Here is a 72,089-nt window from a genome sequence, read left to right as displayed (position 1 = left end):
ATTGGAATTTTCACAACTGCATATATATTTTTTATTTTTGTACAATATTTGGATTGACATGATTTCACTATTTTATTTTCATATATTGTAACTTACTCTGCTTTCATGTTAAAATTAACAACACATCTTAACAAAACATCTGCCATCCTCTCCTAAACACACAATAATAAATATATTATTTGTATGATTAAAAAGAGCAATATAAAATTATGCAAAAAGCTAATAAAGTTATGTGGAATATATGTAAAATCTCCACAGTTTCTCATGTGTCTACTACCACCTTGGGAACATAGAAGCTATAAAAGAATATAAGACATAATCCAGAGCTCTGTGATGTCTGTTGAATTATTAGAAAAAAGAAAAGCATGTATTTTTACATAAATAAACCAAAAAGAGAGTATACAATTCAGTTACTTCTATGTGTATGAGTATGTGTGTAAAATCTCAGAAAAAATTAATGTAAATTATTGTTAAAGTTTGGAAAGTATGATGTCATGTATTAATTTATATCAATTTCATAATGAACCAATAAGGTTGATATAACACGTGTGAATATCCCCATTTCACAGGAATAAAAGACAATCTCAACTGTTTCATCATTAGAACATTTGAACATTTGTCTGAATAGCATATATGTAACTGGAACACATTTCTTTTGTTCCTGCATTGCATTTAATCTCTATTTTGTGCCTTTACTCCAAGATGTGTGAATGTTTTATTTATAAAAGGAAGTGCATTTTATCAAAGTGAAAGCAGAGGCATCTAGTGAATGGTGTTTGAAGAGAGCTGCAGGGGCATGATTAGCTCCAATCTCCAGAGACCAGAAAGAATGCTAACGATCCAAACTGTGGACATCTGAGATTCACATCTACACATGAGCTACAGTTCGTGTCCCCAAAAGAAAATAACCAAACATTAAAAAATCTCTACTCTCAGCATTTAGTCTTTTAAGAATCATGAAAACCTGGTCTTCTTCACTAGATATTCTAACTCTGGACTTCGTTTTGTTGTGAATATATTTAAGAAGTGGTAATGTAGGTTTATTTAAAACTTTTAATATTTCCTATCTCCTCACACTAGAAGAATATGTTAACAGCTGTATGATTTCAGTATTGTTCCCAAAGAGCCAGAAAACAATGTCCTAACTTGTGGGTTATTTATATTTTAAAGGTTTCAAAATTTCTCATTTTATGGGAAAAAGGGCAGTATTTGCATAATACCTACATTCTATATTTTCGTGTATGCATGTGTGCTTACAGTATTTAACATTTGATTTATATAGTAACTTAAGGCTACTTGTCCAATTATAAAAAATTCTTTAAGATAGAATATCTAAGAATTATAATGTATTTTAACTATATCACAAGGAAAACCATTTCTTTCATATCTATACAATATTTTAGAAATATTTTTGATATAATTTTATTTTAGAATTCCAATAATATTTTAATAATTAGTTTCTATTTTCCTTGAGTTTGTATGTATTGTTTTTAAATCAGACTATCCAAGCTATAATCTGGGGGTCTCTCGGTATGACAAGGTTGTTGCTGGTAAATTTTTTACATCTTTATTTGTGATTATTATTTTTTATTTTTGTGTGTCATCCAATTTTTGCTTCCTTTGTCTTATAAGCAATTTTTAGTCATAAATCATTCAGTATATGTTCATTTCAAATTATAAGGACATGTATATATTTATGAAGTTATAGAAATGTGAATTTAAACATCTAATAATATTTCATATCATATTTCATCAGTTCTATATTTATTTGTATATATTTAATAATAACATAAACAGTAAAAGAAGTAATATTTACATGCAATATTTTATAACAAATTTATTTATAAGCATTAAAATAATACTTTGTCAGTAAAGCTCCACAAAAGCAAATAGTGAGATATTTTCATTTAAATTAACAGCAATGCACCCATTGTATGGAAAGCCCATTATTTTAAGAATCATTAACTCATCTGATAGGCATTTGGCTGGATTCCTTGTCTTATCATAATGAAAAATGCTTTCAACTTTGCGATTTCTCTCACCGATATGCCTATCACTAACTGTGTCTCTGATGATTATATATTTTCTAATGTCTCTTTGGAGTCATAAATGAAAACCTCAGAGAAAGAAAATGTTTTTAAACAAACATATGTTTTTTTTTTTTTTTTTTTTTATTTATGATAGTCACAGAGAGAGAGAGAGAGAGGGAGGCAGAGACATAGGCAGAGAGAGAGAGAGGCAGACATAGGCACCGGGAGCCCGATGTGGGATTCGATCCCGGGTCTCCAGGATCGCGCCCTGGGCCAAAGGCAGGCGCCAAACCGCTGCGCCACCCAGGGATCCCACAAACATATGTTTTTAAACAAAAAGTGTCCTTATTTTGTCCTACCATTTCAATATATTATTCTGAAAGGTAGTGAAATCTGATCATGACATTGGTTATAAAATGTTTTCAGTGTTTTAGAACACTATGTTCAGAACACTCCTACTGCTAGTATTTTAAAGTAGCCTCTCATTTTATCAGGAGGACAACACTGAGTGATGGGAAAAGCCCTGCATTAATGACAGAATAAATCTCTGTTCTAGTTATAATTCTAACAGCATGTGAGCAAATCATATTTAAATCTTTGGTAACACTTTTCTCTATTTATAGTTTTTTATTATGAGTTCAGTCGACAAAATTGTTGCTAGAAATCTTTTTTTTTAAAGATTTTATTCATTTATTCATGATAGACACAGAGAGAGAGAAAAAGAGAGAGCGAGAGAGGCAGAGGGAGAAGCAGGCTCCACGCAGGGAGCCTGATGCAGGACTCCATCCCGGGACTCCTGCATCACACCCTGGGTGGAAGGCAGGCGCTAAACCGCTGAGCCACCCAGGGATCCCCTGTTGCTTGAAATCTTTACACGAACTTATTGAGCTCACATTTAGGTTTCTCCTTCCTCCCTTTACTCCAGCACACAGTTTCTGTTTTTCTGTGCTGTGGTCTTGACACACGCCCATCAGTATCACACATCAGTTCATTGTTACATGCATTATGTGAAGCCTTATGCCTGCCAAACTGGGAGGAAATCCATTTTTTCCTTCTCTTTCTCTAAATGATAAATGGCAAAATTATACAAACTCTGCTGTATTGGTTCCTTTTTACAGTTTCTTATAACAGGCAAAATCTACAGCAAATCAGGGGCTGAGCTCCAGTGAAACTAAGACTTCATTCTACTACACTCCAGGAATGAGAGGTTCTCATTTCACTAAACAGCCTGCAGGAGAAAAAGATCACCACTAAGAAACATACACAAATGGCTTTTCACCTCCAATGTTTTTTTTATTCTTGTTTCTATTTTTGTATTAGGTTCAGTTTATTCAGGTTAAAAATGTGACTTTACATTTTACAATATGGTATTGACAAAAAAAAAAAAAATGCTGGTACTTTCCACACATCATTCCTTCTTTGCCTTGATACAGTTGGACCTGGATTCACTATGCTTACCAAGGCCACTGATCTGAAATTAGTTTATAACTTCAGTTGATAAGGGATGAGACTATACTCACAGAATGAAGGTTTTGCTTTTGATTTAGCAATACTCAAAAGATCGCGTCGGAAGCTTATCCTTATCCTGACCTCAGCAGACATCAAATTCCATGGGTGCACAATCCTTCAAGAGCTCATGCCTCACACAGTGCCTTGCTTAAGATGCATGTTTGTTGGTCTAAGCCACCAATTTTTGGTAACTGGTTAGAGTGGCAATACAGATTATAATATGCTATATAATATAGTACCTACATCTCTTTCTATTCACCTCCCTTCTTTACTTTTCTTCATAGCACTTGTTAGGAGGGGATATACTATATACATACATGCATGTTGATTTCTCTAATAATGGATGACATGTTTCTTGTTCACTACTTCATTTCTAGCAAATATGACATTTCTTGACATAAAGCAGTAATAACACCCACTGAATGTAAGGAAAGCACAATTTGTTAATATTTAACCATAAATATTATTGAATTAGCATTATATCATGTCAAAAAACAAGTGCAACTAAGTGATAGCCTCCATTTTTGAAAGCAGAAATATCTGATCGATATAGTTTCAGTACCTCATCCTCACATTCTGCTTCCCAACATTGGCTTTTGTAGGGTTTTGTTTTAATGGTGATAAAAAATGAAAGATGCAAAGGTGAAGTGATCCAAAGATGCAAAAGGGAAGGATTTTTAAATTAAATTGTACTGCTATTTTTGTATTGGCCTTAACAATATTGGATGAAGAAAAATTGTTCTATCTCTTTTTCTCAGTTCAGCTCTTATGGAGGACATAGTCATTGATCTTCTGACTGCAGAATCTGAGCAAAAGGTGAGACATAAAAAAGTTCCAATGTTTGAGATTTAGAAAGGAAAGGGGTTGCATATTATGAAAGTCAGCACCATGAGTTAACTAGGTGTTGAAAAGTAGGAACAGTTTGGCTAGAGGATAAGGAGATAATTTTTATTACAAGGAGCCAGAGTGTGTAGCCCATGTAAGCAGAGAACTTGTGTATGTCTTAGAATGAATCAGAGGTCTGATATGAGGAATATTTGTGTTTGACTGTCAATTTTATCAATTAATACTTTGTTGATCTAAAAGAGTTTCCTCCTCTCAATATTTATGATGTGGAAATTGAGAAACAGGGAATAAAATAATTTCTAGTTCTGAAAATTTGAGTAAGTATAGATGGGTTGCCTAATATACCTATGGCCCACTGCTAAAGTCAATTTATTTTCTTCAACCAACTACAGCATAAACATAAAAGCCCCAATACTATTATGGATACTGAATCATGGAGGAAATTATACATGTATCTTTTTCATCTGAGTGATATCATCTTGTTCTGCAACTGAAAACCTATATAAACTTGAATGAATGGCAGGTTGGAATCATACAGGGGTGAAGGAATTCCTTCTGGTAGGTTTAACAGAAAACCCTAATTTGCAGATCCCTCTTTTTTTGCTTTTCACCCTTATTTACTTCACCACTCTGGCAGGTAACTGGGGCATGATTATGTTGATCTGGTTAAATGCCCAACTTCATACTCCTATGTACTTCTTCCTTAGCAACCTCTCTTTTTGTGATATCTGCTACTCTACTGTCTTTGCTCCAAAGATGTTGGTCAATTTCCTATCGAAACACAAGTCCAGCACATTTTCTGGTTGTGTTCTACAGAGTTTCTTTTTTGCAGTATATGTAACCACAGAAGGCATCCTCCTATCTATGATGGCTTATGACCGCTATGTGGCAATAGCTAATCCTTTGTTGTATAGAGTCATAATGACCCAAAGAGTTTGTATTCAGATGGTCCTTGCATCTTACTTGGGTGGGCTCATTAACTCACTGACACATACAATAGGTTTGCTCAAACTGGACTTCTGTGGTCCTAACATTGTGAATCATTATTTCTGTGACATTCCCCCTCTTCTGAGACTCTCTTGCTCTGATGCCCACAACAATGAGATGCTGCTTTTAATATTCTCTGGGGTCATTGCAATGTTCACTTTCACTATAATTATGGTCTCTTATATGTGCATTATCATGGCCATCCAGAGAATCCGCTCAGCTGAGGGGAGGCGCAAAGCCTTCTCTACTTGTGCCTCTCATCTGACTGCCGTGACATTATTCTATGGGTCTGTGACCTTTAGTTACATCCAGCCAAGTTCCCAGTATTCCCTGGAACAGGAGAAGGTCTCTGCTGTGTTTTATACATTGGTCATCCCCATGCTAAACCCATTGATTTATAGCCTACGAAATAAGGATGTAAAAGATGCAGCCAAGAGGTCCATATGGTGGAAGAGAACTTAAAACACCAACAAAACTATAATCAGGGATCCCTGGGTGGTGCAGCGGTTTGGCGCCTGCCTTTGGCCGAAGGCGGGATCCTGGAGACCCGGAATCGAATCCCACATCGGGTGCATGGAGCCTGCTTCTCCCTCTGCCCGTGTCTCTGCGCCTCTCTCTCTCTCTCTGTGACTATCATAAATAAATCAAATTTTTTAAAAAAGCCTATCATTAAAAAAAAAAACTATAATCAAGGTAGTCTCATGAATTTGAAGACATGAGTGTTGAATTTGACATGAAAATGTAAATTCAGTCTATTTTACCATATTCACTGTTCTTATGATTTAACATTTTCATTCTCTCAAGAGCTAGTACATTTTTTAAACAAATTCTGATGCTAAGCTCTGAAAGAATGCACCATGTATTTAAAAGACTCTGACATTGATTCAAATGAAAAGAACACTCCAACGATAGGAATTTATAATTTATCAAAGGCATTCTTATCTCAGAGAAAAAAATGTAATAGTTTCTTGGCATGATTTTCTTGGATCAGACCTTTCTTTTTTGTTGTTCCAAAAATGCTGTCATCCAAGTAAAGACATATATCTCCATTTTTATGTTTAAATTATGTATCTTAATGGTATCTTAGAAAAATAGCTATAGAAGAAAATAACTGTTATTAGTTATAGTTTATTCATTCAACTCACTTCTGTTTAATCCTTTTACTTGTACCAGTTACTCTGTGACATTCAAAAGTAAAGAGATTTAAGATAATATACGGGGCAAAAGCTGTTAGGGGAACAGGTAATGAAGAGATATGGTAAATGAGTTTGCAAAGTATTGTGTGAAGATGAATGTATTACCTAATGTTATATCTCAAACTTTTGGGAAGCATGACTTTGTGATGCATAATATAAAATAATATTATGTCATTACTATTTTAAGGAAATATATACGAAATGGGCATATAAACACTCATACATACATAGATATATTAAAATAGGGATTGAGAGACTGATAAAGCAATTAATCAATTGCAGTTAGTATCTATAGGTAAGGAACACAAGAGAGATCATTTAAATATTATTGAAAATCTGTCTTATTCTTGACTCTGTACTATAAGTTTGAAATGTTTCAAAATAAAAAAAAGTTAGGAAAATATGCACTTTTACTTGTGGATGGAATAACTTGTGATCAAAACAGCATCTATGCAAAAAAAAACACACACAAGAAAAGCAAGATAAGATAACACATTATCTGTTGAGTAAAGTGAGTAACTATTGAAGAGAAGAGAGTTGTAGTAGTATAGGTTTCAGAGAGGGGTGAACTTGGATATGTGAGCATACTTAGTCTCACTGATTCAGGGCACACTTGATAATGCAGCGTCGTCTTGCATGGAGGGCTCTGTAGAGGAATCAGAAGACTCAGGAGAGGGTCAGGCAGATATTTTGCAGGTTTCATCACACATAGTTGCATTTCCTCTCAGGGTATTAGCCATATTCTGTGTCTGAAGAGGCCTGAAGACCAGATAAACAAATAAACAGAAGTATAGACACACAGTAAGCTGTAAGTAAGATGGTAGATGATAGATAGATGAAGATGATGATGATAGATAGATAGATAGATAGATAGATGATAGATAGATAGATAGATGATAGATAGATATGTGAATATCTAATAAGCTGTAAAAATAATAATAATAATAAATAAATAAATAATAATAATCTAATAAGCTGTAAGTAAGTAAGTAAAATGGTAGATGATAGATAGATGACAGATATTTAGATAGATAGATAGATAGATAGATAGATAGATAGATAGATAGATGATAGATATGTGAATAGACATTTAAATGGAGAAATTCTGGGGACACCTGGGTGGCTCTGCTGATTAAGCATCTGACTCTTGACTTTGGCTCAAGTCATGATCTCAGGTCATGAGATTCAGCCCTGTGTTGGGCTCTGTTATGAGCATGGAGCCTGCTTAAGATTCTCTTAAGATTCCCTCTGCTTCTGCCTCATACCCTCTAAAATAAATAAATAAATAAATAAATAAATAAATAAATAAATAAATAAATTCTGAAAAACACAGAGGAACATTTGGTATTGTCCAAAACAAAACAAATATTAAAGGTTGCAGTATATCAAAAGCAGGGGCTCCTGTGTCCTGTAACTGTTCTGGAGGAAAAGAAAACAGTAGTCCTTTTGACAGTTATGCAGCCTAACAAGATGAACTGGATTATATAGGAGCTTAAACACACAGCTGCTTTAACCCTCAATAGGAAATTGAATGAGATGGAAGGTGGAGAGTGTAAGAAAGCCATAGTTCTGGGGTACAGGCATAGATTGAAGTCTCCCACTCCCCAGCTGTGCTTAGAAGACACTAAATCCTGCTAGAAGGAAGAGCTAGCAGCAAATGTAATGTGGAATTCCTGCCCAAAACATTTGCTAGATTTTGGTCTTGCTGTAGGCCAGGCAAAAAAGGTTAGAGTTTTCTTTCTGGAGTACAAAATGATTCAGATTTTGCAGATTAAGATGGAATCTGGAGAGAGAGTGAATTTTGTCTCAGTGTTTACATGCTTGGTTGACAAGTTCCCAGCAGACATAGAGGCATCAATTACAAGGCTGACTGCCCCCTCAAGATATTGGCTGCAATTTGAAGATGTGCAGGCACATCTCCTTTTACTATGCTTCACTTTATTTAACTTCCTAGCTACTATGTTTTCTACAAATTGAAACTTCATGGCAGCTCTACCTCAAGCAAGGCGATCAGCACCACTTCTCCAACAACATTTGCTTACATTGTATATCTATCACATTTTGGTAATTGTTGCAATATTTCAAACTTTTTCTTTATTAAGCTATTTGTTACTATGATCCATGATCAATGATGATGACTCACTGAAAGCTCAGATTATGGTTAGGGTTTTGTGGCAATAAAGTAATTTTAGGAGCACCTGAGTGGCTCAGTCTGTTGAGCATCTGCCTTCATTTCAGGTCATGATCTCAGGATCCTGGGACCGAGTTCCAAATTGGGCTCCCTGCTCAGCAAGGAGTTTGCTTCTCCTTCTCCCTCTCTCTCCACTCATGTTCTCTCTTGCTATGTCTGTCTCTGTCTCTCAAGTAAATAAAATCTTTAAAAAAGTAAAGTATTTTTAAGCTAAGGTATGCACACCAACGTTTTTAGACAGAATGCTATTGCACACTTAATAGATTATAGCATGATATAAACATAACTTTTATATGCACTGGGAAACCAAAAAACTCATTCAACTCACTTTATTGCAATATTCACTTTCTTACAATATTCTGGAACTGAACCCACCATATCTCCATGATATGCCTGAATAGGGCAGGGTGGCTAAGTTCACACCACCAAAGAGTTAAAACTGAATTTTCTGCAGTGTTTAAGAGCTAGGGGAAGAGAGGCTCACTTCTTAATCAATATCTTGGGAAATCTACACCCAAACAAGGACAAGACAGAAAAAAATGAGATATAACTTTAATCCAGCCCAGAACGAACCCCAATAATAATTGAATTAACTTAACCTATCATCCGTTATGCCTTTTTAGAAAGAGTGAAGCCTTCCCTTGTGGAAAGTAATATCTTCTTCACTTTCTGTGAATCTGTAATCACATATAAAGAACCGGAAATTATTTTTAATAAGGGTAAGAAAGTAGAAAGAGCTAGAAACCCTAACTTTAACTCACATCATATACAAAGATTGATTTAAGATGGATCATAGAAGTAAATGTGTGAAAGACGAAAAAAATAGAGTCTCTAGAGATAAACATAAGTCTGTCTTCATGTCCATCAAAATGGACAAACATTTCTTAATAGGGATATACAAATAATAAAATAAAAATAACAGTGGAAGAATAGATCTTTGTTTTATTTATTTATTCTTTCTTCCTCCAAAGCTTTATTTATATTCCAGTTGCTTATATATACAACACTCAGTGAGGTTTCTGTTTTATTTTTTTAAAGATTATTTATTTATTTGTTGTTTATTTATTTATTCAGAGAGAGAGAGAGGCAGAGACACAGGCAGAGGGAGAAACAGACTCCATGCAGGGAGCCCGACACAGGACTTGATTCCAAGTCTCCAGGATCACACCCCCCGCTGCAGGTGGCACTAAACCGCTGTGCCACCAGGGCTGCCCAAGGCTTCTGTTTTAATTGAGGACTTCTGTCCCTGGATATATACCATTACAAGATTAAAAAGGCAAGCCACAAACTATGGAAAAGTATTCATAGAGTGTGTACTGACAAAAGATTCATCCAGAATATACGAAAAAGAACTACCAGTCAATAAAAGACAAGACAACTAAATATGAAAAAATTAAAAAAACAAAGTTTATATGAAAAACATTCAAAATAGCCGATAAGGATATGTTAAAGTGTTTAATATCATTACTGACACATTTCCAACAGTGTATGAAAATAGTACAGGCATTTAGGAGAACTGTCTGATGGTAACCTGAATATATGGCTAACTTATGTCCCAATATTTCCCAGATATAAGTATGTGTTCATAAACATCCATGAACAATAATGTTCTAAGCATTTTTATTCATAATATTTATAATTACAAACTAGAAAATAAAACAGACCATTTTATAACAAATTAATGAATTTTTATATATTCACAAAATGGAAGGCCAAACAGTACTTTTTTTAAAAAGCTACTGATATACAATATTATAAATAAATGTCACAAAAATTATGCTCAATAAAGGAAAGCAGACACAAAAGTCCATATTTTTAAAAAAATTCATATGTAAGATTTGTGTAAGGTTTAACAACAGCTAAAATTAAGTTATGGTAATATAGCCATGAAGGATCATTCTGTAATGCTGGAAATACCTGTTTCATTATGATTTATGTGGTGGTTATGCTCAGGTACATAAACATAAAATTGAAATAAATTGTATACTTGGGGCACCTGGGTGGCTCAGTTAGGTATCTGCCTTCAGCTCAGGTCATGATCCCAGGGTCCTGCAGTCAAGCTGCACATAGGGCTCCCCATTCAACAGGGAGTCTGCTTCTACCTCTCCCTCTGACCCTCCCCCATATGTGCTCTCTCTCTCTCTCTCTCTCTCTGTCTCTCTCTCATAAGTAAAAAAAGGAAATCTGAAATAAATTGTACACATACTGTCAGGGCACTTTACAATATGTGTGTATGTCTTTGTGTGTGTATATAATTCTTAAACAAGTGCTCAGGAGAAAAGACAAAAATTAATTTCAATGAAAATATGGAAAGCAAAGGGAAGGGTAAATTGGAGATGTGTGGGTAATTATAAATTGTGATTGAATTTTGGCTGTACAATAATAATATTCTATTAGGTGATTTAAAATAAATAGAATATAAATGCATGGAAACAATAATGCAAAAGGCAGTGTTGGGTCAATGGGGTTAAATCTTTTAAGGCTTTACTATCATAGAGAAAGTAAAAAAAGGAACAGAGTGCACTGTATTTAATATTTCAAGCTGCATTATTTTAAATAGAAGTCAATCAATAATAAATAGTAAATGTAAACATTATAACAATAAATAATATAAATTGAGACATCCTAAAACCTTAACAGGCAAAATATTTCTTAAATAAGACACAAAAAGTTCTGACCATTAAGGATAAATTAAGGGACTTTGACTTATATTGATACTTAAAAATATATTTGTAGAGTGCAAAAGTAAACCACAAAGTCAGCAAAAATATTTTTACTGCATAGATATGAAACTCTAATCAAAATTTATAAAGAAATCTTACAAATCAATAAAACTAAGACAAAATAAAAACAAAGGGTGAGGGAAGGGGTGAAAGTACATATAAGAACATCATGGGGATCCCTGGGTGGCGCAGTGGTTTGGCGCCTGCCTTTGGCCCAGGGCGCGATCCTGGAGACCCGGATCGAATCCCACGTCGGGCTCCTGGTGCATGGAGCCTGCTTCTCCCTCTGCCTGTGTCTCTGCCTCTCTTTCTCTCTGTGTGACTATCATAAATAAATAAAAATTAAAAAAAAATAAATAAAAAAAAATAAGAACATCATGCAATAAATATTGAAAATATCCCACTTCCAGAAAAAATAGGAAAGTTGCTCTACTTTACTACTAATCTAGGGAAAGAAAGTTAACTATAAAAGAGATGACAATAAAAATAGTGTAGGATACCAGGGGCCGCAGGCTGGCTCAGCTGGTGGAGCAAAAGTGACTCTTGATCTCATGGTTGTGAGTTTGAGCCACATGCTGGATATAGATTAAAAAAAATCTTTAACGAAAGATTATAAAACATCAAGTGCTGGTGAAGAGATGGAGCAGCTACAACTTTCATAAAATACTGATGGAGATGTTACTCAGAACAACAATTTTGAATAAATAATTGTCAGTACTCAATAAAGCTGCACTTAGAAAATACAGAGTATCAACACTGTATCAAATATATCAAATATATAGGTTTTTTAAGATTTTATTTATTTATTCATTAGAGACACAGGGAAAGAGAAAGTCAGAGACACAGGCAGAGGAAGAAGCAGGCTCCATGCAGGGAGCCCGACCTGGTACTCGATCCCAGGTCTCCAGGATCATGTCCTGGGCTGAAGGCGGAGCTAAACCACTGAGCCACTTGGGCTGCCCAAATATATAGCTTTTAACAGAAATTTTCAAGACCTTACAAATAAAAAGAAAAATGTAATAATACACTAGACTTGAGCAGTGGTGAAGGGTGGGAGGAAGAAGTCAGTAGAAACTGAATGACCCAGATGTTAGAGCAGGAAAAGATTTTAAGCACTATTATAAATAATATATTTAATACTTACCTGGCAGGGGAGATACCATGATCACAAAGGTGGTTTTCCCAAAGCAAGGCTTATCCATTATATTCCCAAATGTAGCGATCCAAAGGGGCACCTACACCCCAATGTTCATAGCAGCAAGGCCCACAATATTCAAACCATGGAAAGGGCCCAGATGTCCATCAACAGATGGATGGATAAAGAAGACGTGGTATATATACATATACAATGGAATATTACTCAGCCATCCGTAAGGATGAGTACTTACCAATATATACATCGACATGGATGGAACTGGAGGGTATTATGCTAAGTGAAATAAGTCAATCAGAGAAAGACAATTATTATAAATTTCACTCCTACGTGAAATATAAGAAACAGTGTGGAAGAACATAGGGGGAGGGAAGGAAAACTGAATGGGAAATCATCAGACAGGGAGGCAAACCATAAAAGACTCTTAAGTATAGGAAAGAAACTGAGGGTTTCTGGAGGGGAAGTGGGTGGAGGGATGGAGTAATTGGATGAAGGCAGTAAGGAGAGCATGTGGTATGAGTCCTAGATGTTATATGCAACTGATAAATTTATTGAATACTACATCTGAAACTAACAACGTACCATATATATTGGCTAATTGAATTTGAACTAAAAACTAGATAATATGTTCAAATAACTAAAGAATAAATATATAAAGAATTAAAGGAAAGTGTTACAATAAGTATTCATCAAATAGAGAATCTCAATAAAAAGAAAAGGATTAATAAAAATACCAAATTAGAATTCTGTAGTTAAAAATGCAATAACTGAAATGAAAAATCCACTAGAAAGATCCAAAAACAAACAGGAGATAGAAGAAAGAATCAATGAACTTGGAGCTAGTTAGCTAGAAATCATCCCATTTGGCAAACAAATATGAAATGAATGAAGGAATATAAACACAGTCTCAGAGATTTGTGTTGCATGATTCAACATATCAATAGATACATAGTGGAGTTCCTACAGAAAAAGAGAAGAGAAAGAGGTTAAGAACAAAGCAAAATAAACTAAAATAAAACCAGAAATAGTAATGGACAACACTGCCTATGTTTGGTAAAAAAAAAATAAAAATAAAAATAAAAAATAAAAAATAAATTTAAAAAATTTAAAAAACACAAGAACAAAAAACCATTCAAGATTTTACTGGACGGGCACTGAGGGGGGCACTTGACGGGATGAGCACTGGGTGTTATTCTGTATGTTGGCAAATTGAACACCAATAAAAAATAAATTTATTATTAAAAAAAGATTTTACTGGAGATTTCTATCACATAACACATAATACACAAAAATACACAATAATAAGTTCCAGAAATACACATGCTTATATGTGAAAGCCAGAACAATTCAAAAGTGAGGCAAAAAATACATATGGAAGAAATGAACAATATGAGATAAAGGAACGATATGAAATGAAAGAACAATACAAAAGAAAACAATACAAACTAAATGAATAATACAAAACAAAATGTTAAAGTCACTCAAACGAGAAAGGAAGAAGCACAATTTTCGTTATGCTCAGGTGGAATTATTATGTATGTAAAAGACAAAAACAATATACAAAAATGAAATGTTTCTGTGTATTAATAGCAAATAATTCAAAGATTGATAAACTATTCCATTGACAATAGTGCAAAATTTAGGAATAAATTGAACAACAACAAAATCAATACTTAACGATAAAGACATGAAAACTATAAAAAATTGTTGAGAGGAATTGGAGATCTAAATAGATATTCCCTGTTAATGAATTGGAACACTCTACTGTTAGGTATCTATCCAGGTGACCTGAGTAGTCCTGCCCATTCAAAACTTTTACTCTAGTATTTACAACAACAATCTTTTTTTAAGGATTTATTTATTTATTTATCTGAGAGAGAGAGACAGAGAGACAGAGAAAAAGAATGTGGGGAAGAGGTAGAGGGAGCCAGAGAAGCAGACTCCCCAAGGAGCGGGGAGCCTGATGCAGGATTGCAGGACTCGATCTCAAGACCCTGAGATCATGACCTGAGCCAAGACCAGGAGTTGGATGCTTAACCAACTGAGCCACCCAAATGCCCCTACAACTGCTTTATTCAATGTAGCTAAATATTGCAAACAGCCCAAATGTCCAGATGAGTGGATTAGCAAAGTGTGTCATATCCATACAATGGAATATTACTAAGCAATAAAAAAGAAAAAAACTAAAGATTTATGTAACAACATTAATGTTATTAAAAAACAATATTAATGTTCTTAAAAATATTATCCTGACTCAAAAAAAAATCCAGACAAAAAAATCTGTATTATCCCAATTGTATGAAACTCTGCAAAAGCAAATTTTACAAATATAGATGTACAACTAATCAGCAGTACTTTGCAGTTAGAGGTCAGAGATGGCAGTTTCTTAGAAAGAGAAGAAGATACTCTGAGGGTTATAGAAATATTTTATGTTTTGACTGTGGTAGTAATTGGTCTGGGTATATGTTTGTCAAAGCTCATTAAATTATATACTTGAAATGAATACTGCTTATTGTATCATAATTATCCCTCAATAACTTTTATTTGGAAGAAGTTATTATTTTCTAAAATACAATACTTCAATGTGTTGTATTAATATAACTTCTGAATTATATTTTTCATGAAAGGCTTCTTTCATGACAAATCAATAAATATATGCTAAATTCATTTTAAATAAAGCTGCCTAATTTTTCTAGATACCAAATTCAATTGCAGCCCTGTCAATGTTATAAATATCAATACTTAAAAGCTTAACATCAGTTTTTATTATTAACAATGCCATTAGATATTAGTTTAGGTATCCATTTAAGTATCTGATGATTGGTATGAGGCCTCTTCCCAGAAATAGGTGCTTTTAAAGATAACATTGCATGGGGTGCCTGGCTGACTTAGTAGAGTATTTGACTCTTGACCTTGAGATCCTGAGTTTGAACCCCATGTTTAGTGTAGAGATTACTAAAAAAGAAAAGAAAAAAGGAAATAGTATTGCCTATAACCTCAGAGGATTGATAGATCTACAGAAGATACAGGATCTGATAGGGACTTTCTGAACTAGTTTTTGTTTTTTTTGTTTTGTTTGTTTTTTCCTCCACAACTGAGAGCCTGTGTCAACCAAGGAAAGACAAAACTGTTAAATTGCAAAATAAAATGTGTGCTTATTTGGGGACTTAGAGATTGCAATCCAAGAGAGACAGATTCATCCAAAACCAAAAGTGTGCTTAGGAGAAACAAAGGAGTTTAGAATATTTAAAGAGGGGAGAGGGAATTTATATAAGTCATTTTGAATGAAATGAGATTGGTGCTGTATAATCTCTAGTTACAGTAACCTATGTGTAATTGGTTGCTAGAGCTAGTATTAGGCAGAAAATCCATTTGTGTCCATTTTAACATAGAATACGTTTTGACTTCTAGCCCCACCCTTCCTATGTCCTCCTAACTCCATTTTTTTAAAATTTTTATTTATTTATGATAGTCACACAGAGAGAGAGAGAGGCAGAGACATAGGCAGAGGGAGAAGCAGGCTCCATGCACAGGGGGCCCGATGTGGGATTCGATCCCGGGTCTCCAGGGTCGCCCCTGGGCCAAAGGCAGGCGCTAAACCTCTGCGCCACCCAGGGATCCCCGCCTCCTAGCTCCATTTTAAATGAACATCTTAGTAATATTTACTCCATTTTATTCTCTCCTTTGTCACCTGCAAATAGACATTTATACAGCTTTTTCAGATACTTCTTGTCCTTGATCTATAACTTCCTAGGAGAAAAGAGGATATTGGTCTATGAAACCTAATCTCTCTGTATTTCTGATATATATTTCTCATAATTCTTCATATATGGACTGGTAATAAATTATATACTTGAAAAATCCAGAATGCATCAGGTACTTAGAATGTTCTAGGTCTTCTAAAATAATGAATCATCTTCCGGCCTAATTCAAGTTTATTTATTTATTTATTTATTTATTTATTTATTTATTTATTTAAGATTTTCTTTATTAGAGGGAGAGAACAAGTGTGTTTGTGTGTGAGAGAGAGAGAGAGGAAGACGGAGAAAGAGAGCGAGAATGCACCCAGAGGTAGAAACAGACTCCTCACTGAGCAGGGGCCCAATTCGGCCTTGAGCCCAGGACTCTGGGATCATGACCTGAAGGCAGATGCTTAACCAATTGAGCCACTCAAGCACCCCTAATTCAAGTTTAGAATATCACCTAATCCCCACTCCTACCACCTGCTCTCTTAGTTTTCAATCAGGAAAATAAGGAATGTACATTTAGGAAGTTAAAATGAAATCACTTTTAGAATAAACAATAAAGGACAATTCTTATTTACAGAATTGTACACAAAAGATTATTTACAACTAAATAAATCATATTTACAATGTCACACTGTGAGGGAACATTGTGAAATATTGCTACTAGATTTCCTTGTTATTCATTTTAAGACTAAGCCAAAACGCCAAAAGTTGTCTCTCAGCAGACACATGCTAGAAGGAATAAACCACTCAAGATATAGATGATTGGATTTATTTCAAGGAAAGCTTTGAAGAAATAGAAGTTTTAATGTTTTTTTATCCCATCCTCACAATCCAAGAAATCAAAAGAATAGAATTTTTTTAATTGCATGTTTTTTTACTACCTTAAAGCCCACTGATGTTTGGGTTTTAGTTTCACTTTTGTCTGTGTGTGGATGTATATATGTGCATGTGTGTTTTCTAACATGTAGGCCCAACCAATGGGTTCTTCTGAAAAGCTTCTCTTGCAAAAATACCAAGCAGGTATCACTATCTATTCTATTGCGTTGTTTTTTCAGAATTTATAGATTCTGTTTTTTTCCCTATACTTGCCCTACATTTCCTTCTATTCATTCTAACATTCAGGAAATTAAATGCCTTCAGGGAGCCATTAAGGTCTTGAGAGTTTCCTAAATCCCTCAAGAAACACAGAGGAACTTTTAATCATGTATTTACTATATCCTTTCAATCAGAATATTATCTCCAGGGACTCTATTCCCATTTGAACCTAAGTAAATATATAACTAAATTTTTATCTAACCCTGTCTTCTGACATGATTGTTTTTTGACCATTTTGCTCTTGCTTTCATACCATGGGTGCTCTGCCTATGGTTATCATATATTAAAGGAAAATTTTGAATTTAATCTTCCTACCTGTAACTACTATCATTTACTCAATTTGTATTACTGTAAGTGTTAGACAAATTTAACTTTTCCGTGTGATTGATTGATTGATTGATTATTTGGGGAGGAATATAGAGAAATAATCCATTGGAATGAGTGACTATAAGGTTCCTAAATAAGCTAAAGTACTGAATATTTTTTTCTTCCACTGGTAAGTGAAACTCACTTATTTGACTTTCAGACAAATACATTTTGCAAATTAGCTAAAAATACAAAAAACAAGATGAAGAAGGCATAAAAATTATGTTCTAATTTTCTTCTTATAAACCTAGAGTGGGAAGGATTTATAATTTGGCCACTTATTCTCACTCCTTATCCTACACTTCAATTTCTTTTTCTACATTAACATAAAAAAATCATTAGGCAATGCCTACTGAAACAATGAAAAATCATTTTTTTAGTCAGTGTAAAATATTCTTCCCTAAAGGATGAATTGCAATCTGTCATAATTATATATTTCCATAGGGATTACTCACCCATCAGTGTAGAAATCCTAAAGCTAAACAGTTACTTCATTTCTTACAATTTCAGTAAATTTGTAATGTTGTGTTTTGTCTTTAAAAAGACTTTATTTATGAGAGACACAGAGAGAGAAAGGCAGAGACACAAGCAGAGGGAGAAGCAGGCTCCATGGAGGGAGCCCAATGTGGGACTGGATCCTGAGTCTCCAGGATCATGCCTTGGGCTAAAGGCAGGCACCAAACCTCTGAGCCACCCAAGGATCCCCTGTTGTCTTGTTTCTGAGTTATACCTACTGTACTAAAAAAATAGTGTCTCCCAAGTGAAAGGATAATGAAGCCATCAAAATATCTCCCTGTAATATATAGAGGTAAAGCTATAGCCCTGTGAACTATTTAAAATATTTATTTCTATTTTCTATATAATATAAAAAGATAGCTATTTTTCAAACAAAATATGGTAATAATCAACAGTTGTGCATTAAATGGAAAAGACATTGCATATTTGAGGAAACATGTTGCAACATCCAAAAAATATTGTAAAAAGTATCTGTATATTTTATAGATTTGCTTTATTTTATAGGTTTACTTTGCTCTTTATCAGAAAAAGTATAAACTTTGTTTCCTGAGTCTCCTGAGTAAGATATTTCTATTGGATACCAAAAGCCAATTATAACTTGCTGATCGCCATGTTTACCATTCCAGCTCAGTACCCTTTCCCCTCATTCCCAGTGGACATTTTTCACAGAAGCTAATGCCTCCAACTGTTTCCTAAGGATAACCACAAAGTTTTTGGATGTTAGAGCTTAGTATTTCATCATATCCAACTTACCAAAAAAATGTAGAATATAAGCTAAACATGAAGGCATAAGTGGAATTTCTCAGTTCAAATGCCATAATACAGTTAATTCTTATTGATGTATTTGACATTAGCTGCCATTAAATCCAAAATGAGAACTTCATTTTTTTAAAGATTTTATTTATTTATGTTTTCTTTTTTCACTCATGGAGTATCCTTTTGGAATAGACTAATAAATAGTACTTGAAGAGACCAGATGCTTTCTAGTTAAAATTTTCTAATTTTATAGGTAAAATAACCAGGAAAGAAAAGTCAACGGCTCAAGTTGCACAGCTAGTTAGAGATTCCAAGTAGTTTTGATAGTGTGGCATGATTCTTCTCAATTGACTCCAATTTTTTTATCATTAACAGGTACCAAGAAATACATACCCATGGCTAATGTTAATTTTACATTGGTTACAGAGTTTATCCTTTTGGGACTGACAGATCGTGCTGAACTGAAAGTTGTCCTCTTTGTGCTTTTCCTGCTGATCTATACCATTTCTTTGGTGGGGAATCTAGGAATGGTCTTTCTAATCCAAGTAACTCCCAAACTCCAAACACCCATGTATCATTTCCTTAGCTGCCTGTCATTTGTTGATGCCTGCTATTCATCAGTCTTTGCACCAAAAATGCTGCTGAACTTCTTTGTTGAACGGGAGACAATCTCATTCTCTGCATGCATTGTGCAGTATTTTTTATTTGTGTCACTCCTTACCACTGAGGGCTTCTTGCTGGCGGCAATGGCTTATGACCGCTACATGGCCATTGTGAACCCTTTATTTTACACAGTGGCTATGACTAAAATAGTTTGCATTGTCCTGGTCATTGGGTCATGTGTAGGAGGCTTAATCAACTCACTGACACACACAATTGGTTTGGTGAAATTGTCTTTCTGTGGGCCAAATATCATCAGTCACTTCTTCTGTGACCTTCCCCCACTATTGAAGTTGAAGTTGTCATGTTCTGACACATCCATGAATGAACTGTTGCTTTTAATCTTCTCTGGAATTATTGCTATGATCACTTCTTGATTGTGATGATCTCCTATGTCTTCATTGTTGCTGCTATTCTGAGGATCCGCTCAGCAGCAGGTAGACACAAAGCCTTCTCCACCTGTGCTTCACATTTAACGGCTGTGACTTTATTCTATGGCTCTATAAGCTTTAGTTACATTCAACCAAGCTCTCAATATTCCTTAGAACAAGAAAAGGTGGTATCTGTGTTTTATACCCTGGTGATTCCTATGTTAAACCCAATGATTTACAGCCTGAGAAACAAGGAAGTAAAAGATGCTGTGAAAAGAGCTACAGAAATAAAATATTGTCCTTGTTAATTTCGCACCATATGTGGTCCAAAAATAGCATACAAAGAAGCTCTCTGGAACAGAATATTTATATAAATTTATTAAAGTTTTGAGACTGAAGGAGTCTTAGAGTTATTTTTAATGGGAATTTTCTATTTTATAGCAGAAGAAAAAAGCCTAGAAAAATAACAAGGTAAAGGACATATGTCTGGTTATGGTTTACAAACTAACTTAAAAACTATAGTAAGATCTAGGCTATTTATCTCTGGACAGCTGAAGACCCCTTCATTCCTGTATATGCATAGAAATGAATACATACAAATAGATGCATAAACATACACACAAATAGACAGATACAAACAAGATTGATAAATAACAAAATATCTCTTATATCAGTCTCTCTATTAAGCACAAAAATAAGTAAAATACTTTTAAAGCAAAAATGACTGGTACTTGAATTATCCACGAAGCTGGCATATGCATGTTCTGAAATTAGCCTGGATTATTTCTAGCCAGACATTTTTCAAAATAAAAGCAGATTCTCAAAAATAGTCAGAAAAAGATCCTGACTAGATCAGATCTAGATCGCCTAGATCGCCTCTGTGATTTCACTCCCAGTGATCAGTCTGAACTATGTCCCTATTTGTGGCCTTCCTTGGTTTCCATTACTATATATGAAACTGAAGGACCGAATGCTACACTTTTACTTCCACTCCACGTGGAAGGGTTAGCAAAACTTAGTGAAAACTTATGCTGAGAAATTTGCCTTCATGTTTAGAAAGGAGGCCTCCAAGAAAATTAGGGAGTCATTAATAATTATTTCCCTTTTTTAAGATTTTATTTATTCATGAGAGACACAGAGAGAGAGAGGGAGAGGCAGAGGCAGAGACACAGGCAGAGGGAGAAGCAGGCCCCATGGAGGGAGCCCGAGGTAGAACTCGATCCCGGGTCTCCAGGATCACGCCCTGGGCTGAGGGCGGCGCTAAACCGCTGAACCACTGGGGCTGCCCTATTTCCTCCTTTTTTTTTTTTTCCATTAAAGATCTTACCAGAATCTTCTTTAGCCATTAAGCAAGAAATTCCTTGAAGGTATTCTAGATAGGAGGAAATCTGTGCTATATATTCCAAATAGGGAAAATATGCAAAGCCATTGTTTGTCCTTTGATTCAAATTATATATACAAGTGTATAATGATGAAATCAGGTCTGTAAATACTGATTGTCCCATACTGATCTCTTCTCTGCAAATTGCTACAAAGTCTCCTATCTGGACAAAACAGTATTATAGAAAATACCATTTACAAATAAAATTATATTTAATTTTTTAGATTCTTTTAAATACTAAAATAATAAGAGGCAACTAGGCTCAGCAGCACAATGAGAGAGCTGAATACTCTATAAATATTAATATGTGGTTTTACAAGGCAAGCTAGATTAAACTTCTATTTTTTTTTTTTTCCTCTCAGTGACAGCCAAACTCATGAGTGAATGGCTCCAATATCTCTGCAGGCAGCAAATTGAAATGTGAATAAAGATAGTAAATTGAAATCTTCATTATGTTAGATATGCATGCAAAGAAATTCATTTAAACGTTTACTTTTCAGAATGAAATAATAATACCACCACCAACAACCCCAAGAACATCATATAACATTTGTGTGGACCTTTATGGTTTTCCAAGATCATTTAATATATTACTTGAAATTGGGTCCCTTAAGGCTACATATATGTGACATTTATGTATAAAAGGCATTCATAAAAGTGAATTTGTATTAAAGTTTTGATTTTCAGAAAAAGTAAAAAAATAAAATAATAATAAGTAAACCTAATTTTGCATCATTCTTCACAATTTTTTCAAAAGCATTCAATATCTCATATCCTAGAGTATCAACACAAGGAATGATATGATATATAATATACAAGCCAGATAATTAGAACTCAGAAAAATAAATTAAGTTCTGTTACAATATGTACCCCATAAAATAAGGGGCTGACCAAGATAAAGATAAAATAACAGTTTATTAAGTGGGCATTTATGGAGGAGAGTTATTTTGTGGAACAAAAATACCATATTGGTTTATGTTTAATGATGACCTTTAATTCATCTGAACAAATGAGTTGCTGTATTATTGTATATACAGCAACTATTATCTACAGTAACTAGATGGTCATATAGAAAAAAAGTAATCCCTTTCCTAAATTGTGATGCAAATGAGAGATGTATGGCAGATTTATAGGATGAAGATTTGAAAATGAGTAATATATTCAATATAATGGATAATATGAGTACTACATATATATGCCTCATCATATATATATATGTGTGTGTGTGTGTGTGTGTGTGTGTGTATATATATATACAATTCAACTCGGTTGACCAGATTCCAAATGTCCTTAAATGGTTAATATAATTAGTCAATTAGAAATAAATGAAGACTTCATGAATGAAACATGCTATTTCTTCAACTTTCATGTAAAATATCAGGGAAAAAAATTGAGAATGGGCTCTTTCAGCTCCAATACATTTACCCATCCATAAAATTGGTTACTGCTCAACATCAACACTTGGAGAAATCAGAATCAGTAGATGTTTACTAAACATAACTTTTATATCTAAATAGGTGTTATTATTACTATTATTATTTTATTTCATGTTTGTAGATTTGGAGTTCACAGTCTGGAAATCGGTCTAATTCATCAGGGAAATAAGTCACCAGCACTGCTTGGACAAGTTGTGGGTACATTTGCACAGTGGTCATGTTTGTTGTTTATTAAGAGACAAGTTATTTTAATGAATTTATGGTTCCTAAGATTTGAAATTTGGTTTTGTGCTGTGAACACAATAGTGATTACATTGATCCCAGGCTAGTGCTTGGTCAATTGCAGCCTGTGAACAAATTGTAATTCTCAGGATGATAAATATCTAAGAAGCATATTTTCATCATATCAAAACCCTATCGATATAGAATCTGAATCTGATATAGAATCCCCCCTAAAAATGGTCCAATGTTAGTCATCCTTCTCCTATAAAACTAATTAAAATTTTATCAATTAAATATGACCTTTTTTTTTCAATTTAAGCAATACCCATCTTTCTTTTGAGCGGGTATCATTCTTAGATACGTCTTATGAAGTCTTAAAATTCACATATTCTCACTTTTCATTCTTAGACTGTTCAGATGTTCACTGTTTGCTGAATTAGAATATTATCCTGAATCTAATTTTTCTAGTACTAGATATTTCCTATCTTTCCCACTATTTTTCATGCAATATGGTTTCAAATTCCATCATTATTATGTTCACTCCTTAGTAAATATTGAAAGGCTTTATGGAATAAACAGTAAGAGCAACACAAATTTTTACACCAGACTATCATTATATTACGATATTGTTCCACCATTTCCTTAAGTCTAAACTCAGATAATTCCTTTAATTATTCTGGGCCACGTATAATGTGAATCATATGGATCAGAATATTTAATTAAATAAAATTACATAAAGATTAAATTTTTTTAATTTTTATTTATTTATGATAGTCACAGAGAGAGAGAAAGAGGCAGAGGGAAGAAGTAGGCTCCATGCACCGGGAGCCCAACGTGGGATTCGATCCCACGTCTCCAGGATCGCACCCTGGGCCAAAGGCAGGTGCCAAACCACTGCGCCACCCAGGGATCTCCATAAAGGCTAGAGATAATAGTGATGAAATGCTTTGAACATACTAGGCATTTTTTTTAAGGATTTTATTTATTTATTCATGAGACACAGAGAGAGAGAGAGAGGCAGAGACACAGGCAGAGGGAGAAGCAGGCTCCCTGCAGGGAGCCGGACATGGGACTCGATCTGGGGACTCCAGAATGATACCCTGGGCTGAAGACGGCACTAAACTGCTGAGCCACCTGGGCTGCCCATACTGGACATTTAACAACAACAACCACAACAACATCAACAACAACAACAACTCAGTGAGGATCCTACTTAATATTTGGTTGCCAAAGAAAAAGCAACACTGATATTAGTAAAATTATTATAATATTCCCTGTGTGTTAGCCTATTTAACTATTGCTTCACTTTATTTTTTTTGTTACCTGTATTTTTTTATTTATAAATTTATTTTTTATTGGTGTTCAGTTTGCCAACATATAGCATAACACCCAGTGCTCATCCGTCAAGTGCCCCCCTCAGTGCCCGTCACCCAGTCACCCCCACCGGCCACCCGACCTCCCCTTCCACCACCCCTAGTTCGTTTCCCAGAGTTAGGAGTCTCTCATGTTCTGTCTCCCTTTCTGATATTTCCCACTCATATTTCTCCTTTCCCCTTTATTCCCTTTCACTATCCTTTATATTCCCCAAATGAATGAGACCATAAAATGTTTGTCATTGCTTCACTTTAAAATCACTGCAAATCTGTAACACCTTGTTCTTGTATAGCTATTTGTTGGTTTGGCTGCATTTGACCTATACCATTGACTTATTTATACTTATTTGCCCCCTCCCCTTTGTTACTAAACATAAATGTCCACCATTTCACTCTGATTACCACCTTTTATATTTTTCATTCTATCCTTCAAGGTTAGAATGAATTTCTAGGTTGAATTTAAAAATTCAACCTAGAATTTTTAAATGTACATTTATGTTCAAAGACCACAGTGACAAAAATGTTAAACTTCATGTTTATTTTAGTGTCTTAATTGGGTAAATTATCTCTTGTATTAAAAGGCAATCTAGTGTATGAACACACACACTTGAATTCTATCTAGTGATTGATGATTGCTTTCACTTCTTTTGGGTTATCTCAGATTGAAATATATGCATATTTTCCATAATTACTACCAATAATGATGCAAGTATATAGAAGCATATGGTCATCAACAAATGTAACTTAGTGCTCTTTAAAACTAAACATATATATATATATGATATTATATATATAATGTAAATTATAATGATAAACACTGCTGGAGTTCATTTTCACTTATTTAGATGGTTTATTTGCAGAGCCTCATATAGGTGAGACATGAATTTATGTGACAGTTTCCTCTAAAACTGAGAAATGGCCAAATCCATAAATTGCTACAATTTGGTAAGACAGCACTGGGACCTTACCTTTCCCAAATCTCTCTTTGCTCTTTTAATGAAACACAGTATCACAGAATCACTGGGGATTTCATCCTCCAAAGACCCTAAACCAAATATAAACACAAGTCAGGAAACTAAGAGAAAGGTCTAAGCTTCCTCTCAACACCAGGTAGGTGTTATATTTATGTATTCTAACAAAGGAATTATACATGCCTCTCCAGTTTTCAAAAATGGCAACTCTTAATACATGCTATGAATGGAATGTGATGAAAAATCATCTGCTTCAAATCCATTCAAATTACTGAATGAGGTGAAATAGAATTAGATCATTATCACATAAAATAGCTCTCTTAGAATAATTAGTGGGTTCAGGGTGCCTAGGTGTAGGACTCAATTTTTGCTCAGGTCAAGTGTAGGACTCAATTTTTGCCCAGGTCATGATCTCAGAGTGGTGAGATCAAGCCCTGAGTGGGTTCCCTGCTCAGCGGAGAGTCTGCTTGAGATTCTCTGTCCCCTTCTACCCCTTTCACTCATGCTCTCACTGTCTCAAATAAATAAATAAATCTTTTAAAAAAAGTATTGGGTTCATCCCCTATTTCCTCAGGTAGCTTTATTTAGAGCTTCATATAATTATGTAAATTATAGTAGTAAATTTATTTAAAGATATTCTTTAAAATTTAAATTTAATTATTACAAGCTGTTAAGTTGTGTTAAATCTGAGAGTGGTGATTTTTGGCCCTGTTATCACAGCTAAATTTTATATTCAAAGAATCTAAACTCAGTTAATTTATCATATATAACTGATTTTACAGTAAAAGAAAAATGGCATGAAAGGCAATCCAGATGAAAATTACTATTTATTAAATGAAAATCAAAGCAATAAAGCTGAAATCAGTGACATAAGAGGGAACTAATTGTCAAAGTAACAAATTGGTTTGTTTAAAAACAAAGTCGGGATATCTGGGTGGCTCAGCAGTTGAGCACCTGCCTTCGGCTCAGGGCATGATCCTGGAGTCACAGGATCGAGTCCCACATCGGGCTGCCTGAGAGGAGCCTGCCTCTCCCTCTGCCTGTGTCTCTGCCTCTCTCTTTCTCTCTCTTTCTCTTTCTCTCTCTGGGTCCTTCATGAATAAATAAATAAAATCTTTAAAAAATAAAAAAATAAAATAAAAACAAAGTCAAGGGAGGCAAAACTATCTAAACAAAATGAAACAAACAAACAAACAAAACCTAAGATCCAAAAAATTACCTCAGTCAAAAGCCATTTGTCCAGTATGTCAATAGATAATGCAATTTCTGTTTCACTTGGTTGTTTTACTTTGATTATACAGCAAGCATTTAGGGAGTGTGCCAGACAGTTTTTACATAGTTTCTTATTTATCACAACTATCTCCTGAGGAAGGTTAACAGATAAATCATAGTTAATCTAGAAACTAGGATTTAAGATTGAAATCACAGTTTAATTCAGCAAAAAAAAAAAAAGAAATAAATGAACAAAAAAAGACCTTATCCTTCTTTTTTACCTCTGGCATCTCAGTAAAGTATATATGGTCAAAACAGTCTTGTCCCAAGGTTTGCAACATTTGAATTGTTACTCACTAACTTTATATCACTCTGGGAATAAAAAGCACAGTATCACAGAATCAGATCCAAACCTATGTCATTCTCACTTTTTTTTTAAGATTTTATTTATTTATTCATGAGAGACACAGAGAGAGAGGGAGAGAGAGAGAGAGAGAGAGAGGAGAAACAGTCAGAGACAGAGACACAGGCAGAGGCAGAAGCAGGGTCCATGCAGGGAGTCTGATGTGGGACTCAATCCCCGGTCTCCAGAATTGCACCCTAAGCCAAAGGCAGGTGCTAAACCGCTGAGCCACTCAGGGATCCCCTCATTCTCACTTTTTATTCACTATCAGGGAAATATTATTGCCAAAGCCTGAATTGTGAAACAGCATATTAATTAATGTTCATGAAAATATTCAATTGTCAAATTAATGTGAAGCGTGATCTATATTTATTTCTCTTATTGGAAACTCCCAAAATATAGCAGTGCATTATGTATTCCTATAAATCTTGTGGTAAGGAAAGTTTTCCCTAATAATTATTTAATCAAGTGTTTACCCAATATACCAGCTATCATAATCTTATTTTTCACGTAATCTCAATTATATGAGAAAGCCTAAAATAAACTTAATTTAATAATATATTTCTTGATAAAAATCTGTATCCATGCATGATCTAATGTACCAAAAGTATATGCATAGTCTTTGAAATTAGACTCGAGGCCTTTTGACTGCAGAGATTAAAACATATTAAAGCTTCTTGATTTAATCTTAATGAAAAAAATATGATATGGACTAATCCAAGCCATTGGGTAATAAATACTCTAGGAAATCAGAAAATGGAATGATAAATACCTGTTGGAATAGCAGAGAGCAACTTCCCAGAACAAATGAATTTTAACAAATAAGTAATGTTATGACTAGAAAATGTTTGAATTTTTTTCATCCTCTATTCTAGACATACCTAATTCTCATTTTCCATTTTTAAGGCTAGTCTATAAATCAAATCATGTATATATTGTCTATTTATATATAAATATATATATAAATTATGTAATATGTGTCATGTATTATCTAAGTTAAAAAGATGTCACAGGCAGTAGTTTTGCTACATATCTCAGAAATTTACCTGTTAAATATTGAGGCTTTCTTGTTTTTTATTAAGGAATGTGTTTCCTAAAAATACAGGGCCCTTGCCTTGTGGTCTGGAATCTGGACTATACTGTTACCAGGGAGCCCCATCTCCTAAAGTCTTTCTGATAAATCTATGAGGCTTTCCAAGAGTTTTGATTCTTCCAGGGTTCTCACGGTGCATAATGTCAGTTTATAACCCCTGATGAGACATTGAGTCAACCAAAGTCTCCTATCAGGTTGACTTCTCACACTTGTGAGAACTGAATTTCCTGTGGACTATGATTGTTAAGACCATGCAGTTTCCTAAAAATGCTAGTACACTGAATTCATATATTCAGACCATACTCTGGTTATTTTCATTGTTCTCTTGTTCCCTGCAGATCCCCCTTAAGGGGGGGGGGGACACACACATGGCCAACAGAAATGTCAGTGTGGTAACTGAATTCATTCTCCTGGGACTGACTGATAACCCTGACCTGAACACTGCCCTATTCGTGCTGTTTCTCTCAATCTACCTCGTCACAGTGGTGGGCAATGCTTGGATTATCGCAGTAATCTGGGTAAGTGCCCAGCTCCATTCCCCCAAGTACTTTTTCCTTTGTCAGTTGGCTTTCTTGGATTTCTGCTATTCCTCAGTCTTTATTCCTAAGATGTTGGTGAACTACATAACAGGACAGAAATCCATCTCCTATCATGGTTGCCTCCTGCAGTATTCCTTCGTCAACATGTTCTTGACCACCGAATGCTTCCTCCTGGCCGCCATGGCCTATGATCGGTATGTCGCCATTTGCTGCCCACTTCACTACAAAGGCCTCATGACCCACACATTCTGTGTCCACTTGGTGACTGCTTGCTACCTAGTAGGTTCTGCTAGCTCACTCACCCACCTGAGCAGCTTGCTCAGCCTGTCTTTCTGTGGGCCCAACGTCATCAACCATTACTTCTGTGACATCCCACTGCTTTTTCAACTGTCCTGTTCTGACACCCAATCTAGTGAGATTTTATTTATTGTCTTCTCTGGCACAACATCGGTGACTACCTTTCTGATAGTGGTTAGTTCTTATCTGGGAATCCTCCGCACTGTCCTGAAGTTACACTCCACAAGGAGCAGATATAAAGCATTCTCCACATGTGCTTCTCACCTCACAGTAGTGACTCTTTTCTATGGAACAGTGATATTTACTTATCTGGGAAGCAGCTCTAGCTACCCACGGGATAGAGCCAAAATCTTGTCCATATTTTATACTCTTTTGCTACCAGTCCTAAATTTCCTGATATACAGTGTGAGAAACAGAGAGGCCAAAGAAGCAATGAAAAGAATTATTTTGAGAAAAGTATTTGCTCAGTGACCATGAATTTTTTAGAAGAAACCTTTAAGGGATGTTTATTGATTCTGCAGGCAGGTGCATTGTTAAATACCCATGAGATTTGTTGGAAGAAAAATGGTATTCATTATTGGCTTCTGGAAACACACAGATATATATTAAATATATTATGCACGTATTTATACATACATATACCTGCAATCATTCTGTCTGGGATGGAAGACATTTCCTCTGTCCTGTTAGGTTTATGGTTTGAGGACCTGTAAACTTCACCAACAAAAGACAGGTTAACAAGTGAATACACAGTTTATTCATACATAAATAAGATGCACAAAAAAGTAGCTTGCTCAATAATTGGAGGTGGGGGTGCATATACTTAATTTAGTAGGGGAAAGGCTTCTACGGGAAGAACAAATGTGCTTTTGAGGGAAACAGGAGAAATAAGAAATTTTGTGATATTTCTTGTTTATACAGAGGCAAGTGGTCTTCTCTGTCTTCTCTCTTGGCAGACAAAACTCTAGGGAGAGAGCAATTATGGCAGACTCATTCTTGGAGGTTCCTGCCATAGTCAGATAAGAGAAACTCTGCAAAAGCCTCTTTATGCATTGACTGATTCCCAGGCATCTCCAGTTTAAAATAATTTTATGCCACTATGTAATTTGGATCCCTTACATTTGCAAATTATTACTTTGAATCTCTACTAACTCAGTGGAAATCAGTTCCAGAGAGTGCACTCAATCTTCTTTCTTTACAACTCTAGAGGAGCTGATCTATTGTACAGATCAATGGAGTTAAAAATTCACCCTAGACCAGTAAGATCAATGTTTGAGAGGTAGAATTCAAGCAAATTGTAATGGTTCTAGGCAAAGATGGTATACAAAATACACATAGGGAATTCTACTTGTTTCTGTAAAATAGGAGGCCTGTGCATTTTGTATGCCATCTTTGCCTAAGAACTATTACAATTTGAATATTTAACTTAAAAAAATAATTCCACAAACTCCTTTTTATGACAATTCCATTTCTTTTTTTTAAGATTTTGTTTATTTATTCATGAGAGAAAGAGAGAGAGAGAGAGAGAGAGAGAGAGAGGCAGAGACATAGGCAGAGGGTGAGGCAGGCTCCATGCAGGGAGCCCGATGTGGGACTCCAGGATCACGGCCTGAGCTGAAGATGGACACTTAACTGCTGAACCACCCAGGCATCCTGAAAGTTCCATTTTTGCCAGTTGATTATTACTCCCTTTTATTTTTTTTTTAAAGTAGGCACCACTCCCAACATAGAGCTTGAATTCAATACCCTGAGATCTAGAGTTGCATGTTTAATTGCCTGAGTCAACCAGGCACTCTCACTGTCAAGTTTTAAAAGAAATACCAAAATGGAAATGCAAAGGTATCCTGTCATACCAGAGTACAATAGGGATTGACTTAAAATTGGCCCTTAGGAAACTTCCATAAAACAGTACAGCTACTTGAAAAATGCCAATAGTTTTTTTAAACAAATGACTGTTAGAACTCTATGTTGTTTATGTTCATCATTCCATATAGTATTTATTGTTCTGCTTACTCAGATATGCATCAAAAACTCTGATTAGTATCATTGTTGTCACCACAATTGTTAAGAAAGAAAGCATAGCCTTGGCTAATGGTACTTTTGTAACATGTAATAAACAGCAGCTTTGAGTTTGTAAAAAGAATGTTTATCAAATGGAATGATATTTAGCTCATAGCAATAAATCTTTGCTGTTAAAAATCTATAAGTCTATGGAACTTTTTTCTCATTGCCTGACAATTTACTTTAGGTAAATATGTAATATGATTTTTTATTTTCAAAAAATATCCTTTTTATTTAAATTCAATTAGCTAACATATAGTATGTTATTAGTTTCAGATGTAGTGTTCAATAATTTGTCAGTTGCATATAGCCCCCAGTGCCCATCACATCTCATGACCATCATCCACTTACCCCCTCTCCTCCACCTTCTCTCCAATAACCCTCAGTTTGTTTGTCTCCTTCTCTGATGACTTCTCACTCAGTTTTCCCTCCCTTTTAAAGCAAATTTTATCTTACTGTTTCTATATAGTCCATATTTTCTTCTAGAATAGTCTCACTGTCAAATGTTTTAATATAACAGCTGTTCAGTAATCACTATTATTGTCATAGCCAAACTTCTGAAAGCAAAACTATCACCTAATAATGGGGATTTTAGGCAATGTCAAGCACTTTTCCAGGTATCTTATAATCACAGACTATAATTTATTTCTATGTTGGGATTACTAAAGTATTCATCTCCTGATGTTATGTACTTAGGTTTTTGTTTTGCAAAGAAATTTATATAATAATGATAAAGTCTGTATTAAATCTTTATTTTTCTAATTGTTTTCATCTCACAGATTTTTGATAATGAAATTCTTTGGTAAAATACATAGAAACAATTTCTTTTGGTACTTTGCTAAATTACTTTCCAAATAAAATGTAATTCCTTCATCAATATAATTATATTTATTTAAAATTTTAGTTATTATAGCCTCACAGAAATAAATAATAAATGCACTGTGGGATAAAGTCTCATAAATGAGGGAAGTCAAACCCCATATGTTAAAATTAATGAAGATACAATGAATGATTATGCTCTTCTTTCCCCAAATTATCAATTGATTTCATGAGAAGCAATTTGAGGACATATTTCCTCTGTTCTTATTACTAAAAAACAGGAATGTGAGCATGGTCATTGGGCCAAAATCAAGAAAACAGAAGCATATTAAATCAAATGGATGAGATGAAATAAAAAGTTATTATCATTTTGAAATATTGTACAATTATAGATAGAAGCATTATTTAGGAATGCCATTAAAACCACAAATAAGTCAGCTGTACTTAAATATTTCTTACAAAGGTTATAAATTGGTAGAGTGAATTTTCTTAATAGTTTCAGTTAGATATATGAAAGAGCAACCAAAATTAACTTCTCCCATCTGATGAGACCTTAGTTATATACAAAGATGGTTATTCCAACAATCAGTAAATGACCTTAACCAAGCAAAGTTTTCCCTGAAGTTTGCTTCATCTACTTCTGCACTTTGTGATGATCTTGTTTCTGGTTAATGTTTTAAAAATAAAATCAGTAATTTAATATAATTCTATGGCATGTGTGTGAATATAGTCTATTTCTTTATATCTATAGCCAACCTGAATATATGTTTGATTTTGTTGTTTTTAAAAGCCTGTTAGCTGTGCAATGCTGATAATAGTATATATCTATATCTATAGATATATAAAGGTGTGTATATATCAAGCTATTATAGATAAAGAAAGAAAAAAAAAAGAAAGAAAGAAAGAAAGAAAGAAAGAAAGAAAGAAAGAAAGAGAGAGAAAGAAAGAAGAAAGGAAGGAAGGAAGGAAGGAAGGAAGAAGGAAGGAAGGAAGGAAGGAAGGAAGGAAGGAAGGAAGGAAGGAAGGAAAAAAAGAAAGAAGGAAGGAAGGAAGGAAGGAAGGAAGGAAAGAAGGAAGGAAGGAAGGAAGGAAGTTTGTATGATAAATTAAGGTATTAAGGTGTTTGGTTATACTTTAATCCACAGGGGTCAGGCAATCCTGAATTAATATATGTAGGTGTGAATATTACATATTTCAATGTTTTAATTTGCTAAGTTCTATTGCAGGGGAAAGCCACAGTGCTATAAAAACATATCATGTCAGTGGATATGGAAGTGAAAAGGTCAAGGGATATATTATAATTGCCTTATTATTGAATAAATGTCATAAAAAGTGATTAAATATGTTTTATAAGGTTTGGAGGAATATAATTATAAAATTTTTTTAATAAATTTTTATTTTTTTAATTTTTATTTATGATAGTCACAGAGAGAGAGAGAGAGAGAGGCAGAGACACAGGCAGAGGGAGAAGCAGGCTCCATGCACCGGGAGCCCGACGTGGGATTCGATCCCGGGTCTCCAGGATCGCGCCCTGGGCCAAAGGCAGGCGCCAAACCGCTGCGCCACTCAGGGATCCCTAATTATAAAATTTTAAAAAGTTTTGAACTTTTGATTTTCCAATGCATTTGAAAATCAAAGAAATGTATCTTTAACACTACCTTGACTTCCTAGAAGCTGTGTGGAAATATATTTCAAACAGGAATAATGAGGCTTTGCAATATATGATATCTTGAGATCAAGTGAGATGCATAGAGAATAAAGATTGCTTGAAGGATTCAAGCCACAAGTGGACAACAATTTGGTGACAATTTGTAAGGAGCAGTTTGAGCATCATAAGGATGTTATGTATATTGGCTTAAAAGTGTCATTTCAACAGTTAGGTATTGTGCTGATGGGTGTTACATAGTTTACAACTTATGAATGTCAAAGAGGTGAATATGGCCTTTTTTGGCACCATGTTCTTTTTTCAGAATCATAGAAATTTATAATTGAATGGGACATTATAATCTGTACTTCTGGTGAGAAAATCAAGTACTGAAGAGAAGGAAATGCAACTATATATTATATATGCATTTGGGCTCATTATTCGGTGGGTAATTAGTGGCAGTCTGAATTTTAGTCCTGTTCTCTTATAACTGCACATGATGCTACAGAGCAATTTGTTTTGCAAACTAATTAAGATAACTAAAAAAGTCTAAGTGAGAAATACATTCATACTTTTTTAGACATCTGAGCATTTTATAGCTCACCAAAGAGAAATAGGTCTTTCTCTGGATGTCCTTCAAATTTCTAAAACCCAGCATTTTAAAGAAATCTCACCACTGTCCCTGCACCTAATTTCTATTCTTATATTATGTTTTTCTGTATAGAAGTATTTATGTACATTAAATCACACCAGCCAAATACCTAGCAAGTCAGCCTAGATTCTATCCTACTTTATTCAAATATTTATTGTATTAGATGTTATTGGCTCTGGCTCCCAAATACCCTTAAAATAAGTTTCCTTTTCTTCATTAATTATCAGTGTTGTTGTCTCAGTTCAGGCCCTATCTTCTTGAACCCTTACTATTGAAATAGTCTTCTGACTTCTTCCATTGCTTCCTTTCCCTGCAATGTGTCTCTCTTCTTATCTCAGAAAAAGGTTTTGGTCATAATTCTTTCCTCAATGCCACATATGCTCTCTCATTTTAATAAGAAGTCCAAATTTCTTGGACCATTTATACTTATCTTTAATCATTCTCAAGGGCCAAGAGCAAGAATTCCCATCATTGTAACAATTTTCTTGATAACATCCTTGAAAAATTTGATTTCCTCCATTGTTCTATCATTGCACAATGTATTGTAACAATGGATTGTGAAATTTTGTTTTTACTTTTCATTCCTCCTCTGAACTATTTAGTCCTATAAGGAAAAGACTCATTCAACTTCATAGTTTCAGGATTACTGGGCTAGTGATTATCACATAGCAGGTGCGTAATACTTACTTGTTTAATATATCAGTGAGTTAAGTTTTTTTTTAATTTTTTATTTATTTATGATAGTCACAGAGAGAGAGAGAGAGGCAGAGACATAGGCAGAGGGAGAAGCAGGCTCCATGCACCGGGAGCCCAATGTGGGATTCGATCCTGGGTCTCCAGGATCACGCCCTGGGCCAAAGGCAGGTGCCAAACTGCTGCGCCACCCAGGGATCCCGAGTTAAGTATTTTAAACAGTGTTGTGTTTTTGTTTTTGTTTTTTTTTTTTTTTTTACCTGTGATGTAATAACGTATTAGATATTGAGGAGTAAATGAAGATAAATTTTAAATTAGGAGGTTTTCCATCTAGTACAGTTTATTAAAAAATTCAGCCACTTATAGAAGTCAGATTTTCAATAATATTTGAAGTGATGGTTATATAAATAGTAAACAAAGATATAAGGAAATATTGCTAATGAATAGTAATAAATACCTGGAAGAATTACCTTTGATTTATTGAGCTTTATTATATATGGAGCTTGGTAAGATGTAAATGGTCAATAGAGGCAAGGTTATGATGACACTGATGATCTGGGATAATCTTCATGGAAATTAAAATTTGTCAGGAATGTGTCCCACTAATATGTAACAAAAAGACATAAGCGTGGCCCCAAAATAATGCTTCTGGCTATTTAACTAATAGAAACAAGTTAAGGTTTATTCTGAATTACTTTTTAAAAAAAGAGAGAGAGAGAAATCAGGATGAACATAAGTGTCCAATGGTGGAGAAAACAGTTTAATAAACATAGGTGTATAGATATAATAGATTATTGCAACCTTATTTATATTAATACATGAAACAAACATCGATTTAATACCTAGTATATCCTCAATATTATATAGGATGTCTTGTATATAATATTTAATTTCATCTTCACAAACACATGAGGCAGAAGTGACTAATGTCATTTGGCAGACATGGATGCTGAGAATTAAAGAGATTAAGAAATGTTTTCAGGGCCATAAAGGTAGTAAGTGGTATTTCAAGACATAAACTCAGAATTATGGTTCCTAAATTTTAACATTTCAAACTATAGCACAGAGTCTTCATTTGAAAAGTTATAATTATAAAGTATGTGTGACATAAGGGAAAAATATGGATGCATACGTATAAATAGACTATGTAGTCCAGATTCTGATTTCCAAATACCATCTTCCCATAAAAGATGGCAAAGTTCCTTGGAGAAGTAGTTGTTTTGAGAGCTGAGTCCAGGAAAGTATGAGATAAGCCTGGAGCTTATGTGCTGCCAGAATGTAAGAGGTGGAAAAAAAAAAAAAAAAGACAAGAGCAATACCAAAGAGCCAAGCATACAGGCACAAATTCATTGGTAGTTTCATTAGCAGACATAGAACAATTTGAGCAACAAAATAAATGATGGTAGTGTTGGATAACCTAAAGAAAAAGCAATTACAGTGAGTACATGCTCGTATAATTAGCTAACTAAATAAATACACAGAGAAGATAAAACAACTCTTCCTTACAGAATAATTTCAATTAAAATATGTTGAAAGGCCCTTTCATGAAGGTGGCATGGAAGGTGAAGAAGGAAGACCCTGGCTCCTCCCAAAGCTGAAGCCAAACCAGAGGTTGTGAAGGCCAAGAAAATGGTGCTAACAAGCATCCATGGTCACAATAAAAAAGAAGATCTGCACATCACCTACCTTCCCATAGCCCAAGACACTGCTCTCTGAAGGCAGCCCAAATATTCTCCAAAGAGCATCCCTAAGAGAAGCAGTCTTGACTACTGTGTCATCAAGTTCCTCCTGATTACCTAGTTAGCCATGAAGAAAATAGAACACAGCAGTGCGCTAGTGTTCGTTGTGGATGTCAAGGCCAACAAGTACCAGATCAAACAGGCTGTGAAGAAACTCTGTGACAATGATGTGGCCAAAGTCAACACCCTGCTCAGGCCTGATGGAGAGAAGGCATATGATCCACTGGCTCTTTGGAGATGATACTTTGAATGTTGCCAACAAAATTGGGATCATCTAAACTGAGTCCAGCAGGCTAGTTCTAAATCTAAATCTAAATCTGGAGGGTATTATGCTGAGTGAAGTAAGTCAATCGGAGAAGGACAAACAGTGTATGTTCTCATTCATTTGGGGAATATAAATAACAGTGAAAGGGAATATAAGGGAAGGGAGAAGAAAAAGACTCCTAACTCGGGGAAACGAACTAGAGGTGGTGGAAGGGGAGGAGGGCGAGGGGTGGGGGTGAATGGGTGACGGGCACTGAGGGGGGCACTTGACGGGATGAGCACTGGGTGTTATTCTGTATGTTGGTAAATTGAACACCAAAAAAAATTAATTTATTAAAAAATAAATAAATAAATCTAAATCTTTTCACCAAAATAAAAAAAAATAAATTTGGAAAAAATGGGGAAATGGAAATTTGCTACAAATCAACAGAGTATTAATTGGTAGAAGGAACATATCAATGGATGCCCAAAAGAATAAATGGGATATTTACATAGTCTGAAGTGCCTTCCCCAAGTATGCATAAATTACAAAGAAAAGTCCTAACTTTATAGTCAAAAAGTCTGGCAAATACCACGTCAAGTAAGTGATCAAGTTTAAATCATTAGTAATATCGCTTATTGACATCCTGTATCCCTGGAGAAGATGAAAGGGCAAACATACCACCTCTCTGTCACTTTTCCCTGTAATGAATGACCTTAATTTAAGCATAAGAAAAATATCAGGTAATCTTTAATTGAGGGACATTCTATAAAATGCTTGATGAGAAACCTTTTTTTAAAATATTTTATTTATTTATTCATCACACACACACACACACACACAGAGGCAGATACATTGGCAGAGGGAAAAGCAGGCTCCATGTAGGGAGCCTGATGTGGGACTCAAACCCAGAACTATGGGATCACGCCCTGAGCCAAAGGCAGATGCTCAACCATTGAGCCACCCAGACATCCCACTTGGTGAGTAATCTTGACAAGTATCACAGTCATGTTAAAAAGGGAAAGAAAATGGGACAGTCACAGTTAATAGGAGACCAGGGAGAAATGACATGAATGCCAGCATGCTGTTCTGGATTGGATCCTGGAATAGGAAAAAGGCCTTTATGGAAAAACTGGTGAAATTGAATAAAATCTGCAGTTTAGTTAATATTATTGATTCAATGGAAATTTTTAAGTGTCAATAATTGTACTGTGATTAAGTAAGATATTAACACTTACAAAGTTGTGTAAAGTAAACTCAAAACTAAAAATACCTAAGCAAAATATTAAATATAGCTGATTAACCACTAGAACTCAAAATGGGTTAATAAGCAAACGTGAATTCAACTGAACTGATACTTATTGAATGTCCCTGATCCTATACCATGGTCAACCATATTCCTTATACTAATTATGCACTGGCAACCTCTATACCTATACCTATAGGCTCACCAAATATCAAACTATCAAAGAACTGAGTCAAACTTTGAATCTTGAAAGAAGCAATTAACTCTAAATAATGTAAAGTAGATACAATATCATTCTCATCTTTGCAATCTGACACAAAACATAATATACACACACCTCAGAGATATTGCATGTTTGGTTCTAGATCACTACAATAAAGTGAGTCAAATGAGTTTTTTGGTTTTAAAAGATATATTTGCATTATGCTGTAGTCTATTATTAAGTGTTTAATAACATTATGTCTAAAAAAAAAACAATGCGCACACTTTAATTTAAAAGTGCTTTGGAAAAACTAAAGATGGTGACGAAACATGAGAGTCTCCTAACTCTTGGAAACGAACAAGGAGTAGTGGAAGGGGAGACGGGTGGGGGGTGGGGTGACGGGGTGGCTGGGTGACGGGCACTGAGGAGGGCACTTGATGGGATGAGCACTGGGTGTTATACTATATGTTGGTAAATCAAACTTCAATAAAAATATTTTAAAAAGTGCTTTATTGATAAAAATGTTAACCATCATCTGAGCTTTCAGTGAGTTATAATTTTTTGTACTAGTGGAGGATCTTGTGTCAGTGTCAGTGGCTGCTAACTGATCAAGGTGGTGGTTGCTGACGATTGGGGTGGCTGAGGCAATTTTTTAAAACATGATGAAAATGAAGTTTGCTGCATCAACAGATTCTTCCTTTCACAAATAATTTCTGTGTAGCATGTAATTGATTATTTTGCATAGCATTTCACTCACAGTAAAACTTCATTAAAATTGGAGTCAATTCTCCCAAACTCTCTCATTGTTTTATCAATTAGGTGTATGTAATATTCTAAGCCCTTTATCATTTCAACAGTCTTTATGACTTTTGCAACAGAAAAAGTAGATTCCATCTCAAGAAACTATTTTCTTTGCTCATTCATAAGAAGTAATTCCTCATCCATTAAAGTTTTCTCATGAGATTTCAGCATGCAAATATAATAATGCAAAACATCAAAATATTGCAAGAATTGCCAAACGTAATATAGAGGCACAAGGCAAGTAAATGATATCGGAAAAATGGCACCTACAGTCTTGCTGACACAGAATTGCCACAAACCTTCAATTTGTTAAGAAAATAAAAATAAAAACCAATATCTGTGAAGCACAATAAAGTGAAGTGCAATAAAGCTAGTCCTGTCTGTATCTGCCATTTAATAACTGCTTAATAGGTATGTGTTGAGGGGAGTCTGGGTGGCTCAGTCGGTTAAGCATCTGACTCTTGATTTAGGCCCAGGTCATGATCTCAGGGATGTGAGATCAAGCACCACAGTGGGCTCTGTGCTGGGAGTGGAGCCTCCTTAGGATCCTCTCTCTCCCTCTCCCTTTGTCCCTCCCTCATGCTCTCTCTTTGTCTCTCAAGAATAATTAAACAGGGACACTTGGGTGGCTCAGCACTTTGCGCATCTGCCGTTGGCTCAGGGTGTGATCCAGGTCTTGGGATTGAGTCCCATATCAGGCTCCTTGTGAGGAGCCTGACTCTCCCTCTGCCTGTGTCTCTGCTTCTCTCTGTGTGTCTGTCATGAATAAATAAATAAATAAAATCTTTTAAAAAAGAGTTAAAAAAGAATAAACAAATAAAAATGAAAATAAATGAATAAATAAATAAATATTGAAAAATTAAGAGAATGGATGGAAAATTGAGTTTTCAGATATACTTTGAATGTATTCATCATTATATAAAATATTTTAATATATTTAAATATATAATTTATATTATATAAACATGTATCATGTATATATTACATATATGTTAATAATATAAAAAACTTATCAAAACTATATCAATTACATTTGTCAGTATGTCTATAGCCATTTAAACTAAAATACACAAAAGGAGGGAATATATTTCTAAACATTTCCATTGGAGATCTATCGCAGGCAAATTAAGAATAGACCTTGGGGTACAATTAAAATGTAAATCTCAAGAGATTAAAGAAACTAATTGATGAATTCCTTTATGACACAAGTTTGAGAGTTTGAGGAACACATGCTGCTATAAGGAGACTGTTAACACACTAGATTTCTGAAGACTATCTTTTGCTCTGAGACTGCTTTAAAAATATGAAGAACAAAACTTTTCTGAATATGAATCTAGATTTGAGCTAAAACATTAGATTTTAATTCTTAGGAAGGCACATAAAATTAGTTATCTTAGTTAATTTGGCTGTTGTTTCTATTCCATCAGTGAGAGGTAACAGACACATTGCCCAGAGATTTCCTCAACTTCAGCATTTTTTTTTCATCAGCCTATAAGATCAGTAAAGGTCCACTATATAGGAAATAGAGTTCTGGGCTAAACCACACCAACAGATCAAAGCCATCGTATTTATAATTCATGAGATCCAGAGCTGAAAGAGAGGCAAATGTAGGTAAAAAATTAATGACGAATTTAGTGGATATTGCATGATGTTTTCTCTTCCTGTCATTTGATCATAAACCTGAAAATAACTGGAAGATGGCTCACAGAGAAAATGTCCTTTGGATAACTACATCCCAGGTAAGTCTGATCTTATCAACTTCTTTCTATAAATGTGTGTGTGTGAGTGTGTGCTCTTCACACTGAAAACCTTTTCCTTTTTTGCATGCCTGCATCTTCCAGTAAGCCTTAAGAAAAATGCCTCTAATAATAGACAAGAGAAAGTGCCTTCATTGATTAAATGTTTGTTAAACGCGTTGGGCAAGAATAGGAACCGTTGTGAAGATGAGCCCAAAGATAGGCTGAGGTAGAAGATGGTGTATCTCAGGAGAACTATCTTCCAAAACCATTCCAGAGAGCTACCTCTTAGAGTGCTATCAGTTCTATGCAGTTGTCAACTTGGAATTTTTTATTAGTGTCTTCCAATTCTATTTTTTTTAAAAAGGAAAATCATGTATAAAGTTGCTTGAAGTCTTTAATATGTGCTTGCCATCTTTTACTCTCTTGTTATTGGAGTCTAAGTCAAACCTGATTATTAAGTCTTTAAGCTTGAATCATTCTCTAATTTTTGTTACTGTTATTCTATTATTCAGCAGGTAAGTCAAAGGCCTGAGTTGATACAAATGGCTGGAAACAATTTCACTGAGGTGACGGTCTTCATCCTCTCTGGATTTGCAAATTACCCTGAACTACAAGTCAGTCTTTTCTTAATGTTTCTCTTTATTTATCTGTTCACTGTTTTGGGGAACCTTGGGCTGATCATGTTAATCAGAATTGACTCTCAGCTTCACACACCAATGTACTTTTTTCTTAGCAACTTAGCATTCATTGACATATTTTATTCCTCCACTGTAACACCCAAGGCACTGGTAAATTTCCAATCCCAACAGAAAACCATCTCTTTTGTTGCCTGCTTTGTTCAAATGTACTTTTTTGTGGGTTTGGTGTGCAGTGAGTGTTTTCTTCTGGGGTCAATGGCCTATGACCGCTACATAGCCATCTGCAATCCTCTATTGTACTCAGTGGTTATGTCCCAGAAAGTGTGCAACTGGCTGGGAGCCCTGCCATATGCAATAGGCTTCACAAATTCTCTGGTATCAGTCTGTGTGATAAGTAGTTTGTCATTCTGTGATTCCAGCATCAATCATTTCTTCTGTGATACCACAGCTCTTTTGGCCCTATCCTGTGCAGATGCATTCAGCACAGAAATGGTGATCTTTATTTTAGCTGGGATCACACTTCTCAGTTCCCTGCTCCTCATCACGGTCACTTACACTGCCATCATCTCAGCCATCCTGAGGATCCAGTCTACAGCAGGCAGACAGAAGGCCTTTTCCACCTGTGCATCCCACCTCATGGGTGTAACTATCTTCTATGGGTCTCTGATTTTCACATATTTGCAGCCTGATAACACATCATCCCTGACCCAGGCACAGGTGGCATCTGTCTTCTATACCATTGTCATTCCAATGCTGAATCCACTGATCTACAGTCTGAGGAACAAAGATGTGAAAAATGCTCTCCTGAGAGTCATACACAGAAAACTTCTATCATGACAAATCTGTGACGTTACCATTAAAACACACCTGGATGGCTTCAGGCATTTGATTGTTCCATCAATTAGTCGTAAACCCAAAAAACAGGTTTAACACAAATTAAATTATAACTTAGAGACTTGAAATTTGGGTAGTTAATTATTATTTTGTTTATCTAGAATAACTGAACTAACATATTAGGAGTGTATTTCAGCATGTAGATTATATATACTGTTTGCACAGTGAGGTGCAAACACCATGACGACAGACACTGGTTAATACAGGAATCTCTGATCATGTGGATTTGTTTTGCCATACACTTAAATTTTGAACATTTATCTGTGAAATGTGACCTTTGATGACAAAAAGTGATATTTATAGAGTATGGTCTCCATCAAACACAGCAGAGTTTAATTTCTTAAAAAAATTTGAATTTTTTTATTCATTTTGAAATTATTATTTATTAATAATAAAATTTATTATTATTTTGAATTTGAATTCAAAAAAATTGAATTTCTTTCCAAAGTTTAAGCAGTTGATAAGCATTTAGAAGTGTGTGTGTGTGTGTGTGTGTGTGTGTGTGTGTGTAACTGCGGCACAATTCCTGAGACATTTGGAAGTATATTACAGAGATTACTTTTCAAAATCAGGCAGAAATGCTTTGTAAAGTCTATATAGTAAATAACTATGCCAATTAATTAATTTCTTCTCAAAGGACTTTAAGGGTTAGGATACGGAAATAAGTATACACAGAATTATACTTGGTGTATATGATTTAAAATAATTGGAGTGAACTCATATCTCATACATCATAAACAAATTTTCTATAAAGAAAATCAGTTTTCAATCTTGGGAGTGGCTGAAGGTAATTTATGGGAAGGGATCTGTGTGTGCATATGTATGTATTTGCTTTGGAGTTTTAAATTTTCTTCTCTGATCAATATTACTAGGGTCTGACTCCTGCAAACTTCATTTTACAATGCAACATTTTGCCTTACAAAGTCCTTATAAAGGACAACTTAGGAAACATACTATGCTTTAATTTATGGGCCTACTGAGGCTACTGTGTATCTATCTTATTACTCATTTCTGTTTATGAAGCCTAGAAGAGATTTTTTTTTCTTCTAAGCACAGTGTCTGATTTAGACTGGTTGCTCTGAAGATTTTTCATCAACATCATTGAGAACTATTAAATTGATTATATTTTTTTCCTCTTTCTACCATGGATTTTCATTCATGCATTCTAAATACGGTGCTCATTTTCTGAATAATTGTGAGGCTTTTGCACATTACTTATATTTACCCTGGTTCTAATACTATGTGTTATTTTTATCTTCACTTGCATTGCATGTGTATTCTGCTATAAATAATTTCAAGATTTAATATTTATTTAGTATTAAAAAACCATTCATCTAACTTTTTTTAATATTACTTTTTAAATATGATTTCTAGGAGCAAAAACACGACACACTCTTCTTGTTCATCATAAGAAGTAGAAATATATTTTATTTGTCCAAAGTTATGATTAAATTACCATCTATGTTTTTCAATATTTTCTTTATATTTGTTGCTGTATACCTCCCATTATTCTTTCCTCTAGCTACTATTTGTACTATTTGTTCCTGACTCTGTAATACACTTCTTTTCACAATGGGACATGTGTATCTTTGTCATTTATTCAGTCCTCTGTCTGGAAAACTCTCCTAGAACTTTTGCTATTGACCAATCCAGATAATCAACTTCATAACCTCTGGGACTATGTCTCAGAAGTGATTATGGTATGTTTAATTTGCCAGACATCTTCTTTAAAAAATATCCTGAAGGGACACCTGGTTGGCTCAGCAGTTGAGCGTCTGCCTTTGGCTCAGGGCATGATCTTGGAGTCCTGCGATTGAGTCCCACATTGGGCTTCTGGCATGGAGCCTGCTTCTCCCTCTGCCCGTGTCTCTGCCTGTCTCTCTCTCTCTCTCTGAGTCTCTCATGAATAAATAAATAAAATATTTTTAAAAATATGCTGAAAAAATTATTTCATTTAAAATATATTTGATACATCGGTCTTCAATATAAAGATGCTGGGTTGTTTTTGTTTTGTTTGGTTCAGTCATTTTTTTTTTCAATCTGGTGCCTTTATAAAATCCCTGTTAACCATGTGTATTCCTTTAACTTGCAATCTATTCACCACCTTTAGCATACCTTTTATAAAAAACAAATCATAAGATTGTTTTTTCTTAATTTGTATTATTTTAAGAAGTATTATAGGAGCAACTGAAGAGGCAAATTATGCAATGAAAATAAAACATATTGAATGAAATTGACTTCTTGATATTAGGTAGAGTTAAACACACTTGTGTTCATACACAAAGATTAGAGGCTTATGCAGAAAGAAATGTCAGAATATTGTACTATAATTGGAGAAAGTAGTATAGCATAAGTCAAGATTTTGTACTGAATATTTACCTTTCAAAATATGGGACAGCAAATGTGTGAACTATCTAAAAATAGCTAAAAGAGAAGTAAGAAAGGAAAATATTTCAGGAAAGCAAACTAGAAATAATGGTATTATGAAATGTAACTATACTAGAGAAAATATAACTAATTTTATATTCATTAAGTGTAATACATTCTCCTAAAAAGACAAAGACTATCTTCTAAAAAGACAAAGACAAAGAGTGAGTCAATATACAAACTTACCAATGTTTATAGCAGCAGTATCAATAATAGCCAAATTATGGAAAGAGCCCAAATATCCATCAAATAATGAATGAATAAAGAAGATATGGTACATATATATAGAGAGAGACAATGGAATATTACTCAGCCATAAGAAAGAATAAAATCTTACAATTTTCAATGATGTGGGTGGATCTAGGGAGTATTACGCTACATGAAATAAGTCAGTCAGAGAAAAACAAATACCATCTGATTTCACTCATGTGGAATTTAAGAGACAAAACTAATGAACATAGAGATAAAAGAGAGAGAGAGAGAGAGAGAGAGAGAGAGAGAGAAAGGCAAACCAAGAAACAGACTCTTAACTATAGAGAACTAACTGATAGTTACCAGAGGGGTGGTGGGTGGGAGGATGGCTTAAATAGGTGATGGGAATTAAGAAAGGCATTTGTTGTGATGAGCATGGAGTCTAGTATATAAGTACTGAATCACTAAATTCTACACTAAAAACTAATATTACACTACATGTTAACTAACTGGAATTTAAATAAAAATTTGGAAAAAAAATACAAACTCCGGTATATTATATTTTTTACACAATTTTTACCAAAATAAAGTGATATAAAACATTAGGAATATAACCACAGCATAGGAGAGTTTCTCCAACCAATGCGTAGCAAGGCAATAAAATGGACACTGAGGCTTTGCTGTGGAGAAAGATACACTATTGGAGTGGCACCATCCAGGAGAACAGGGAGCTGATGTTCTAAGATCCCAAACACCTGATGTCTTGCAAGTGAGGAATTTTAAGGGCAAAATCTGTGGCAATGGTCTCCTGAGTAGGTGGATGCATTGGCTGGAGGCCCATGAAGTCATGCCAGCAACTGTTCTGGTACCACTTCATCTGGTCCTCTGGAGATCTCTTCCATTTCAAGAGACCTGGAATCTGAAAAAAATATATATCTTTATTCTTTATGTCAGAGAGTTCATTAGGTGCATCTGATGATTATATCCCTAGGGTAATGCTGGTTAACTATTTGTCCTATAGGGTCCATTGAATGATAACCATCTTTATCCTCTGAACCTAGGCCTATGTGTTCCTTGACTGGTGCCATGCCCAGGGTTCATTTAACCTCTAGTGCTTGTTCTTCCATCTACACTGACAAGATGGACCCGGGCTTCAAGAAGAAGGAACTAATTTTATAGAACATTATTGTTACTATTCCATTTGCCTGAACAACACATCATCCCGATATTTTTGTGGCTGTCTACTTCACTTCTTTCAGTGTGACCCTATCATTGAAGACTTCTCTGAAAAAGAAAAAAAAATTTAAGAGAGTGAGTCCAGCTGTCTCCAAAAAATCTTTTCACTTTTTTTTTTTTTTCCTCCAGAGCACTTGTCATCACTGACATACAGATACTTCATTGTTATTTTTCTGGTCTCCTCAGTCCCCAGCATAGAAGGATACTTACTACATGGTCCTTGCTATTCTGCAAACTTCATGGCCCATCCAATGAACGGGGCTTTTGCACTGATGTTCCCTTTTTCTGAGACACTGTTCTCCCACGTACCAACATGACTAATTTTTCAAATCCTTCAAATATTTACTCAGATACCAATTTTTCATTGAAGCCCACCTTGACCACACTATTTCTGATTGCTTCCTCATGTCCTTACTCCAGGACCCACCATCCCCTAAGCTGTTCTACATTTTATTTTCTTATAATACTTTTCATTTACATGTTGTATCACAATATTTGTATTTTCTTTGTTTCTTCTTGCTGAGAATTTATAGTATTTAGAACTATAAATGCTATAGTTGGTAAGGCCATACTTTCATATCAACATTTGAATCTTTTTTTCCTAGCATCTATGAGCCTTTTATACTAGTTGATTGTAATTAATCCATCAATTTTGATAAATGTACAAAATTGAACTTAAAGGAGTCCCACTTTCTGACTTCAGTGCAATACCACTTAAAATTAATATATAGGGCAGCCCGGGTAGCTCTGCAGTTTAGCACCACCTTCAGCCCAGGGCGTGATCCTGGAGACCCTGGATCAAGTTCCCCATCAGGCTCCCAGCATGGGGCCTGCTTCTCCCTTTACCTGTGTCTCTGCCTCTCTCTCTCTCTCTCTCTCTCTCTCTGTGCCTCTCATGAATAAATAAAGTCTTAAAAAATAAATAAATAAAATTGAATATATAAAAAAGAAAAAATGCATTGTTTAGCTTGAAAACTAAAAATAAAGAATTTTTAAAATATCTAATTACTCTTAATCAAATGGGAAATAAAACAAATGTAACTTTGCATTATCTACATAATGAGCCATAGAAGGAATAACTAATACTACTACATATAAGCTAAAAGTAAAGCAACACTGAGATTAATAATGCAAATATTAATTTCCTGCATTATTAAACAGAAAGTAAATAAAACAAGCAGTTTTTACTAGGTGCAGAAGCAAAAACAATAAATTCAGTCTAAAGGGAAATAAAATTCGCCACCCCCAAAATGTTCATGTTTGGCATAAGAGTTATCTTTAACTAGTTATTTTTAAGAAACAATAGACACAGGAGCAGCTCTGAAAACCAAGTAGAATTTATGCTTTTGTAAGAGACATGTTCTCATTCATTTGGGGAATATAAATAACAGTGAAAGGGAATATAAGGGAAGGGAGAAGAAAAAGACTCCTAACTTGGGAAACGAACTAGGGGTGGTGGAAGGGGAGGAGGGCAGGGGATGGGGGTGAATGGGTGATGGGCACTGAGGGGGGCACTTGACGGGATGAGCACTGGGTGTTATTCTGTATGTTGGTAAATTGAACACCAATAAAAAATTAATTTATTTATAAAAAAAGACATTCACATTTATAAGGGAAATTTCTATTTGTATAAATATTTCCCTATTTGTACTAGGAAGAGTATTTACTGTGATTTTCCTGGTAATCTCCTATAACTGGTCTGCACCTGCCAAGGTCTTTCATTTAAACCATCTTAAATAAAATTTCCTGCTAAAGACAAAAAAAACAAAAAACAAAAAACAAAAAAGCTTTGGTTTAAGTAAAACCATCTTAAATAAAATCTCCACTTGATGAGCCATTAAGGTATTAGTTTTAATTGGGGTATTAGTTTTCCTTGTCATCTTGTTACCTGAAACTGGATGTGGAACCAGAAGACACAACAAAGCCGAAGAGTAGAAAAGACGGATTTTACTTGCAACAAGGAAAGGAAAACACTGGGAATGTTTCCCTAAACAGTGCTTCCTCAAACAACCAAACTGGGGAAATTTTGAGCTAAGAGTGCATGCATATTCATGAAGGGGCTTACAAAGGGGGAACTCAGTATAGGACTAGGCCAAAAGTCATTTTATGGTTATAGAATCAAGGTCATAGTTAATCAAAGTCGGGGGAGGGTAGCTAAGGGTTAGTATTATCAATTGTCTGGATCCAATTTATCCATGATTCGAGTGCTCAAAGAGGTTTAAATTCTGCAAAAATAACTCAAGAATATGCTTGGGTAAGAAGGCTGGTCATGCATAGAACATAAGATGGCCAGGGCCTGAAATGATTTTTCTTATCTCAAGAAAGCTTTATCTTATTTCTTTTTCTGGAGACCCCCTAACTTTTTCTGCTTACAGTCTTCCAAGCATACAGGAAGTATACAGGTTATTAAACTTTTGTTTTTATTTTGTTACTATGTCTTTTATTATGAGAGGATTGGGGATGTCTCAGCCAAGAATCTAGATAAATAGAGGGAATATTATTTTTTCCTTTCCCACAAACCTAATAAAGTAGGGGAAATAGAATATTAAAACTTAGGCAACAATTGATGAATTTGAAAGCAAGAAAAATAGATATGGCTTCTTCACCATCCCAGTAAAAATTTAGAGAATCACAAAGAAAATCAAGCCATCAGGCTCTTGATTGTATGGCTTTTAAGGCAAAAGGCAAGTATTTTCCCAAACCTTACACAGCTACATTTAGTCCTTAACTAAATGTAAACTTTTGTCCTTGGAAACATGCCAAGCAATCTTCCTTGGGAATTGGTCCGCAGGGATGACCATACCTTGCATTACTTTTGGTCCCCAGTAAATGAAGTGCCCTGGAATTAACAGGATGACAAATAAGACATACTCTGCTCTGCCTATGTTCACTATAGCTTCCTGGTATTTTTAAAAATAATTTCCTAGCATATTTTCATTTGACCAGGAACTGAGCAAAATCACTAGGTTGATTGATTTTTATCTCAGAACAAAACAAAATGAATACAGTAAAATTTAAAAAGAACTTATCTCAAAGAAAACAAATATTATATTACAGAAATTTTCAACTCAAATGGTTTTTATATTTGATTTGTAAGCAGAACTTGACATTGAAAAACTTCTAGGCAGATAATATTGGAAGAAGGTTTTTTTTTTTTCCCCCCAACTCGTTCACAGTAAGTATTATTGTTGCAGTTGCAGGGTTCTTGTCTCTCAGAGTTGAAGACTGAATCTCGTAGACACAAAAGGGTGTGGTGATGGTTTATTAAGTGAAGGTGAGAACAGAAAGAAAGCTCTCTAGAGTGAGGGGTCCCTTCGTGTTCTCCAAATGATGTAGTTTTGGAATGTTGGTGAGGTACAGAGACGAAGGTCAAGAAAGAATTCTTGAGATGTCGGGTGCAAAAAGGTGATTTTATTAAAGCACAGGGACAGGATCTTTGGGTGGAAAGAGCTGTGACAGAGTCATAAAGAGTGGTCCATTAAATACTTTCAAGTAAGGAAGGGGGTAGCGTAAGACTCTTAGGAATTTGGAAGTAAGGTTTCCAGGACCTTGAGGGGGCAGCTACTGTTAGGAAAAGGTCATTTATTACTTCTAATAAAACCTTACTCATGAGACTCTTCAGATGTATATTGTTGGGTCATATGCTGCCAACATGTATCATGGAGAGTAGAGATAAAAGAAGTTTCCAAAGGAATTTTTGTATGTTAAAGTAGACTTACAGGATTCTGGCGATTGGGCTACCATTGGCTTTTGACCTTAGCAAAGTGTCAACATCCAGGCAGTTGAGTTTCTAGAGGAATGTCACTCTGCCTGTTTCAAGGACTTGTCAACTGGGGCTATTATATAACAAGAAAATTTAATAATTTTTCTTCTGCCTTTTTTCCCTCACATCATTATTCTCTGATAATTCTGACATTATCAGAAAGGTATGGATATACATACCATTTAGACCTTACCCCAAATAATGCCAGGATTTGTGAAATCAGAAATGTAGAGTTAATAAAATCAGGGTCTATGAGTAATGAACATATTTTATTTTTTCATTTTTTTAAAGATTTCATTTATTTATTAATGAGAGGCACAGAGAGAGAAAGAGAGGCAGAGACACAAGCAGAGGGAGAAGCAGAGGGAGAAGCAGGCTCCATGCAGGGAGCCTGACGTGGGACTTGATCCGGGGTCTCCAGGATCAGGCCCTGAGCTGAAGGCAGGCACTAAACTGCTGAGCCACCAGGGCTGCCCAGTAATGAACATATTTTAGAAATTTAATCTTGAATGATCAGGTTAGGAGAACATCATATCTTTTGGAAATTAAAACCAATATGTAGTTAATTTTAATATATCTTCTAAGGCCCCTAAATTTAAAATTTGTCATTTGTATTAAATAATATAGAGAAAAGGACACTGGATAAGGCATTGAAATTTTTTTTATATCATCATTTGTTATATGTCTAACTTTTTGGGGGGTTTTCCTAAATCAATTATAAACAGGAATATAGTATTATGCACATGTTCTCTGGAGTCCATCTATCTTGATAGAATCACAGAACCTACAATGAATAGCTTTGACTCTGGATAAGTTACTTAAATTGTGCCCTTTTTCTTGTATTAAAAAATATGGCTATTAGTGGCACCTATGGTACAATAGTCTCATGTGGACTAAATGCATTAAGAAGCATTTAGAATAGAGTCAGTCTCATTTTAATTATTCAATATATTAACTTTAATTATATTGTATTCAAATGCCAAATTATGCCTATTTTTATATTTGGCAATCAAATTAATTTTTTTTCAGTCATGGTCTACAAACCACTCATTATCTTCAATTTTTAGAAACACTAAACTAATTAAATGTCATGTGGTCCACATAAACACAAACCTTTGTGAAGTCATTCCTGCTAAGTATCAAATTTGATTTCTTCACAGTTGACAGAAATTAAATACTATGGAGAGAAAGAATAACACACCCGGTGCATGACTTCATCTTTCTGGGATTGACAGATTCTGAAGAGATCCAGTCGATCCTCTTCATGCTGTTTCTCCTAATATACCTGGTTACTGTGCTGGGCAATGCAGGGATGATACTGATAATCCGCCTGGATCTCCAGCTACACACCCCCATGTATTTTTTCCTTAGTCACCTGTCATTCCTTGACCTCAGTTACTCAACTGTCATCACACCTAAAACCTTAGAGAACTTACTGACTTCTACCAAGCATATTTCATACGGGGGCTGCCTCGTCCAGATGTATTTTTTTGTCTTCTTGGGGGCCACTGAATGTTTCCTTCTCTCCTCAATGGCCTATGATCGCTATGTTGCTATCTGTAATCCTCTGCATTACCCAGTGGTTATGTCCACAAGATTCTGCTGTTCCCTCGTCTTTGGGTCCTATTTGATTGGCTTTGTGGACTCCTTTGTCACTGTGCTTCGAATGAGCAGATTGCATTTCTGTGACTCCAATGTAATCCATCACTTCTTCTGTGATACACCCCCAGTTTTAGCCCTGTCTTGCACTGACACACATGACATCGAAATCATGATATTTATTGTTGCTGGCTCCACCCTAATGGTGTCTCTTATCACAATATCTGTGTCTTATGTGTCCATTCTGTCTACTATCCTGAAAATTACTTCCACTTCAGGAAAGCGAAAAGCCTTCTCTACTTGTGCCTCTCATCTCCTGGGAGTCACCATCTTTTATGGCACTATGATTTTTACTTATTTAAAGCCAAGTAAGTCTTACTCCCTGGGAAAGGATCAAGTGGCTTCTGTTTTTTATACTATTGTGATCCCCATGCTGAATCCACTTATTTATAGTCTTAGGAACAAAGAAGTGAAAAATGCTCTCATTAGAGTCATGCAGAAGGGAGAAGGCAATTGAAATAGGTGATGCTAAACTTTTCAGCTCATTGCTTTTGCCTCCCCTACAGTCTATTCCCTTTGTGTGTTTCCAAACCAATTGACTCCTTTAATTTTTTTTTTTTGTATTTCCGTTAAACCATTCTTTACTTGACCAAATATGATCTCAGACATTTCCAGGAAGTCTATAGAATTTTCAAGTTATAATAGAAAGCCATAAAATATGCTTTAAGTCTATGACCTAAATATGTGTTTTGGGAGTGTCTGGGTAGCTCAGTGGGTTAAGTGTTCATTCTCTTGGCTTCAGCTCAGGTCATGATCTTAGAGTCCTGTGATCCAGCCCCACACTTACCTCTGCACTCAGTGAGGAGTCTGCTTGAAAATTCTATAGACTTCCTGGAAATGTCTGAGATCATATTTGGTCAAGTAAAGAATTGACCAAATTCTTGTTCTTCCTCTGGCTCTCCCCTTCTCAAATAAATAAATAAACCTTAAAAAATTAATTATATGAGTTTTAAAGAGCAACTGATATGCAAAATGAGACAGTATAGTTATCATCTTCTAAATGATACCATACAAATTCCTATGAATAATTCCAAATTCAGAGAATTTTATCGTGGAAAAGAGCTTTATTTTAGACACAATGATTGCAGTTTCAGAAGTGTTTTTTTTTAACATATGGAGAAGAATATAGCAGGTTGATTGTGATAACTTGCTTTAGAATCTAATATTCCAAGATTTATATTCTAAATCTGCTACCCTTTTAGGTGTATAACCCTTAATGGATTGGCTTGTTTCTTCAACTGAACAAGATAAATAATAATTCCAGGGCAATAGAGTTAATTATAAAGATTAAATCAGATAATGGATGTAAAGCATTCAAGGCAGTCCTAATAAGTGTTGGCCATTATCCTTAGAAGGCTGACTTTCCTGCAATATTTTTAATGCCCAGTTGCATTTTCTTAAAGAATATTTACTTGTAAGGTGGCTGGGTGGCTTGTTGGTAAGCATACAAATCTTGATTTCGGCTCAGTTCGTGATCTCACTGTCATGAATTGAACCTTGCATTGGGCTCTGTGCTCAGCATGGAATCTGTTTTAAGATTTTATTTATTTATTCATGAGAAACACAGAGAGAGAGGCAGAGACATAGGCAAAGGGAGAAGCAGGGAGCCCAATGTGGGACTCGATCCCAGGACCCCAGGATCATGACCTGAGCCAAAGGCAGAAGCTCAACCACTGAGCCACCGAGGTGATCCTGCTTTAAATTCCCTTTCTCCTTCTTCTGCCTGTCTCCCCGACTCTAAATAAATAAATAAACAAATCTCTTAAAAAAGAGATTGTGTTTTATAAGTTACTTTTGACTGATTGACAAACAACAACTAAGGAAAAACTCAATACTTCACATTTTTTAAAAATTTAAAATGATGTCTGTTAACATTGGAGAACATGTTAACCATGGAAACCACAGAAAAGAAGAAGGGAATAGAAATGGCTTAGCAGTCATCAACAGTTTTATGCACATTCCTCTGGATCTATAGTTACATTCACATGTGTATATAGTAATTATATAAGCAAAATTTCTGTCATTTTCTATGTGCTTTTCTACAGCTTTCTGTATAGTTATAAGTTTCTCCTTTGATAATGCCTTTGTCACTGAAATCTGAGGCGAATATGTTCTGAGTATTTGGGAAAAAAATCAAGACTCTCATCTTGCAAGGCTTTGGATCTGAAATGTAAATGCATCAACTTAAAAATCTAAATGTAGTGGTGTCTCTTTCGTGGCTACTGGCTAAATATTTAAAAACCTTACTACCTTTCTGTGACATGTTAATAATCTTCAGTAAAATGCTACTTTGCTGAAATTCTGTTTTTTTTTAATTATTGCCTTCTAATTTTTATAGGTTTCCTATGTCACTAAAAATAAATATTGAATGAAGCATTTGATTCATTTCTTTTAATTTTTTTAAACAGATACAGTTTAAAAAAATAAATGAATTCAGAATTTGTGGCAACCCGTAAACTGTAGTCATACCACTGACATTTCCTTTATTTTTCATTTTTTCTTTACATAATCTGAATTACAGTTTTAATTTTCTCTACTACATAGAGGTTAAGGATGTATTTTTCCATTTTCTGAGTATTTGATTTTTTTTGTTTAAACTTTTCATAACTATATAGTTTTCATTTCAGGCCATAATATTGTATAATTTTTATTTTTGAAATGTAACTATAGTTGATTATTTTTCCTAAATATTTTTTAAATGTTTAAAATAAAGGGCAAATTTGTAAAAGTGCAAATTCTCTTTTAGAAGTAAAAAGTTTAAAATTTTTTCACTAAAAAATGTCAGCAAGCTCGTTCAAATTTTTTAAATGTGCATTATTTTCCTCCATTTAATTATTTTAAAGTTTCCTATCTCATATATCAATCCCACTTAAAATTATTGACTTATTTTTGCTTTTAAATCCATGTGGTCTAATCTCTTCATTGCTTTTGTTATATGTTTTTGTTTACAATTAGTAATAAGTATATAATAAATATTTATTGCTTAATAATATGCATTTTTGACTGATCTTTCATCTTGCCTATGCACTATGTCTTTTAATGTATTTATAGGACTTTTCATTTTTCTGGTCTTTTTTATAAACTATCCTTTCACCTTGTTTCTGTTGATGTCAACTTCTATGATTAGAAAGTATATCCTGTCGGTTGAGTTGGCAAAGATGGCCAAGAGATTCTGTGATTTTGTAGACAGCACTTAAGTTGAACAAATGCTAATTAAATTAGATTACATTGTAATTAAAGTAAGACTACCATATCTTCCTTATAACTTATAAAGCATGTGTGTTATTACATGCATGTAATATAATCTATGCACAACATAAAAGATTTAGACTATTGTGTTTGCCCTGTAAAATTCCTTGTTATAATTATTGCGTATTGTATTTTATGTAAGATGTGATCAGCCATAATTTAAGACATATTCTTCTTGCCATGCCAGAATGCTATTTAATACAAATATGATAAAGAAAATAAGAGTAGAATAAATAAAAAAAATTAAAAAAGAGTAGAATAAATCATGACAAAAATATGAAGAGCTGTGTCTGCTTCTAAATAAATGATAGATATGGTAATAACATATTTTGTTGAGCACTTATAGTGTGCCAGACAATAATCAGAGGCATATAAATATATGTGTGTGTGTATATATATATATATATATATATATATATATTAACATAATTTATCTTCACAAGATAACTTTCAGGTAGGTACTTAGCAATATCCAAATGTTAATCTCACATAGTGGAAAGCAATTTTCTATTCCTTCAGGCAAAGACTTAAGAACAGTTCCAAAATTGTCTTGTTGTGTCACCTGCACTCCAACAGCATACCACGTGGACTCTAAATACAGAATATATCCAGTCTCTCAGCACATTTTCTGTCACCACACTGGCCAGAGGGACCGTAGTCAGGAACTATACCTGTGGGCCCTTGCTTGTTGCTCTGTTTGATCTTAGCCTTCCTGAATCTAATCTCAATGTAATAGCCAGAGTGGTGAACAGTAAATTGGATCATACCACTTTCACAAATCTGACCATACTTCTCATCCCACTAAGAATAAAAACCAAAACATTTTCAGGAGCCACCCAGTCCAAAATTATCTTCTCTCCACTCCTTATGCCTACTAATTCATTCCTTGTCATTCTGTCCATTCATGCTTACTTTGTTTCAATAACATGTCCTCCTGGGGTTCCTGGGGCTCTCAGTCCATTAAGCAACTGATTCTTAATTTCGGCTCAGGTCACGATCTCGGGATCATGGGATGGAGCCCCATATTGGGCTCTGCACTCAGTGAGGACTGTGCTTCTCTCTCCCCCTTTCCCTCTGCCCCCACCCTGCTCATGCTTGTTCTCTCTCTAAAATAAATATATAAATCTTTAAAATCTTAAAAAAAAAAAATAACATACCCTCCTAACTCTCCCTGTGCACATTAGTCTCAATACTGCCTGGAATTTCCCCTTTACTCCTCTTCACCCTGAAACTTCCTTTTCATATGCAACTACACAATCTTGTTCTTCTTTTCTTAATAAGAGTATTCCTTGCCATCTGATTTAAAATTGCACCTGCTTCTCACCCTCTTTCTTGCTTCATTTGCTTTTATAACAGTTTATCTCCATCTAATAAATATACATGTTTGACTTATTATATATATATATAATATTTATATATTTTGTGTAAATAATATATATATATACACATATATACACAAAATCTTTTTATGTAGGCTCCATGCCCAGCCTGGAGTGGATCTCAGTGTGGTACTTGAGCTCACGACCCTGAGATTAAGACCTGAGCTAATATCAAAAGTCAGACACTTAACCAACTGAGCCACCCAGGTGCCCCCAACTAACATTTTATATATTTAGCTCCTTCCTATTGTTTCTTCTATTCCTCCCCCACTGCCCCTATATCTTAAGCCAGGATTTTTACTTACTTTGCTCAATGCTGTACCCCCACCACCTAGGAAACTGCCTTAAAAAATGTATCTGAAGGCAGAATTTTGCAGATAATAAACTTGGGGCACAAAGAGATTAAGTAACTAGTCCATGGCCACTCCGTGTTAAAGAAGAGTTCACATTGGAACTCAGACAGTCTAGAATCCAACCAAGGTCTTCAACAACACTCTGAGCTAAGAATACTACTATCAGAAGTGCAAACAGAGAATTCATTATCATAGTAAAGAAAGCATTAAATAAATACCAGGGTCTGTTAAAAGATGCGTGTTGCTGGTGGAAGACAATGCAATTTTGACAATACTAGCTAAATTTTCTCAACCATAACAGCACAGTCCTCCTTGCAGAAGGAGTGATTCTGGAAAAGAAAAAACAATTTATCTGATGATGGTATGTTCTGGAGAGAGAACCTGTAGTAGTCAAGGCATAGGGTATGGTGGTATAACAAAAGGATTCAGAACCAGGGTGTTTCAGGAAAGAGGAAACAAGTACCCTCGGCTATAATGTTGCAGAGTTTAGCTGGCTAGGGGTTGTGGATGGCTCTTTTTCACAAGCTCATCCCAGGAACTACATTTCTTCTGTCTCCCAGATCTGGTCCTCTTCAGTATCATTGAAGAGGGTTCATCCAGCATTCTGCACATTGCAGTCTGAGAGGAAGGGGAGGTTTTCATAATGGGAAAACAATTCCTTGATTTTTGTTCATACAGAGTTTTAAGGAGTAATTAAATGTATTTAGTAGATATAGAACTATTCAGGTCACCCTCTTTCTCTGATGTGAACATCTTTAAGCAATTGTACATTTCATTTAATTTTCAAGATTATTCACAAAGAGTTGCTTGTAATATTGTATTATTATTGTGGGGACCAAGTGACATTCCTTCTTTCATTTCTGATATATGTAATGTGTATCTTGTCTCTTTTCAGTGGTGACCATGGGAATTATAATATCCATATTTAATATAATGCAGTTGACCTAGAATAATATTCTTCTCTCTTTTTCTTTCTATTTTTGTCATAAATTATACTTTTATGCATGGCTTAAACCAATAAGCCACCAATAAGCAACCAGCATAGTTTTACTTTGGCCATTTACTCTTTGAAGGAATTACAATTAAATATTGGATATTTGTCATATTTATCTTTTTTAATATTTTTGGTGTTATTCATTTCTTTGGGTATACATATATTTTCTTCTGTTATACTTCTTTTGCCTGGATAATTGTTGAAGCGCAAGTTCGCTGGATATAAATTATTTCAGTGTGTATATATTAATTCCTTGCAAAAGTCATTTTTGTTTTTATTTTTGTTAGATATTTCAAACATTTTTATGGATATTAAATTCTGGATGGACAGTGACTATCTTTCCCTACTTTAGATACGCATCTTCTTTATGTCTGGTGCGAATCATTTCTAATGGCATCTGCTATACTCCTTTTACTTTTTCTTTTGTATCTGACATGCAATTTCCTCTGAATGCTTTTATAATTTCCTATTTATCTTTATTATTAATCAGTGATACAAATGAGTGTAAATGTGTTTTGTTGATTGATTGGTTTCCTTTTTGTATTTCTTTCCTAGTTTCTCCTGATCTTCTCAGGCTTGTGGCTTGGTGTTTCCTTAATTTTAGAGAAGTCTTGGCCATTATATTTTCAAATATTTCTTCTGATTCATCCCCTCTTTATTTTTGTTTTTTATATTAGACTGTTTGATATTATAACACAACTGTTAGATAATCTTGTTTTCATTTTTCTATAAGTTTTATTCTGTTTTCTTCATTTTTATTGTTTACCTTCATTTTCTGATTTTTTTCCTCATTTTTTTTTGATCTACTGATGATCCTCTTGAAGGAATTTTTTGTCTTTTATACTGAGAGTGTGTGGGTGTGTGTTAATTTCCGGTGCTTCATTGGACATTTCTTAATGGTTTCCATCTATCTGATGAAATATATACTCACATATTATAGTTTACTGTCTTCACTAGATCTTTTAATTTTAAATATATGATAGATGATAGATAGATAGATAGATAGATAGATAGATGATAGATGATAGATAGATGATAGATGATAGATAGATGATAGATAGATAGATGATAGATAATAGATGATAGATAGATAGATAGATAGATAGATAGATAGATAGATAGATAGATAGATAGATGATAGATAATAGATAGATAGATAGATAGATAGATAGATAGATAGATGATAGATAATGATAGATTGATTTTAGAAAGAGAGAAGGAATTAGTATGGGTGTGTGGGGGGTGCACAGAGGGAAAAGGAGAGAGAATCTCAAGCAGACTCTGTGCTGAGCATGGAGCTGGACATGGGGCTCAATCTCATAACCCTGAGATCATGACCTGAGCTGAAATCAAGAGTCAGACACATAACTTACTGAACCACCCAGGCACCCTGACCACTACATCTTTTAACCTAGTAATTAAAATGTTTAGTCAAGACCCCCAGAAAGACCTGTTTTTGAAAAGCTGCTTTTATTACTATTTATATGAATTATTCTTACTATCCTTGGCTGAAGATGGCAGAGAAGACTTAAATGAAGGCTCTTTCAGGCTTGTCTGTTTTTTCTAATAGCCCAAACCTGGCTTTAATATACATAAATATACGGGAATCCCTGGGTGGCTCAGCGGTTTAGCACCTGCTTTTGGCCCAGGGCAGATCCTGGAGACCCAAGATCGAGTCCCACGTTGGGTTTCCTGCATGGAGCCTGCTTCTCCCTCTGCCTGTGTCTTTGCCTCTCTCTTTCTTTATGTCTATCATGAATAAATAAAACCTTTAAAAAATAATATATATAAATATATATTACATATATATAACATATAAGTATTCAATGCATATAATATACATGTTAACATATATATATATATATATATATATATATATATATACTTGTATTTAATTTAGCTAATTTCTTCCTACCTTCATGCATGGTAGTCACAACTTTCTCCTACCTTTTGCTAAATATGAAACAGTCCATGTGTCTCATCTCCTCTTGAAAGAACTTGTCTTCTCTTGTAATTCAGATTACTTGGATGTTTGCAACCTCTGTTCTTTGACACAGTCATGAAAAGTTACAATCTATAGAGTATTTGGATGTTTTAAAACATTATTTGTAGCTTTCTACATCCTGAGTGAAAGTGGAAATTTTATACATTTATTGATTTATTTATTTAGGATTTTAATTACAGATAGTTAACATACAATGTTATATTAATTTCAGTGTACAATACAGTAATTCCACAATTCCATATATTACTCAGTGCTCGTCAAGATAAGTGTGCTTTTAATCGCTTTACCTGTTCATACATAGTCTTAAATCACACCCAGTGATTTAAGTGCTGTGATTTCAAATATCTCCTTGCTAGATAATGCTACATGTATCAGTGCAATATTTATTGGGATTCTAGTTCCACATCTCAAAAATGTAATGGAATCTCAGAATCAGCATAGATATAATGGATTAAACTGATCTCATTTCTTCCTTCCTTTCTTGTTTCTCCTTCTTTCCTCCTCTCTCTCTCCCTTCCTCTCTTTTTTCCCCTTTTTTGTCTTCATCTTATTAATCATCTGTGCTCAAAACCTGACAATTCTATGTGTTTCGATAAAAGGAAAAAATATCAAATCTAGTGAAAATCATTTTAAATGTATTCCTCTTTCTTTCTTACTTCTGCCAATATCTTAAAGAAGATTTTCAATACCACATAAATTATAGATAAATTTATAGATTATAGTCTGGAAGCCAAATAATGCAGTTGGCAAAGTGAAAAAAAAAATCAGTGTATTCTTTCATTCCATGTATCAATGTGCTTCAAATCAGGGACAACCATCCAATGTACTTTTCAGTTTTACTCAATGCTAAAAAGGTCCTTTATTTATGAACTAATATATATCTTTACATTATTTTTCATTGTCTCTTTTAATCTTTGTTCCTGAAGCTGTAAAGCTATAGGTACAAGCAAAATTTTGTAAAAAAAAAAAAATGTGTGTGTGGGTCCCTAGGTGTAATAATGAGTGGTACCACTCCCATTACAAGCTTTTGATTCCTCAATCAGTGAATCTTGGCTGTAGGAGAAATAGCACTATGTACTAGATGCTCATTCAGAGCATATATAGCCTTTATTTATGATCTTTATTTTTAAAGTCCAAGAAGATTTGAAAGAGATCAATAAATTGAAAAACATATTTTTGTCATAACATTTCCAACTGGAGAAAATGTGACATTCTTAATTTGTTTCAATTTAATGTTTAGTATGAATTAATAAACCATTTTTTCTGAAACATTCTTTTCATTGCCTCTTTTACATCTTTGTTCCTTAAACTGTAGATGATGGGATTCAGCATGGGAATCACAATGCTATAAAACATTGAAACTATCATGTCATGGTCTGGAGCATAGCTGGAACTTGGTCTCACATACATGAAAACGATGGTTCCATGATAAATTGACACTCCAGTTAGGTGAGAACCACACGTAGAAAAGACTTTCCACCTCCCCTCAGCAGAATGAATGTTCAGAATGGCCAAGACAATGAAACCATAGGAGATCAGAACAATGAGGATAGTGACTATCTCAATAGAGCCCACGAAGTAGAAGAGCAGCAGCTGGTTTGTGTGGGTGTCAGAACACGAAATGGCAAGTAGTGGAGGGATGTCACAAAAGACATGTCTAATTTCATTGGATGCACAGAAGGATAGGCTGAACGTGGCCACTGTGTGTACAGAAGCATGCAAAATGCCACCAACATAGGAAGCAACGATGAGTGGCACATAGACCCTGGGTGACATGCCCACAGAATACAGGAGAGGGTTGTAGATTGCTACATAGCGGTCATAAGCCATGGCAGCCAAGAGAAAGCATTCTGTGGTTCCAAAAGTAACAGCAAGAAACATCTGTGCTGCACATCCAAGGAATGAAATGACTTTATTCTTTAACATAAAATCTACTAACATATTTGGAGTAATTACGGAGGAAAAGCAGGCATCCACAGATGATAACACACTCAGAAAATAGTACATGGGGTTGTGGAGCTGGGAATCTACAATGACCAACAAAACTAAAACCAAATTTCCCATCATAGTAAAGAGGTAGGTTGCTAGAAACAGGAAGAACAAGGCTGTTTGCAGCTCAAGCTTATCTGTGAAGCCCTTCAGTACAAATATGGTGACTTCTGTAGCATTCTTCATGTTGATATCTCATAGAAGAAGCTTGAAGATATTCACAAAGTTATAACTCATATTAATATGATAAAAGTGAGCAGTTGTGTAACTGAAGGAAAGTGAATTCTGTCCTCATATTTATTTCATGGCAATGCATAATTTCCGAGTAGCTGATCAGAAGACAAGATGATGAGTCAAAGGTTAATGCCATTCACTGTAGAATTAAATAGAAGCTATGAGTTTTTACTCATTGGTTCAACTTATGTCATTTCTAAAACTGTGAGGTCAAATGGTCACTTTACCACTGAGTTCTATTAGCTATTTTACTATTAAACCACATTAAACACAAATTGAACAGCTAAATATGTTTTTCTTGTAACATGCAACCACAAGATAGTATATCAATGAATGCAACACTGGAGTTCACACCAGAATTCTAAACCTTTCAGAAATTGTGTAAAATGATGTGCTACAATCTACTCACCCTCAGAATTATGGCATTAATATTCATCTCAAAACATTGGAACAAATATTGAAGGAAAAATGATATTAAAATAAAATATTTAAAATAAAATATAGAATGTGCTAAATTAGATTGGTTTGACAGAGTAACAGCCTACTAGATTGTAATAGTTTATGAGTTTATCTCTAAATTTTTCTGACTCTATTGTTATTTTGAATAGAACTAACCAAGACTGTTTTCAAGAAATGGACCATGAATGGATATAAAATTATGTGACAATATATACCTCAGTCAATGTGTTTTTAACTACTTAGTATTATATTGTTCTTTTGGGGATAAATATTTGGTCATTTGGATGGTTTCTGGAAATCTACATTATTGATAATGTGTGTTTCTCTAGTCTCTCAAAATTCTATAGTAAACATGGGAGAATAAGAAATCTGTTTTCTTTTCTTTCAAAGTATTATAGTTGATTATATATTGTTGATTTTGGATTCAGTAAAAAAACACATAGGTAATTACTATATAAAGTTAACAAATTCATAAAGATCAGTAATTGAAAATGTGACAACACAAAACAATCTATGCACTTTGACACTATACTTAATATTTAAAAGGAAAAAAATAACAATAAATGAAAATTAGAAGGTGTAGAAAAAATTTTTCCTGCATAGTGCCATGTTAATCAAACAAGAAGTCAAAGGTCTATTATTGGCCCATAATATGACAATAGTTGGAGGATAGTCTTATTCAATTTATTTATTACAGTTTTTTAAAAATAAATTTATATATCCATCCATAGGAAATCTGAGTCAGTCTTGAGAGCACATAATCTATTGCAAATGATATTGTGTTAATTATTTAAATTCATAATGTAAGTCAAGTCCTAGTTTCCATACATGACATGGATCCCATCAGTAAGAGAGAGAGCCATTTGGACTAGAGAGAGTGATAGAGAAGAGAGTGCATCCCAACATCTTCTGGGAGTGATAAAGTCAGGATCACTTAGAATTGTTAAATCAGGAGAAAACATTTTCATAGATTGTTGGAAAGATTAAAGGCAGAGGAAATAAATACTCATATGAGACATCAGAAAAAGCAGAATGGCGGCTGAATCCTGTGTATTGGAAATAAAAGTTACAACAAAACAAACCAAAGCACTCAAACCATTTATTCTAATTAACTGAATATTTTTGAGTTTCTCTAACAAAATAAAGTGCATTTAAATATAACATTTCATTAAAAAACTGAATAAATTGATTGTAAAACCCCAAATACATTTTTTCTTAAAGATTTATCTATTTATTTGAGAGAGAGCATAAATGGGAGGAGCAGAGGGAGAGGGAGAGAGAGAGAAAATCTCAAATAGACTCCATGCTGAGCATAGAGCCCGACGCAGGGCTCAGTTTCATGACCATGAGATCATGAACTGAGCTGATCCCAAGAATTGGATACTTAACTGACTGAGTCACTCAGGCATCCAACATCTTTTTCTTATTATAAAAAAGGAAAAAGATGCAATAGGTAGAGATGATTTGAATATTACCCAAAGGGAGATCAAGAAAATAGTTTATGTGGATGAGGTAAAAACAGAAATGAAAGAAATAAAAAATAGACCTTGATAAATATAATGAAATCCATGTTTTAATACAACTGAAGTGAAGACACTGAAATCCAATACAATTCTTGGCATCAGGTCAATGATATATTTGGTACAAGGAAAATTATATAGATCTGCAATCTGAAAGTATGTGTTCCTCACCCAGCTCCATTATGAAAAACCAGATGTGATACCAGGCTTTCTCTCCAAAGCTTACTCCTCTTTTTTTTTAAGTTTTTAATTGTAATTATAGTATAGTTAATATCCAGTGTTTTATTAATTTCAAGTATGCACTAGAGTGATACAACCCTTTCAAAGAGCAATAAATTTAAATGACAAAGTCTTTAGACTTTAATAACATCTGATCAACTTTTTATAGTTAATGTATAATCTTTTCCAAAAATGTAACTTTCTTAGAATACAGAAACTCCAAATATTTTGGGCTTAATGCTGAAGCCCTAAACTTGCAAAGGAGTAGAAAACAGAGAAATAACACTTATTAACTTGTAGGATGGACTTTTGCACACATTGCTTTATCTCACCTCGTAGCTATTCTCACAGATACCAAGTGTCAGAGCCAATATTCAATTCCAGCTCTCCCTCAGAGAGCACGCACTTTTCACCCTTTTTCATTGCTGCTTATTATACCTTGGCTTCATTCTGCAGTTGATTTCCCTTCCTAGCTCCCCACTGAAATAAAACAAAACATGACTTTTTATGTATTTGAATATTTTTTTTTGAATATTTTTTAAGTTGCTAAGACTAGAGAAACATTATGAAATAAGGAGTAATCTGAAGCGGCATCTACATTACATGACTAGCAAAATAAACTTAAAAGAATTATTATTTTCCTTATTGTACCAAAATATAAGCCCCCAGAGAATTGAATAAGTCAAGTGTTTTCTGGCCCTCTATTGATAAATTTTATCTTATTTTATTTTGAACTAGTCTGTTTTCTGACATGAGAAACATGAGCACACACATCTGCTTGGAGCCTTCTTATTACTTTTACAACAGAAATTCATTATTTTCCATTACCTTTGTTTCATTCCAGGAAGTGGTGTTTTCCAATTCTTAGATCATGCCTAAATCTAGTTTGTGAAGAATGCATTCTGTTCACCTATACAATAGACAACAAGTAAAGACTTTAATATTGAGGATTTCAAAGCATATTTGACCTGGTTGTTTTAAGTTTCACATCCTAAGTATTCCACAAATTATCTGAAAATTTCTCTTACCTATAGAACAGCAAAGGCAGATCTAGGTACATTATAAATATGGTTCACTTAGATTGTTTATATGAACTTACTCAGCTGTTTAGAAACCCTACAGGGAATGCTCCAACAGGAATATGCCTTAATTATCCTTGGTTCAAAATAACAACACAAGGATTTATTCAAATGAAAACTAACTTCTCTGAGAACCAATTTCCTCATTTTGGCAATATAAGCAATTTTTTAGAGTCAATTAAACATGTACATTCTTACTCTGTTCAAATTATAAAGTATGTGGTTTTAACAAACATTTAAAAGTATGCATTTTGAACTTATTGGAAGATCATTATTCAAGGTAATAAAAAAAGTTCAAAAAATCCCATAGAAATGTGGGGGAGACATTAAAAGTTTAAAGCTCTGTGGGACTTGCTAAATCATGTAATTTTGTGAATCCTGAATGTTTACTAATCTAATATTTTGTGAATCTAATGTTTACTCAGATTAAATAAAATTATTGATTGGTTGATAAACTGATGTACTCATATGCAATTCACACACACACACACAGACACACACACACACACACACACACACACACACCTAGGATCAAAATTGAGACATTTAACATTTGTTGACCTAGGTCTACTGGGAGGCCCAGTAGAATTTTTATTTTTCTTTAACTTTTTTGGAGGGGAGAGTCTCTGTTCTTATCCATGCTTAATCAGTGTCATGAAGGAACCATGAGACACTGAAAAGATCTCAGAAATACGCAGCACGTACTCCCTTTGAAAAGGACAGGGCTTCACTTAGAATAAAATGCTGAGAAGCATGTCAGTCGGGTAGGTAAATATACTAGGAATGAAAGTTTCAACAAAGGAGAGTCTTCTGGAAGGTGTAGGACCCAAAAAAGACTGTTAAAGCAGTACGCAAGTCTAAAGTGTATTCTTTAGAAGGCAATATCTGCTTAGACTCAAGAAACAGCAGGAAGGCACCCCGATGTTTCTAGCAGCAATGTCCACAATAGCCAAACTGTGGAAGGAGCCTCGGTGTCCATCGAAAGATGAATGGATAAAGAAGATGTGGTTTATGTATACAATGGAATATTATTCAGCCATTAGAAATGACAAATACCCACCATTTGCTTCCACGTGGATGGAATTGGAGGGTATTATGCTGAGTGAAATAAGTCAATCAGAGAAAGACAAACATTATATGGTCTCATTCATTTGGGGAATAAAAAATAGTGAAAGGGAATAAAGGGAAAAGGAGAAAAAAATGAGTGGGAAATATCAGAAAGGGAAACAGAACATGAGAGACTCCTAACTCTGGGAAACGAACAAAGGGGTGGTGGAAAGGGAGGTGGGTGGGAGGGTGGGGGGACTGGGTGACAGTGCCTGAGGGGGGCACTTGATGGGATGAGCACTGGGTGTTATGCTATATGTTTGCAAATTGAACTCCAATAAAAAAATTAAAAATTAAAAATTAAAATAAAATAAAATAAAAATAAAAAGCCCTCTGCATTAAAAAAAAAGGAAATAAAGAAACAAAACAGCAGGTAGAAGGTACCCTTTAAAGCTTAGCTCTGGGACATAGAGGAGCTGTACAATAGTATTTCAAGACTATCATAAAAACCTGAGAGTGATTTTTTGAACACAAAACTGGAAAAGCTACCTTGATGTGTCTCCAACTTCACATGTTCCTCCTTCTGACAGTCAAAACACCCATTGTATTGACACAATGAAGGAATAAAAGGGTAACTACTGAACTCCATATAATTATATTAAAATTGCAAAAGGACAGGGCTTCACTTAGAATAAAATGCTGAGAAGCATGTCAGTCGGGTAGGTAAATATACTAGGAATGAAAGTTTCAACAAAGGAGAGTCTTCTGGAAGGTGTAGGACCCAAAAAAGACTGGGATCTAAATGTTGGATAATTTCATGTGTTTTTTTTTTTTTTGTAGTAAATGAATGGTTCTGGAACAATGAACTAAATGATAAAATGATTACATGAATGCACTTTGGGCTCTGGTAGAAAATAATCCTCAGTGCAAAAAGAATAAGCATAGAGCTGGAAAAGAAATCTAACGCTACAGGACATAATCCTGGCTCTGATACTAAATAGTTATGTGTCATTTGGTTTATGACTTCAATTTTCTAAAATCCACTTCTTTCTTTCTGAAATTATAACCTGTTTATTTATCTCAAAATAAGGTATGATAGACTTCATAATCATTTAATAAAGATTACCATATTTATTTAACTTTTAAAGTGCTATACTTCTAAGTGTCATGAGAGAGATATTTAAGCTCACTAAGAGTTTACTAGGGAAAAATAATATGAATACATAAATGGGAAGTATTGAAAGCAGAGATGGGACATATACATATAGCTTTAATATTCTATATAATAAAAGAGGATATTGAGATCTGGGTCAAAAATTACCAAAATCAGAGCATGGAATAAGGTTAGAAGAAATCAAATGAGGGGATCCCTGGGTGGCTCAGCAGTTTAGCGTCTGCCTTTGGCCCAGGGTGTGATCCTGGAGACCTGGGATCGAGTCCCGCGTCGGGCTCCCTGCATGGAGCCTGCTTCTTCTCCTGCCTGTGTCTCTGCCTCTCTCTCTATCATGAATGAGTAAATAAAATATTTAAAAAAAAAATCAAATGAACTATATAAAATACATCTTAAAATAATATAAAACAAAATTTTAAAAAATGACTAACAAGAAAATCAAATGTGTCAGAAATGAGATAAGACATCAGAAAGATGTGATATATGTGAAATATGATACAAGGAATTCAAAATAATAGACCAGAAAGTAGAAATAAAACAAAAATTCAGTAATCAAGAGTAATTTAATACAAGAATTGGCACTAATAGCATAATTAAGGGAAGTGAAAAGAAACAAGGATGAAGAAAAATCAATTTCAAGTAAAGAAAAAGAATAAAAATTTTTAGAAACACACCTAAAAGCACTAAATTATAATTTTCAAAACAATAGAAATGTGTCTCATACAAATATAAAACTGACACATAGCGAAAATGTATAACTAGTTCATTAATGGGTGTATCAATAAAATGAACTAGTTATTTAAAATTTTATTGAAGAAAATGTACACGGAGAAAAGTACACACATCTTAAGTATACAGCTTGATGGATTTTTTGAGAGGGGAGGGAAAGAGGGAGAGAGAACCTTAACCAGACCCCAGGTCCAGCACGGAGCCAATGCTGGGCTCAATCTCAGGACACTGAGATCATGACCTGAGACAAAATCAAGAGTTAGACACCAGGCCAACCGAGCCTCCCAGGAGTCCCAGCTTGATGAGTTTTTAAGTTGAACATACCCATGTAAACAAGCCCAGGAAGTAGAACATGGCCTGAACCCAAGGAGCCTCCCGTGTTCTATTTTTCAGTCACTATCTCCCCTGCAAAGATAACTATAGTATGAAGCAAAGACTAAATTATGTAATTATTAGTTTTTTTAAAAAGTCAGTTATTACATTTTAATATAAGTACAGAAAATCTACCAACTATATGTGTCAGTTACATGAATTTTAATAGACACACACAACAATGTAACAACAATCATGTTATGGGTGCTAGAAATACTCTGTATTGTATAATTGTGGAAATCCCTTGTTAATTTCTGCAAAAATGCTTTTTTAGTTTGAACTAGGGCCGCATTGAATATATAGATCATTTGTGATTGCATTTAATTAATAGATCTTTTATTTACTATTAGGGTAACTATCATAACAGCTTCCTTCCTTCCTTCCTTCCTTCCTTCCTTCCTTCCTTCCTTCCTTCCTTTCTTTCTCTCTCTTTTTCTTTCTCTTTCTTTCTTTCTTTCTTTCTTTCTTTCTTTCTTTCTTCTTTCTTTCTTTCTTCTTTCTTTCTTTCTTTCTTTCTTTCTTTCTTTCTTTCTTTCTCTCTCTCTCTCTCTCTCTTTCTTTCTTCATTCTTTCTAATTCAAATTCCATAACCAACATTCCCTATCTATTAATTTAGGCTCCCTAGGTACTGAGCTTAGGCATCTATGTATTTTAAACAAATTTTTGAATAATTTATTTAAGTACATAGCCAGGAACAAACTTATAGAGGAGTGTTTAAGTTTCCCACAACAATAAGACCCTGACCAACACAGAAAGTTCGACCTCTATCTCAGCCAGATCTCAATATCCTCTTTTATTATATAGAATATTAAAGCTATATGTATATGTCCCATCTCTGCTTTCAATACTTCCCATTTATGTATTCATATTATTTTTCCCTAGTAAACTCTTAGTGAGCTTAAATATCTCTCTCATGACACTTAGAAGTATAGCACTTTAAAAGTTAAATAAATATGGTAATCTTTATTAAATGATTATGAAGTCTATCATACCTTATTTTGAGATAAATAAACAGGTTATAATTTCAGAAAGAAAGAAGTGGATTTTAGAAAATTGAAGTCATAAACCGAATGACACATAACTATTTAGTATCAGAGCCAGGATTATGTCCTGTAGCGTTAGATTTCTTTTCCAGCTCTATGCTTATTCTTTTTGCACTGAGGATTATTTTCTACCAGAGCCCAAAGTGCATTCATGTAATCATTTTATCATTTAGTTCATTGTTCCAGAACCATTCATTTACTACAAAAAAAAAAAAAAAAAAACACATGAAATTATCCAACATTTAGATCCCAGAAAATAATTAGTGTATTTTCTCCTTGGAGCATCCCTGTGGACTTCAAGAAGAAGCTTTAGAACATGGTATAAAAGTCTAAATGCTTGTGTTCATAGAATACCCTAAATGAGTGAGCAGTTCATTTCCACAGGTGAGAGAAAAGGGTTTCTTATGAATTACAACATATCTCAGAAGCCAAAACATTGAATCTCCAACTAGATTCTATGTTTTGATATTTAATCTGAGACAGAAATTTCTAGTTAACTTAGAGCTGAATTAATATTTAATGAGGGAATTCTGGGGAACATCGTAGGGATAATAAGAAAGACTACTTACATATTTAGATCAATAGTTTTGTAAGTTAGACATTTGATTTCATTTTTTTGATGGAAGATAATAGTTGGAATAAAGGTAGTAGAAATAACGGACTATATTATGAATTTAGGAAAATTATTAAAAGGAGAGGAAATTAGCTGCCAACCAACCATTGGGTACATGCCATTTGGGATCATAATTTTTTTAATGAAAGGATATAAATGAATTTTAAATTTGTTTTACTAGTTAGCTACTTGATGTAGAAGCCAGCTGTTTTGTTTCCTTTTTTGTTTTTAAATCATGCTCTGCTCAAACTTGATGGTTTGCATAAGAATTCAAACACATGAAGATGCTATTTTGTATTGTTTCTAAGAAATAACATCTCCAGAATTATGACATATCACAATGAACTTGCAACATGGTTAAATAAATGGACAAAGTTTAAAGTATGAGACAGAGAAGCTTGTCTTGAATCCTGGCTTTGCTGCAAACTGTATGACCTTGGGCAGGGTATAGGTCGGGCTGTTTCTCAAGTTTTCTCATCTGTAAAAAGATGCTAAATTATTTAGTTTGCAGGTCACGATACATATTAAATAAGATAATGTACACAAAACTTCTAACTCTTAGTAGCCACTTAATATCATATGCTTGCTGCTATCATAGCTTTCCTTTTCAAGCTTAGCATTTATAATACTGTTCTTTTTTATTTATTTTTTATTTATTTATGATAGACATGTGAGAGAGAGAGAGAGAGAGAGAGGGATAGGCAGAGACACAGGCAGAAGAGAGGGAGAAGCAGGCTCCATGCCGGGAGCCCGACGTGGGACTCGATCCCGGGTCTCCAGCATCACGCCCTGGGCCAAAGGCAGGCGCGAAACCGCTGAGCCACCTAGGGATCCCCCTATAACACTGTTCTTATTGGATGTACCGTACTTTATGTTTTGGAACTGTATTACAGGTGAAGATTTGACAATTTTAGTCTTCCAGATTGGTCTATTTTGTTAAAATTGATGGTCCATATTTTTGTCTATCTAGTCCTTATTTCTTAAAGTGAAATTAGCTAGATATAAACAATTATTTTTCATTTCCTTAAATATTAGTTGGTGGAAGTTTGTTTGAAGAGTATGTTGGAAGATGTAAACTCCATGGGTTTTTTCTTCCATCCCTCAAGTTCCCTAGAGTGAAGTAGGTAATTGCTCTACTGAGACATTATTTGGATTAAAGTATACCTTCATCCACAAGCCACCTTCTTGCACTACAAATAAAATCAGAGAAATTATAAGAAAAATTTTATGGACAAAATCATTAGAGGAAATGTAAGTAAACATACTGCTATTTTACTGACATGCTCAAAGACAATGTAATGACAGGTATGCATTTTTTAAGATGCCTGGTACCATAAAATATTGGGATGGTCAGAAAGGTCCACCCCATGTAACACACTGAAATTAAGTCTAACATCCCATATTGTACTCCTTTGGGAATATTTTAAGATTAAATAATTTTTACATTGTTTTTCTCATTTAAATGTATCCCAATTTTGTGATATACATATGGTTGCTCCCATTTTAAAAATTGCATGCACATACATAAAAAGGAATTTAACACACATTCTACAAACTCTAGGACTAGTACTCAGGTATGTAATTTTTATTATACTTCTTTCAGATTTTTTAATTCCTATATTCATTCATCTTTGAGGATTTTAAGATGATGCAATATGAAACCAGGTGGGAGAAAATTTAGCAATAACTAACTGGAAATTAACTCACTTATCTCAATTATTGGCATAGATTTTTAACATGACAAATTTAGCCAACAACATAATAAAATAATTTCTTTAATTTATGCAGGGCAGTGCATCCACTGGAACCTAACTTCCAAGCCCATCACCACCAAGGATCTCAACATACTTTCTTAAGAAACAAACACAAGGATACATAGGGTATATTCTCTTTTCAAAAATACTATCTT

General features: G+C 34.4%; 5 protein-coding genes and 2 pseudogenes across 5 annotated transcripts; 6 read left to right on the top strand and 1 right to left on the bottom strand.

The window, feature by feature from the left end:
• The first annotated feature begins 4,901 nt into the window (after positions 1 to 4,901).
• OR5AQ1 (olfactory receptor family 5 subfamily AQ member 1) lies at positions 4,902 to 5,834 on the top strand. The gene is given in 1 exon segment (NM_001388614.1): positions 4,902 to 5,834. A coding segment is annotated over 1 exon segment (933 nt).
• A 6,784-nt stretch (positions 5,835 to 12,618) lies between these two features.
• On the top strand, positions 12,619 to 12,738 carry LOC119864316 (annotated as a pseudogene).
• Positions 12,739 to 19,512: 6,774 nt separating this feature from the next.
• Positions 19,513 to 20,456, top strand: OR5J1 (olfactory receptor family 5 subfamily J member 1). The gene is given in 2 exon segments (NM_001389007.1): positions 19,513 to 20,147; positions 20,150 to 20,456. Coding segments are annotated over 2 exon segments (942 nt in total).
• An 8,019-nt stretch (positions 20,457 to 28,475) lies between these two features.
• On the top strand, positions 28,476 to 29,546 carry OR5BE4 (olfactory receptor family 5 subfamily BE member 4). The gene is given in 1 exon segment (NM_001389197.1): positions 28,476 to 29,546. A coding segment is annotated over 1 exon segment (1,071 nt).
• On the top strand, positions 41,459 to 42,391 carry OR8I2P (olfactory receptor family 8 subfamily I member 2, pseudogene; annotated as a pseudogene).
• OR8H4 (olfactory receptor family 8 subfamily H member 4) lies at positions 51,246 to 52,182 on the top strand. The gene is given in 2 exon segments (NM_001388999.1): positions 51,246 to 51,269; positions 51,271 to 52,182. Coding segments are annotated over 2 exon segments (936 nt in total).
• Positions 52,183 to 60,941: 8,759 nt separating this feature from the next.
• Positions 60,942 to 61,880, bottom strand: OR5T2B (olfactory receptor family 5 subfamily T member 2B). Its single transcript, NM_001389184.1, has one exon. It carries the CDS (start codon positions 61,878 to 61,880, stop codon positions 60,942 to 60,944), a length of 939 nt encoding a protein of 312 aa, NP_001376113.1.
• Positions 61,881 to 72,089: the final 10,209 nt, after the last annotated feature.

This window comes from Canis lupus, chromosome 18 (assembly GCF_011100685.1).
Source record: "Canis lupus familiaris isolate Mischka breed German Shepherd chromosome 18, alternate assembly UU_Cfam_GSD_1.0, whole genome shotgun sequence".
NCBI lineage: Eukaryota > Metazoa > Chordata > Mammalia > Carnivora > Canidae > Canis > Canis lupus.
Note: the sequence above shows the minus strand (reverse complement) of the source record. Positions and strands in the feature narration are given on the sequence as shown.

Coding starts and splice junctions, on each gene's coding strand:
- OR5T2B (NM_001389184.1), bottom strand. CDS start 61,880: ATGAAGAATGCTACAGAAGTCACCATATTTGTACTGAAGGGCTTCACA.